Raw genomic sequence first — 63291 nt, forward strand, 5'->3', positions numbered from 1 at the left:
TAGACATGCAAGTAGATATATCATATAGATCCTTATTACCAAAGTTTTAAATAAAGCTGTACAAGTGTGATTTGGATCATGACATAACAATTTTTGCTATTGCCAAAACTACAATGTGAGTGCAATTGACGCTACATTGACAACATTTGATCATGATTCTCGGCAATATCGAAAATCGTGATACAACCACGTTGGTAACCACTATTTAAAACCCTGCTTGTGACTTTGTCAGACTCAAAACCAAATTCACTAAGAAAAGAGGATACTAATTTATTTTATTTTATTTCAAAAAATAAAAAAACTGACCGTTCTGGTCGTAAAATACTCTTTTCTACATTAAAATTGGTGATCACAAACAATCAAAAACTTGACAAAATTGCAAGTTAGTTAACATTATTAGTTATCGTTGTTTAAGAATTTAGCTTCTCAACGAATTTGGATCCTCCACTGCTATTGCACAAGATAATCAGATATAATGATGTATTATACATTTGTTGTCCAAGCAATGAAGAGAAAAGGGAACATAACAAAACATATCAAAAGTTCAGCCTTAAGCTAAAGACAAGCAAGAATTTATTATTCAGACATAAGAGAACATATTGGAAATATGTCTAAAGAGCCATGCAGGGACACCACGGTGGACACAAAAGAATGTTTCATCATGGTAGTGACTAGTGAGTCTATGAGAAGAGCCAATAAAATTGTCAGACTATGATGGTGTTCTTACCTAAAAAATGAAGGAAAAAAAAAAAAAAAAAAAAAAGAGTTCTTATATTCTCATTAATTCTTTTCTTCAAATTCAGTCACTTTTTTTTATTACATTTTCTTTTTCTATAAAAACTCAATAATAATGTGTGATATAGCATTACTTTCCGTATGAAAAATGTGGCTTTACTCTCACTCTTCCTTCCAATGTACTATGGTTCTCCATTATGATTTTGGTCAGAGTTATTCCCCATGATCACTACACTACATGACTGCATTTTAACCTATTTAAATTTCTGTTATGCGATGGAGTATTTCCTTTTAGATCATGAAACCAGCGCATAAAGACACCACCACCTTAAAATTGAGAATATAATCCAAATAATTTGTACTCTTTTCAGCTTTTTGTCTGATTCATAATAAAAATTAAATAATTTTTTGCATTTTTGTTTATAAATTAAAGTTCTTTAATTATCTAGAGTAATATCAATTATGTTTGTTGATTTTTCAGATTAAAAAATAGTCTTTGATTACTGTAAAAAAAGTCGTTTATTATATATAATATATGTTTATATGTAGGGTCAACCCATTAATTTTCAATATTGAACGAGGCCTAATACAAGTTTTAATATGCAGTTTTTTTTGTCTACATAGGAGGATTTTTTGTCTAAAAAAACTAATGACAAGTAACTTTTTTTTTTTGATAGGCCTAAATCAATAGCTTTGACAACCTTACGTACCTTTGGACTGATCTACTTATATGTTTTATAAATCTTTAATATAGATTTATAAGTAGTTGTATTTCAATTTAACCATAAAAAATTATGCTTCTTAAGAAAAACATAAATATTATGAAAATTTAGAATCTACACAATATATAACAAGCAGCATACATGCCCATTTCCTCTAAAAAGAACATACATGTCCATTTAAGAGCTCCAAGATAGTTCATGTAAGAGCATTTCAAGTTTAGATTTTTAAATGGATAAATTTTCTTTAATTACCATTTAGTTTCTTAACAAGCGTTCGAGAGATATCATTTAGCAAGACCAAAAACTTATGAGAATCTTCAGATTAAAACACTCATTTTCTTCAAAACCTACGAACCAAATGGACTATAGGTGGAATTTTCTCACCCTCAAAACAACTTGGAATGCACGTTGAAAAAAAAAACAGGTTTTTGTGTTTTTTTGACAAATATTGTTTTGTGTTGTCCACATATTACATATATAATTCTAACAATTTTTATTCCATCGAGATTACATTGTCTTTTTGTTTTTGGTCGAATGAGATGAGATTTCAACATGGGTCGAACAAAAATACATAGTCTGAAAGTAATTTTAGCAACATGGGGCGGGCAATGTTTGTTCAAGCCCAATTTTAATTGAAATTGTTTTTCAAGCCTAAAATAAATAGGTACATTTCTTTTCAAAAATACCCTTTTACTACACATTCAAATTTAAATTCCGGGCGTTTTTTTTTTTTATTTATTTAGAATTCGGACGATTATTATGGGAAGTAAGAAAAAAAATGTTGGCCATCGCCACATTTGGTTGTCTAAAGGTGAAAAGGATGAAAATAAGAACGAAGACATTTTAACTTTGCAGGATTCTTGACCAATTTTATCTTTGAAGAATTTTTTAAGAGAATTGGGAAAGGTTCTAGTGGCAAGCTCATATAAAAACGACCTTATACGTAATTTTGATGGTAGATTATTGACCTACTGATGTTCTACCAAACTTTGCAAGGAGGTGTGTCTTCTCGAGTAAATAGGTTATTTAGTCTTTGAAGTTATGATTATCAGTCAACTTTATTCCTAAATTTCACGAAATAGCAAAATTGTCTCTCAATATGCTTCATGTCTATTAAACGAGTTCATTTGCCAAATCATAATGTGAACCACAATGGCATACATTGTTAATGTTGATGTGTCCGTCCACATCACTTCACATGCATGCATGGACCAATTTGATAGTGAGTTTTGACATCGTCAAAAATCTATAAGTTGATAGACATGGACGGTGACATGCCGAACACATCGGTGATTAGCAATGCACATCATATCTTATGTTTCGACTTGACGGAAGGACTTGTTTGATAGATGTGAAACATATTAAATGTCAATTTGGATATTTTAAAAAATTCAGAAATTAAGTTGATCAACAGTTACAAATTCAAGAACGAAGTATGCTGCTATTATCTCGTACATGCCTTCTCTAGTCTAAATTTTTCCATAATTTTAAGATATGTACTTTTGAAAATGATTTTCACATCATTTTCAACATGTGTCGTGGTGCGGTCCAGCTCGGTTTGAAAGACTTTATTTTTTTTCTCGATCAAATCCAATTTGATTTAGATCGGTTTTGGAGATCCAAATTACAGTTTTATAAAAAAAATCTATTTATATTAATATTTTAAAGAGATTGTAAAATTACAAGCTTGATGCAAAATATAACACATGATATAGTAAAAAGTAACAATTAGAAATGAAAATAATTGATGAAACATATAAAATAGTAAAAAAAAAAAAGGATTAAATCTAACGAATAAATATTATTAAAAATATTAAAGAACGACAAATAATAGAATAATGCAATATATTAAACCGAACCGCATATATAAACATTAAATTCATTAAATGTCTTATCATACGTGTTTATAGATAGATTCATATTATTGTGTGTTTACATTTCGAACATAAAAAAGAAGAAACATTAGTTAGATTTTATTTTTATTTTTGTTGAAAAAACAAAAAAATTACTAGCTAGTTCGATAGGCGGTTATACCGATTTCTTTTTGTCCACTGCTAGCCTATAATTTCAATTCCAACTTTCAAATATAGTCAATAATTTTCTCGCTGCTTATCCTACACCACGTTGCTACTGAATTTCTGGTACCTACTCTTCAATTCCATTACACACTCATTGTTCATCTCTCAATTTCACAGTTTGTTCTTGATTAGATCATTTTATTTTCAACTAATATTTTCGTTTTCTTTATAATCTTGATATTGATTTATTAGTATCATACATTTTGCTATGAAGAACTAATTGGTTTTAGTTTGTAATCTTGATAATGATAAAATTTAGCAAGATTTTCATGCATGGATCATATCAAGATTCAACCCACTGATACAATGTAGCAAGGTTTAAAATCATGTTATGGTGAATCGATACCACTTTGATATAGTAGCTTAATTATGGTGCAATACCTCTAGTTTATAGATGATGATGATGATGATGTTTTCCTCCTTTCAATTTTAAATTTAACAGGGAAAGTACGATGAATTCTGGCAGTGATGAGAAAGACCATGATGCTGTGGAAATTTCTGAAAGTGCAGTGCCACTTGTGGTTAATGACAGAGGTAATTTGGTTCATACTAGCTAAAAATCAGAAGAGTATTATATAATTATATAGTAGAGCAACTTACAACTCAAAATTACTAATATATCTTGATGCAAATGTATACTCATAAAATTTAGATGCTATCTTCTGGTGTGTTTTAATGCAAATATGTAATCACACAACTTTTTTTTTTTATTGGATCTAGAGCTGTCAAAATGGGCCGGGCCTTACGGGCCGGCCCGAAAGCCCAAATAAAATGTAGGGCCTGAGCCGATAAATAGCAGCCCGAATTTTTTCAGGGTTTTTTAGCCCGGTCCGAAAAAGCCCGAAGCACGTTCGGGCTAAGGGCAGCCACTACAAGAAACATTACCTTTTGCCAGGGGCAAAATCCCTGGCAAAAGGGACGTTTGTGAGGGAAAAAGCCAGGGGCGGAAGCAGTGGCAAAAGCGCTCATCGCAAACCTTTTGCCAGGGGCTACACCCCTGGGAGAAAAACGAGGGGCAGAACCCCTGGCATAACACGTGACTTAAACCTTGGCATAAACCCTGGCAAATTCCCTCACTTTTGTCTGCAAATTTTCTGCAACACTGACTGCGCCTGCGCTGAAGTGACTGTTGTGAAGAAAGTCTGACCGGAAAAAAACCAGGGATATGCGAGGGGTTTAACCCCTGGCAAACGTCCATGTAATTTTTTTTTTAAATATTTTATTTATTAAAATGAATTTTTTATTAATTAATAAAATGTATTTAAATTAATTTAAAAATTGTTTTTTTTAAAAGTTGTTTTTGATCAATAAACAACTTTAATTTTTTTGTACTATACTATTTTTGAGTCCCTCTTTTTTAAACAATATGCATTATTATATTATATTGTTTTATTTTATAAATTGATAAAATATAATAATAGATTTTAATTTATTAAAAAAACAGATTTTAACAAAGTTTTAATTTAAAAATAAAACTGATTTATTATAAGCAATTAGTGTTTGACCATATTTTTTTAAAAAATTCTGCTACAATGCAAATACAACTACAACATGCATATATTTCTTTTTATCACAAAAAAAAAAAAAAAACAGCATGAATAACATACAAAATAAATAACATTAATAAGTAATCAAAATTAATATCATGAAAAATAAAACAGATTTATTATAAGCAATTAGTGTTTGACCATATTTTTTTAAAAAAATTCTGCTACAATGCAACTGCAACTACAACATGCATATATTTCTTTTTATCACAAAAAAAAAAAAAAACAGCATGAATAACATACAAAATAAATAACATTAATAAGTAATCAAAATTAATATCATGAAAAAAATATGTAACAAATGAAGAAATTTTTACCAAATATATGAACTTTGATGAATGTGTTGTGTGAAGGGGCTGTGTTTTATGAGAAGAAAGAAGAAATTTTTCTAAGTGTTTTTTAGGCTGCTAAGAGACCGGTGCATGGCTTATATAGGGATGGAAAAAAGCCAGGGCCTATGTGAGGGACAAGCCCCTCGCTTTGTTGGTCAAATCCTAGCATAGCTAGGTAGCAGAACAGCCATAAAAAAGCCAGGGATTTCCTGCAAAAACCGAGGGGTTTAGCCCCTGGCAGGCCTGCACTGCACAACTTTTGCAGGCTTCAGTCAACTCAGCAGGAACAAAGCAGGGATTCTCTCACTTTTTGCACATCCGAGGGGCTTTCCTTGGTAATTTCCCTCGGTTTTTCCTGACATGCAATTGATTCCTTCCCTTTTTCAAATTCAGTTCTGGCGCCAATAAAAATCCAGGGATTTTTTAAAATAAACGAGGGGCAAACCCCAGTGTTTTTTGCCAGCGATTGTCCTTGGCATTTTCCCTGGAAAATTTGCCAGGGGCTTCAAACCCTTGTCAAAATCCCTGGCAAAAGGTAACTATTCTTGTAGTGAGCCCGCAAAAAAAAAAAAAAAAAAAAACGTTATTTTTTACACTGGATTGGACGGACAATCCAAATAATTATGTTCATTTGATATTTAAGTCATTCTCTCTTCTAAAAATTGTATATAATTATGTTCATTTGTTTTGTTACTTCTAATTTTTTTTTTGACCGAAATTTTGTTACTTCTAATTAAAATGAAGGAAAAACAAAAATCAAAGTGGTCGTGTTTCATCATTGTTTCTTAACTCTTGTTCTCCTATGATGTTAAAAATGTTATGCTTTTATTCCCCACTTTTGAAACCCTTTTGCTTATGGTTGCATTGTGATTTCCTTTCCTCACTATCAACTCAGTTTAGTACCCTTTATCTTTCTTACTTTTTTTAATTTATTTTTACATGTGTTGGCTAATTAATTAATTATATCATATATGTGGATCTTGCAAGACAATATAGTGACTATGTTGTTCCCTAAAAAAATTATATATAGTAACTATACTGATTAGCAAATGAATTTAATAAATATACTTTTTTAGTGTACAATTATGTTAATGTTACTATCTTAGTATGGATAATTGTTATTCTCTTGGACCAAACTTAATTTATCTTTTGTTCACTATAAATTTTGTGTACATTTATGTTATTATGTTTTCGGTCCTTAAATAATGAAAAAAAATGAAGAAAAAATAAACGGGCCTGGGCTGGCCCGTTAGCCCGGGAGCTCGTAAAGGGCCGGGCTCGGGCTCTATTTTTCCAGCCCATATTCAAACCGGGCTTTTTAGTCCGGTCCTTGGCCCGGTCGGGCCGGACCTAAACGGATCGGGTCATCCTTTTTGACAACTATAATTGGATCAAAGTAGTAAAAGGTCTATGGTATGTTTGGATATGAGTTGAACCCATGTAAGTAAGATAATGTTTCAATTTCTAAATATATTCATGGTTTGGTGTTTGTCCAAACATGGTTATAAATTTGAGGGTAAATTCTATTTTGTATAATTGCAGTAGTATTATGACATAAATGCTTATTTCGATCATGATTTTCATGCAAGATTTTTGTTTGTTTATGGTGTAAACTAGGTATATAACCCGTGCGTTGCACGGATTTGATTATAATACTTTTTTATAGTTGGGTTTGATTATAATACTTACTTGTAACTTTTTTATAAATAAGAAAATAAAAATTGTGATAACTATATATTCATATAGTTAGAAGATTGATAATATTTTAAAATGCACTAAAATGATTATTATGTTAATATTAATTTATATTAAAAAATGAGTGTTGTTTAAAAATAAAAGAATTTATATGGATTTATATCGTAGATTTAAAGACATATATGGTAGAATTTGTATAGATCATGTATTATTAGTTTGAAGAAGACACTATACTATTTTACCCTAAATATTATAAGCCTTTGTTTGGTTGAAGAGGTCTATTTCTCTTGTTTGGATAGGGGAGAAGTTGTGGAGAGAGAAACAAAATTCGTGGGACCCATTGATTTTTTCAATCTCCCCACCACAGGGAAGAAAGTGAGAAGAAAGGGCTTTTTTCATTCAATTTACATTAGTACCCCCACCCCTTTTTTTTTCCTTCCATTTTTCACATTTGTACCATTTCTATGATTTTTATATAAAACATTGTTCTTTTCTCATTGAATCTCCCCACCTCCCAATCCCAGTTCAACCATCTTTCCGAATTTTTTTCCTTCTTTTATATAAATATATAATAATAATTTGTTGATCGGTAAGAATAAATCTTTTTTTTTTTAAGTATTTTCTTGTCAAGTTGGTGAAACTTTGAAACTTATTATTTTGTGGACTCTGTTTTAGCATTTCGATTGCATGGTGACGGTAATGTTTTTTCAGATTTATAAGATTGTTGGGTTGAATCAAAGCAATGTTGAAGAAATAAATAAGTTTCATAAGAAATCAAATTGAAAATAAAAAATATATTGAACTTTTTTATTTAAGGGTATTTTGTCATTATAAAAAACAAACACACTTCTCTCTCTTCTCTTTCTCTCATCTTTCTCTTAAACCAAACCATATATTAAATCTGCTCTATTTCTCTCTTTTCAAACTCTCTCTTACCTATTTCTCTCTTCACAACTTCTCTTCCAAACCACACACACCCTAATAGTGCATATATTTGTTTGTTGAGTTCACCATAATGCAATAATTTTTTATTTTATTTTTTTATATTTGAATGTAATGCCTTGTGGCCTAAACTTTCTACCACTTTCTCATATATGGTTCTACGTTTTTTTTTTCCTTCCAAAAAACCCATATAAAAAAGCTACTATACATGATTAGGTTTTTCCCTTAAAAAAAATTATTAGGTTCTTCTGTCCAATATAATCACAATTCACAACTATACATGATGGAACAAAACTACATGAAATGAAGTTAAATTAAGAAGAAAAAAAATTATTTTTTATTTTTTTTATAGTAGGAATAACAATGGTACAACATTGAGTAAAGAAATGAATGAAAAAACACCGGATCAATATTATAAAAAAAATAAAAATTAGAGATGCAATGTTCGATCAATGCATATTGATTCTCACGTCAATCATAAAAATTAGAGATAAAATATTTGACCAATGTATATAATAGAGTAACTTTGAGTCTCTATCCTATCACATAAACTTATGAATAGCCAAGACATATCAGAAAAATAAGCAAAAATCACCATACAAACTTGAAAACCATTCACAAGTTTCTTAGAGAATGTGATGATGACCCAAAACTAAAATGTATACTACAAACATGTAACACCTATGCACAAATTATGTATGTACACACACAATTCTAATGATTAAAATTTGACATGAATTAATGTGAATGAGTATTGGAGTAGTTAAGAAATAGGAAAAGAAAGGTGGTTATAATAATACCAATTTGTATTAGTATTATTATATTTGTTTTAAAAATTTGTATACACATAGTTGTACATGAATGCATCGGTTTTTTGTGTTATTAGTTGTATAATATAATTAGACATTAAATTGATAGTAAATAGTTGCAAGGTTTTAAGAGAATGAGAGAACTCTTCATAGAGTATCATATATGCACAATCCAAACATAAGATTAATTCAAGCTCACTTTAAAATATAGAAGAGATAAATAGATTGAACGTTTAGATTTTTTTCACCGATTCATGTATTATTAGTATATGTGCAAATTTAATGAAAAGTTAAGATAAATGATATAAAACATGCATTCTTATGTAGAAAAAAAATTAATCGGTTTTGACATTAATTGCCTCAATTTTTATTTTTTTTGACAACATTAATTTCCTCAATTGTTTTGTTGAAATCCAATATTTTGTGATTAAATTATTAAAGAAATGACGCTTCAAAGAAATTTGAGGTTGATTGTTTCAATTATTTTGATTAAATGCGTGTTTAAAAATTCACTATTCAGCAAAAGGCGTAGATTCAGTCTGTATTTTAGAAGCTCAACTCTTTGGATGCTGCTTATTAAGAGTGACTTCTTATTTGACATTTACAAACTACAATCTAAAAGCATTCGTGGTTATTAGAAATCGTGCCTTGCTTTGAGTCTGAGATACTAATCTGATATTTTAATCTCTATTATAAGAAGAAAAAAAGGGGACATTCATAGTCTACATGTAGAAATCTAATAAGAGTTTATTATTTTGTAGTTACTTTAAAAAGATTAATTAATAATCTCTATAAATATCTAAAATTTTGTTATAATCTCTACAAAAAAATTACAAATTAAAGGAAGAGGTCAAAGCATTTTTTTTTTGACAGATGGTCAAAGCATTTTTATCTTGTAACTTTTTCTATTACTTCCGTTGGAACATTCAACTAATATCTTTTTTCTTCTAAACGATTCACCATCACCAACAAGGCATCAATATTCATATATTTAAGCTCATACATCTTTAGAGTCCAATAACTATGGTCATGTCCACAGTCCACTAGTGATTATTTTATGAGTTGAAATTTTGAGTCATATGCATGCTTTAATTAAATACCGTATTTAATTAAAATCCATGTCCCCCTACTTGGATTTATTTACAAAAAAACTCGCTTTCAGATCAAATTTGATAGCCAGTATTGCTTTCATATTGCTTTTAAAAAATATTTAGTGGAGATGATTATTGTCTTATACTGATAATTAACCATAAAATTCCATCACAGCATGCTACGTCCTTGCAGGCTAACTGATGTCTACGAATCTAGAACAATTATTTTTTCAAAGTCATTCCATGATTGCCGTGCCATGCCCCAATTATGAGGCACCATATATTATCATTCTAGAAGTAAGTTTCACATGTTTACCTCATTAAGAAAAACATGTTTATATGTCACCCTTCAATTTATAATAGATGTCACAATCAAATTGGTAAAACATTGGTGAGTGTTTTAGGCTTGGTCAATTTGGTTTAAGAATCTCACCCAAAAAGTAATTGGTTTAAGAAATATGCTAAGAAAAAGAATAGAAAATTAGATGACTGTTTAGTACATAATTTGTTAGAAGAAAAAATAAAAAGGAAAGAAATAAAATAAAATAAAATAAATAAAGATCATATGTAAGATAAGAATAAGATTGCACGAATATGAAGAAGAAGAAAAAATGATGCAAAGCGCGCAATATCTACTTGTTGATTGCACTTTTTTGGGAAGGTGTGGGAAGGATTATGTGTTGGTTAGACATTTCTTGTGTGTTATCTAATCAGGATCATTTACACGCAATAGTTCAATAGCCTTCTTAGAGTTTCAAGGAGTCTCAATTATCTTTATGACGTTTTAGATGACATATGTTATTAGGTTATTTGAAAAGAGAGAAATAATACGGTCTTGATCATGAAGAATCATATATCTTTGACGCAATTAATTGACCGTGTGGGTGGTTAAAAGCATTGATTGCCTATTTTGTGTATGATTTGAATATCATGTTGCTTAGCCCTATGAGTTGTTGCATTAGCTCTTATTTCAGAGGTTTTTTTTTGTTTGCATTGTGCTTATAGTTCTCGGCATATCATGATTTTCTGTCGTTTTCTATTCGAGACACACTTTGCGCATAGAATAGTTCATTTATATCCTTCGGCTTTTTTAAAATAAAAAAATATGTGTTAGATTATATCAACTATCAAGCATATTTAATATAAGACATTCATTAAAATAGAAATAGATAAACAGCTGCAAGCCTATTTATAATTTTTGAAAGATAAAGGTACTCAAATTAAGTAACTAGGTTTCTTCCTTTTTCCTCTTTTCTTCCTTCATTTTTTTTTTTTTTTATGACATTTATATGGTTGGTTTAAATGTAATTGCAAAAGAGGAAACATCTAAAATGTATATGAAACAAAGAAAGTGGTTCTATTCATTCAATACATAAAAACCAATATCACAAAGGCGCAAACTATATCTAATTTTAACTCTTGTTCATTTTAGTCACATAGTCAGCATCATCCATCACAACTTCTTGACTTTTTCCTGTCTTTTACTCATCAAACAAAAAGTTGTTGCAACTACTAGTAGATGCAGAAGTGCTTATTAGCTGTTTAATTTCATCTATACCATAATCCAATGGATTTTCTCCCCACAATCCATTAACACTACCAGCATTAGAGAACATTAACTTCTCACTATCTTCCACCTCACTGTATATGTAATCAACAGAATCAATATTATTCTGCTCTACAAAAGTTGCATCACCACACTCTTCAACAAGTCCTTGATCTATGACATGGTTGATTTGGTTTTTGCTATTGTTCTTAGAGGGACTAATGTAACTTTCTTGTGCTGCAGAAGTAGAAGAATTTCCACTCAGAAGACTTGATGATGTAGATGAGTAGGAAAAGGAGCTGTTTGTGAATGATAACGATGGAGATGATTTTGTTGAGTTTTGAAGGATGGATAAAAGGGTAACTTGTTGAGGTTTCATCTCCACTGAATGATTCATGGACATAATCTTTTTCTTAAGCTTGGTATTCCAGTAGTTCTTTACATCATTGTCAGTTCTGCCTTCTAACTTAGATGCTATTATTGACCATCTGCACTTAGTGAAAATTTTGAAAAATTACCAATAATATGGAAGTTTTTAACATTGAGACTCAAGATCAAGATCTTAATTAATTTGGAATGCATGAGGTGATGAGAACATCTAAAAGAAAAAAATACTTGGTATATTGAACGGGAAATGGATTGTTTGCATTTACGCAGTTGTGAATATGGACTATTTGATCTTGATCAAAGATCATACCACATTCTTTTGAATATGAGAGGAGATTCCACATTTCGGGTGTCTTAAATATAAGTAAAAAGATATATGTATTTGGTCTAATTGTAAATTAGTTTGATAAATTTAGAATACTAGCGGTTTGAGATTGCGTGATTGCAGAGAATCTCTTTTATCTCGGATTCGACTCCAGAGAATCTGAATCCAAACTGGCACTTCACTTAAGCTATTTTATAATATAAGTGGAAAAATAAAACTTTCCAATACTTCTTTGTGCATCTCTTATTTTTCTCTTCAATTGGAAATTAACTATATTGTTTTCATCCTTCATGGAAGCATAAAAAATGGTAGAAATGAAAGTTGAGATGATAATTAAATGAAAAAGAGGCTACCTGCTTCCAATGCTAGCAAAGAGGGTGCATATTATTTTATCTTCAGAGTCAGAGAACTCTCCATGCTTAATGTTTGGTCTGAGATAGTTAAGCCATCTTAGTCTACAACTCTTGCCACACCTTGTCAAACCTGAGTGGAAAAATAATCACAATCAGAAAAACATGACAAAGGAACAAAAAGTAAATATATATCCATTCATATATATTATCATAAGCATCTTGGAGAGAATAATACTATATATTATATGATTGGTGATTTGTATGTACTAACCAACTTTTTTTGGCAGAGTAATCCAGTTTCCTCCAGTTCCATGTTTCTCTATGTATTCCTTTAGTTTTGCATCTTCTTCAGGAGACCATGGACCTTTCTTTACATTAGCTTTGTCACAGCAAGGAGATCTTCCCATTTTTTTCTCCCTTCTTCTTTTAATCTGCAGAGAGAGAGAGAGAGAGAGAGAGAGAGAGTTTAAGGAAGGTATAGAAACTATAAAGGTCAAGATGGATGGTTGAATAGATTTTTATTCACATTCACAGAAGAAACAGCATAAGTCAAAGGGAACAGCCTGTGTAACTTCAATTGTCTTATTATCAATTTTCAAAACCAAATAATTGATTACCTTGCAGAAGCTTCCATTACTATATATAAGCTCTGTCCATTATATTACTATTACTATCTCTGTCTTTCCGCTTTATTTGCAAAAGTGATAAAATGGTAAAAAAAATAATTAAAAGAAAGGTAAAAATTGAGTCAAAAGATGTTACACTAGAACATAATTTTTTTTTTTATATATAATGTCAGAATAAGGTTTTCTTAGTGTCTGATATTTTTCCTATTATTATGAATTGGTCCCTATCGTTATGAATTGTTTATATTTTTAATGAGTTTAACTAATTTTTAATTGATAATTTAAATAATAATTATAATAATATTATAAAAATGATAAAATAGACATGAGAAACTTTGAAATATTATAAAAATGGCCCTCCTAACTTTAGCAAGAGCATCGGCCACTTGATTAACCTCCCAATAGGCATGAGAAACTTTGAAAGAATCAATGATCCTCAACAACATGTTAATATCTTCAATGATATATCTGAATGGCTTAGTTGAAGGACACGCCAAATATTGATATAAGACACAGCTTCTTTTGAACATGATTCAATAATCACATGATTCAATCCTCTATCCAATATCAATTTCATTTCATGAAAAATTGCCAATAATTTGGCCATGATAATGGAAACACTGCCAACATTAAGCGAATGAGTAGTCTTGAATTTCCTAACCTCGCATATCTCAAGCACCATATCAGATACCAAAGTGTGAATGTTCTCAAAGGTATACTTATTCCTAGTTGTCCTAATACAATTCATAGCCACCATAAAAGTTGTCACATAATTGAGCATGTTTGTTTTAAATGTTTTTAAACTCATTTTTTATATAAATAATGTGGAGATTATTCTTTAGAAACTTAAAAAAAAAAAAAAAAAACATAAGTCATTGTTGATACAAATTACTTGTGATGCATTCCGCTCCGGTAGAGACAATGTCTCTGAGTTTGGACATGTCATTGCATCTTGTAAAGCTCTCTCTTTTCATCAACTCCAGGGTAGAGTTCACTAGGCGACAAGCAAATGCAGCAGCTCATGCGCTTTCAAGAGATGCTATATTTCTAGTTAGTCCCGTCATTTATTATCAAATCCCTTCTTGTATTGAAACAATTATTATAAATGAAATGCAATGAGTTTTGTTCCCTTCAAAAAAAAAAAAAAAAAATTCATTAATCAGTTTGAAAAAGCATATACCCTATAAATTATTATTTTCTCTCTCTCTCTTTTATTATGAAAATGATTTTTTTTTTTCCAAAATCTTATTAAAATAGTTATTTCATTTTCAAAATGATTTTTGAAAAAAAGCTTACACACAAGCATAACTAAACCATCAAAAGTGTAACAAAACAAAAAAACCATCAAGCGTATAAAATTTTGGTCTCCTACACAACCCAATTCGTTCCGTCAAGAATATATGCAAGATATGAATTCATAGCAAGAGGAATGCTAGTTTCTCACAGCAATATGCAGGCGGATTCTAATTAACATACGCCTTTTTCTGTTTGTAAAAAAAATAAAAAATGTCTTTTTATCAATCACTTTATCAACCCTTAAATTTCTAATGCTTTAAACTCTAGCATGAAACATTATTAAAAAAAATTGTATATCTAACCTAAAATGTTTTCTATTTCATAAGTATCCTTGACAAGAGATAATTCAATCCAAATTTCAAGACATGTTGTTGATAGGAGTCTACCACTTTCATTGGTTAGAAAACGTAATATTATAAGCTAACTATAATTGACTATAATCCTCTTATCGGATCTATCCTAAGTCAGAACAGTCTCGATCCTAGAGAGTAGTACTTGTTTGGATTCTCTATTGGACATGTTTCTCTCTATCACATTAAGATATTATCACTAGGCTCAAATTTCTCTCAAGGCAGTAGTAATTAAGAGATATAATGTTAATTATTGGAAAATATTTATAATATTAATTAATAATTTTTAGAGAGACATAGGGTACGTTTGATTTGCTAAAAAATGAAGGACAGGACAGAACAACTCTAGTTGCCCAGTGTTTGATTTGTAAAACTGTTTCAGGTACATGACAAACTAGAGGCAAGGGACAGGACAAAAACTCATATTTTTGTCCCTCACCAAACCACAGCACAACTTTTTGTCCCACGTACAAGTTGTCTAAAATACCAAAATAGCATTTTTATCCCTAAAAAATCGTATAAAACAAAAAATTACTCAATGCCATAAAAAATTTGTCCTATGTTGTTCTGCCTTGTGTTGTATTGTTCTATCTTGTACTGTTTTGTCCAGTACTTGCTGTTTTGCAAACCAAACACGCAACACTTATTACAAATCACGTTAGAGTAATTAACTCAAATTAAATTTTGCAAAATTTCTTAAAATATCCTATATATGTAGGCGGGAATAGGAGAAGGGGTCAGATTTATCCCGACGGAAGCAAGAGTAATAATAATGTTTATAATGCTACAGCAACAGGTATAGTAAATAAAATTATACGAAAAGAAAAAGGTGGATACCAAATAACGTTTAATCCAAATGGAATGAGAAATAATCGATGCACATTTATGAAAACAAATAATTGTTTGAGGAGCGAGTCATTCGTCAAAACTGTTTCTCTGAAATCCCCATATATGTTTATCTATCTATCTATATATAGAACCCGCTACCTTTCTATTTCCCTTCCTCTTTCTCACATTTTCTGTTATATCAATAACAGCTTGTTGCTCTTCTTCTTCTCTTCTTCTTCTACCTTCTCACTCCAACCACCACATTTGGTACGTAACTCTCTCTCTCTCTTTTACCATTTCTATTTATCATCAGATCTTGGTTCCAAATTTATAATGCCTTGCTTTTCTTGCATCCCTGTTTCAGATCTAGCTTCTCATTTCAATGTACGTGAAATCAAATTATTACAGTTCTCAATTTGGATCCATTATGTTGTACGATTTATAATAATGTATATTGCATTACTGCTCTTCTTTGCTATGGAACTAGTAGATAGATCTATATTGTAGAATTATTTGTTTTGTTGTGAATAAGAAGAAAATGTTGATGATGAATGATAATAGAAACATTAGCATTGTGGTTTTAGATTTACTTGCCAAAGTAACCAAAAATAGTTTTTTCATATTTGATAATTGAACGTTAAGGTATGGATCTGCCAATATGAATGATAATTGAAACATTAGCAATGTGGTTTTAGATTTATTTGCCAAAGCAACTAGAAGTAGCTTTTGCTTATAGAACTTCAGACAATCTTAACACTTCCTTTTCATCTCATTCACCATCGTAATCATTCAGCTGTGGATCTGTCAATTGTCAAACTCTTTTTGGTTTCCAGATCTACATTCAAGGAAACAACCGTATAACAATGTCGCTCCTTATCATCAACTCCACATACACCTTTTTTCCTTATCATTATAACTTTTGCGTGACATTATTGTAGCTGATTGTGATTAATAACAATAACAATGACAGCATTTTATGTACTTTTGAGAGGATCCTAACTCCTTTCTAAAGTATTGATATGAGTCAATTAAAGTCTATAGCAGCTGTAACGAAAATTGAATAAATGTTGTTTTGTTAATTTATTATAGTACTTGTTATAAAATCAAGATTGTTTGCTTCATATTACAAGAAAACTTACCATGCCTTTTTTTCTTCTCCTTTTAAAACAGATATGGAAACTTTCCTCTTCACCTCAGAATCTGTCAACGAAGGTCACCCCGACAAGCTGTGTGATCAGGTTTCAGATGCCATCCTTGATGCATGTTTGCAGCAAGACCCGGAAAGTAAGGTTGCATGTGAGACATGTACAAAGACTAACATGGTTATGGTCTTTGGTGAGATAACAACCAAGGCTACCGTGAACTATGAGAAAATAGTTCGAGACACTTGCAGAGGAATTGGATTCGTATCAGCTGATGTTGGTCTTGATGCTGATAATTGCAAAGTTCTTGTCAACATTGAACAACAGAGTCCTGATATCGCTCAAGGAGTTCATGGTCACTTGACCAAAAAACCAGAGGAAATTGGTGCTGGTGACCAAGGTCACATGTTTGGCTATGCCACAGATGAAACACCTGAGCTAATGCCACTTACTCATGTGCTTGCTACTAAACTTGGTGCAAAGCTCACTGAAGTTAGAAAGAACAAAACATGCGCATGGCTTAGGCCTGATGGTAAAACCCAAGTTACTGTTGAGTACCAGAATGATAACGGAGCCATGGTCCCAATCCGTGTGCACACCGTCCTCATCTCAACTCAGCACGATGAAACTGTCACAAATGAAAAAATTGCTGCAGATTTAAAAGAGCATGTGATTAAACCTGTTATCCCAGCAAAATACCTTGATGACAAGACTATCTTCCATCTCAATCCATCTGGTCGGTTTGTTATTGGTGGACCTCATGGAGATGCAGGACTCACTGGTAGGAAGATCATTATTGACACCTATGGTGGCTGGGGTGCTCATGGAGGAGGTGCCTTCTCTGGCAAGGACCCAACCAAGGTCGATAGAAGTGGGGCATATATTGTTAGGCAAGCAGCCAAAAGTGTGGTAGCTTCAGGGCTTGCAAGACGTTGCATTGTGCAGGTTTCTTATGCAATTGGAGTCCCAGAGCCACTTTCTGTATTTGTTGACACATACAAAACAGGAAAAATTCCAGACAAGGACATCTTGGTTCTTATTAAAGAGCATTTTGACTTCAGGCCAGGAATGATTTCGAATAATCTTGACCTCAAAAGAGGTGGCAACTTCAGGTACCAAAAGACTGCTGCTTACGGCCATTTTGGACGTGATGATCCTGATTTCACCTGGGAGACTGTCAAGATACTCAAGCCAAAGGCTTGAGTTAGCAAGCTACCATGGCATTTTTAGTGGTGGTGGTTATCATCGTAGCCATCTTTCAGATTTTGAGTGTAAAGAAAATAAAGGAGCTTCAATGCCTATATTCATCTCTTATTTAAGATACGCTTCAGGGATTGGATGCGGAAAGGAAACAGAGATGATGATGTCTTAGTTGGGCACGTTAGCACAACAGGGGCATGTAGTATTAGCTACTTCGTTTGTTTTTTTATTTTACCACTTCATTTAAATTTCATTATTATGGGTTGTATTTTCCTGTCACTCTATTGATAGTTTTGCAACCAAACTTGTGTTATTGGTGTAAACTTAGATGTTATTGATTTGATATTATTATTTCCCCATTGGAGTTAATTTATGAAATTGTTTACAATCCCTCAAAAAAAAAATTAAATTGTTTACAAGTTTTCCTATGTTTCCAATGGTGTCATTCAATAATTAGGATTCAACATGAAATACATTGAATTGTTAATGATAGGAAATTGCAAACATAATGTCTAAATCAAACATGTCTTCAGGAGTGCAACCACAAGCGATCATGCAGCCTCTCTTCTCCGGTACCATACATCTCATCAACCTTTTCACCATTTCGAAAAAACTGGAAGGTTGGAGTGTATCGAATCTGTTGAGTTGTTTCCGGACATTCATCAATATCTGCGTATATAAATGAAAGCTTTGGGAATTTGTTGCTCAGTCTACAGAATGCAGGCAGAATTTGACTGCAAACGCCACACCTGAAAAAATAGGGAAAATAATATTAGTGAAACTGTCAACAATTTGTCTTAAAATTGATATAATTAACACATTACAACACTATAATTGATAAGTTTCTACTCTATTGGATGGAGGAAATGGGATATGGATTCTCAGCAACTCTAATATATGTTGCTCTCTCTACCACAGCATACAACGGTTAAGTTAGAAATTAATAGAAAAAAATAAAATTTAAAATCTTAGAAGAAAATAAAATTGCAGCTTGGGTGACCTTTTTTATGGTGTTCATAACCCTTCGTCATTTCTTGGTTATACTCTTTAAAACTCAGGTAGGCAAATGGTCTTCGCATTAGCAAAACATGAGTTTATCTACATTTGCACAGATGAACGTTCATTTCTCTGTAGAGAGAAGGGAATTTGCACAGATGAAAGCTACTCCTATGTTAGAACATTTCTTTCCTTTACTTTTCATTTAAGATTAAAGCCAGTGGTTTAGTTCAATGGTTGTAGTTAATGCGGCAGATCGTGTGGTAGACAGCTTCAGCTGCCAAGGATCCATACTCAACAAAATGGAAGACAATAAAGTGATGCTAGTTAACCGGAGTAAACCACAAAATTTGTCCCTAACTTTGTAGAGCCCTCGCAAATAGGTCACTGAGAATATTAACATTTCAAAAACATCTTCAACTCTATCAAACATTACTCATATGATCAGTCCCTCAGGCAAACGTTAAATTATCAATGATCCATCTATTTGATAACTTACTATCAATTTGGTCATTAACATCGATAGAAAGACTTGTAAAGTTTTTACAAAGTCAGCGGTTCAGACATTTTAGTGGAGTGACATATTCTAAGAGTTCTAACATCAAACACCTGGCGTGCGTTCAGTTGAAACAAATTCAATAATTTGAGATAGAAGTGATAACATACCATGAAGCGCCATAATTGATAACAGCCTGCAAAAAATTTTGAAACACGAGAGTTAAATACATATCTACGAGAAATCGTAAAAAAAATAAAAATTGTGGTGAGAATGGTTGCTTACGGGAGTTTTGGAGGATTTGATGTTTGTGATGATTTGAGTGAAATTATCATCGGAGGAAGCAGATTTCAAGTTAGAGTGACGGTTGATGGATAAAACTAAGCCGGTTCCTTCCAACCCTTTCTTTGTGTTCCCTTCTTCCATATCAAATTGGAAAACACGTTCAGATAAAGGTGTTGCAAGGTTAGATGAAAACTAGAATATTAGGCTTCTAGAACGCTTATACCGTTGATGTTTCGGTTTTCAGTTTTTTTTTTTTTTTTTTTTTTTCCACCATGGTTTAACAAAATTATCTCTTAATTTATTTTTTATTTTTTTTTAAGGTGCTAAAATGAAATATATTAGTTAATCAAAAAGTTCTTCCTAGCATAAGGCGTACCAGGATAAGAACTAAAGTCACAAACATATTTACGAAAAGGGAAACAAATAAACAGTGACTCTCAAACAGAGAAAGAAATAGTATTAGCATATCCCCAACATAGTGAACGGACTAAGCCACCATCCATGGTAGTTGAAAGAGAGATTAGGAAGTTTCGCGTTCAACCACAAATAAGAAAGAGACGTAATCTTTTCAGCAATTTGATATGTTCAACATTCTTTACCATTGAATAAAATGTTATTTCTTTCTTTCCATATTTCACACGCAGTAGCATACCAAATCAGATACAAAATAGAATGCCGCACCTTAGAACAGAAGCCACCAATAAAAAAACCAAAGTGATTGAGGTAATATGCAGGCACATTTGGGAGCACCAAGCAAACACCCAACCAGCGATGAATAAAGTTCCAGACTTCCCCAAAAACTTTACAATGTAAAAATAAGTGAGAAGAAGATTCTACCGAGCCACGGCCGCCAACACACAATCTGTCATCAGCAACTATAACTCCAGGACGAAGCAAATTATCCTTATTTGGCAACCTATTACGGAACAACCGCCAAGCAAAAAGAACAACCTTCTAGGGAATATCCTTGTGCGAAAGAGTCTTAGAAGTAATCGTAGTATCAATATTATGATGATGATTCATGATTTTATAAGCACTTCGAACTCTTAATTTAATTTTTAAATAATAATATTATCATTTATCTTTTTTCACGTTACCTTTATATCATTTTGATCTATTGTATATGAAATTATTTTTTTTAGGAAATTGTATATGAATTTTTAAATATCAAATCTAAAATTCATATGAAAACGTAAGTGAAACAATATAGATTTGAATACTAAGAGGTCAAATCTTCTTTAAAAAAAGAGAGGTCAAATCTAAATAAAATCATCCCTTCAAATAAAATCATATATTTGATTCTTGAAGATTTATATACAAATTGATTAAAAGAACAAAAATGACATTCAAAAAAGTATTACATAAAATTAAGTTAAAGGTCGACACAACTTGGATGTAATTTCCCATTTTTATTAAGTAAGATAATGGTATTATTCATTGAATGAGAGAGAACAATTCATTCATTTCAAAAGCTCTGAAAATTATGATCATTATTGATACATGACATAAGTTAGTGATGTATGTATTTTTTTTTTATCTTTTGTGAGATCCAATTTGCAAGATATGATACAATATTACATGCAAATGAGTAATATTGCTTAATTATTTAGATGTTTGCATGTTTATGTTGTAGTTATCATTTTTAGGGTTTATGTATAATTTGCACTCCAAGTGTTTGATAAAATGTTGGAATGAGTTTTTCATTGATTGTGTTTAATTTATTATTGTGTAGATTAGATGTGAAGCAATGGTCGGGTGGATCCACGTTCATGCAGAATTCAATGGCGGAGAACCTCAGAGGTTGAAGGTTCGGTGCCTTGATTTAACGTTAAGAGGTCTCAAGGATCAACTGAATGAGGTTAACCAAGGAGTCAACCTCAAAGACACAAGGAGGGTGGAATTAGTTCGGTATAAAAATTCAACGCTCGACGAGGGGAGAGTATCATTCACTTGGGTGGAGTTAAAGAACGACGAAAATGTGACGAACATGTTTTGGGAGCACAACATGTTCCAGTGGATCGATATGCGGGTAACGTTGCTGAGATCAACTGAAGATATCATCAACAACTTGATTCCACCAGAAGATCGTCATTAGTTAGGGTAAGGTGCATTCCAACTACAGCAATTGTCTTACCTCTGATATGGGGTAATTCAAACTTACCAAAGGGCCTGGACTCAAGCATTTCGCTCAGCATTCATGTTTTCCTTTGAAAAGAATAAATTTTTGTTAGGCTGGTTTAGATGAAGGTATTAAGTGTCAAGGAATGGACCTCATTTCGTTGGCACTTGAATACCATCATCTAAAGCAAGCCTAACAAAAATTTATTCTTTTCAAAGGAAAACATGAATGACGGGGGAAATGCTTGAGTCATGTTGCTTGGCAAGTTTAAATTTGGCCCATTCAAAGGTAAGACAATTGTTGTAGTTGGAATGCACATTCCAACTACAACAATTGTCTTGCTCTGGATGGGGCAATTTAAACTTGTTAATCGGCATGACTCCAACATTCGATAAGCATCTTGAATGCTGGTATTCAAGTGTCAAGAAATGCACCTCATTCTTTTGACACTTGAATACCATCATTCAAGATGATGATCGTATGTTGGAGTCCTGCTGCTTAGCAAGTTTGAATTTTCCCCATTCAGTGGTAAGATAATTGTTGCAGTTGGAAGGTACATTCCAAAATGTAATGTAATAATAAAAACATGTATTACTGAGAATCAGCTATATAAGTTATTTATTGACTTTTTATTCAAATTTTTATTTGAATTCACGCTGTCGCAATTTTTATTCAAATTCACGCTATCGCAATATTTATTCGAATTCATGCTATCGCAATTTTTAATTCAAATTATTTTATTAACTTTATTCTAATTTATTTTATTTACTTTATTCTAAATTATTTTATTTACTTTATTCTAATTATTCATACATTAATATTTATTAAATTAATATTGATTCGATATTATTCATTACATAAATACAAATATAAATAAAAGTAAATGAACTAAATTAATATTTATTCATTAAATACAAAATTAGAAAATAAAAGCAAATATAAAAAGGAATGAACAAAATTGAGGCATATAACAATATCTCATTTTATTAATAGAATTCATACAATAATTGATACAATAATTTATTCAAATTCACTAATTTATTCTACTTATTTTCTCCCTTTTGGGGTAAAAAGTAATCAATCTTCTTGGGGAAAATACATCACCAACCATTGGGCTAAATTTAAATTTGGTTTTTTTTATACCCCAACAAGAATCTTTTTACCCACGGTAAAAGTTTATGGAGTAAAAAAAAGCAGATTTAAACTTATCTCAAGGGTTGATCAGTTCCCCAAGTCGACTACTCACTGTTTTACCTCGAAGAAGTTTGATCACTTTTGCCCCCAAAGAGAATATTGAAAAAAGAAAGAAAGAAGAGAAATAGAGGGAGAGAGTGAGCAGGGGGAGAAAGTGAGATGGTGTGAGAAAATAGGGAAGTAAGGAGGGGTATTTATAGGTGGGAATGGTAGTGTAGGTTATAACCACCATAAATGTGGTCAAAAAAATGTGAGAAGTTTGTAGAAAACGTGTGGATTGAAGGTTGAAAACCTGACCACCATACAAAAAACGTTTGTTCTTCAGTTCTGACCACCAGCCAACGTGCGTGAGTTAACTCGCGCATAGGCCAGTGATGCGTGACTTAAGTCACGCAGAGGTTATAAGATGCGCAAGTTAAATCACGCAGTGTAACTTAACTTGCGCAATGACATTTTTGACATGGCTGCACGACGCGAGCAAAATATGTTGGGTGAAGAGCAACATTCTAAATAGAATCATTGGTGATGCTATCGGATTTCTCTATCTTTATTTATAATACTTTATGACACACTTTACATTAAAAAAATGTGACATTATGTCTATAGATTCAACATTGGGGTAAAAAACAACTTTTCTTTGCGCCAAAAATCACAATTTTTAGGGGGAAACATGGATTGTGACTAAAAGTTTTACTAGAGGTCGGTGGGAATATGACAGGCTAGTTTACAGAGGCCTATGTCAAACCAGATCAGTTTTTTTGTTAAACAAGGTAGGCTAATGCTTTTTTACAAGTTTATTTAGTTAAAAATATCAGGTCATAAGCCATTTAAAAAGATTTTTAGACCTATTAAATTAGCCTTCCTAAATAAACATGAATAATTTTGTATTTTCTATTATTATAATTATTATTATAAATTTTATACTTTATATTAAATTACAAATTTTTTAACTTTTTAGTAATATAAACTTATTTGTCTTCCCCTCAAAAAAATAAACTTATTTGTCTTCCCCTCAAAAAAATAAACTTGTTTTGAGAAGTTAAATATTACACTTAAATTCTCCCTAACCAGAGCTCTTTGTGGTGTGTTTTGTCCTTTCATATTAATTGAACATGTTTATCGTTTGCCGATTGACGTAAGTGCTATTATGGATGTTATCAATGAATCAATATCCTCTTTATTTTAGATCTTTCCCATTTTTTTAATTTAGAGAGATAAAGACACAATAAAATTTAAAAATAATCAATGATGGTGGGACCCACTAGTCGGTAGGACCCACGATTTATATTTTTTGTGGATCTTTTTTTAAATGGCAATCTCGTTTTATTTTTATAAATGGAGAGAATCCTAGAAGGGGAGGGAAATGGTAAGCTCAAAAAGAAAAACATTAAAATGCACATTACAACCGTCAACAATGGTCTGCCTTGCGAAGAGCACTTGGGCACCAAGCAAATTTCAAACCTTATAAAAGCTAAAAGGCTGCAAAAAGAAAGGGTTCAAACATTTTCACATAGAGGAAGAAGGGAACAAATTCAGCTTTTGGAAACAAGATTGAAGGATTAAAATTTATATTTCAATGTGTAATTCTTACCATGAGTAGAAGAATCTCTCTAGATTAGGATGAAGATGAATATCTTTTGATCTATTTGAGCTATGTAATTCGTGTGATTCTATGCAATTGAGTTCATATGCTTATTCAATCATCCTTTTGTTTAATGATTCTCAAACTCTGGCCTTTTATGAATTGAAATTTGGCACAGTTTACTTTTGGAAAATAGTTTAATGATTCTATGTATACGATTGCTATAGGAATATAAAATCGCTCACATGTAATTGTAAAAAAAAAAATCACTTTTCTGTAAATTAATTACAAACCATATGTATACAAACTTTTTATTATTTACGCGATTTTTGATACACTTATCAAATATCTATTATAAAAAATGACCTCTCATAATCTTCAAAATTTACATGTGAGATTTTTCTAAGGTTGAGTGATCAGTTGAATCACTTAAAAAGATACACACAATACACAATACGCTCGTGTAACTAAGAGACACTTAGTTAACAATAATTCATAATTTATGAATGACATTTTGCAACTTCGTAAGTACTAAAAACCACTAAATTGAAGTTAACCATACTTGATTTTGTTACTTATAAAATGATCAGCTAATTTCTTGTTTATTATATACAAAGGAGAAAAAATATGGTGAAAATTCTCAAATTCGCCGATGCTTTGATTATCTTTCTTTCTCTAATTGTTCTTGTGACCAGCAACGGTAAGTTCTTTTTACACCTGTTTTAAATTTTGTTCTTTACGATTTACATAATCACTCATCTCTTTATAGTTATTCTCATCACAGATCGCGTGTTCTGCTTAACTAGCAAGGATTGTCGATGCCATAAATGTTTCGCTCGCGAGGTTCCAAAGTGTTTTTTGTTCATGTGTGTCTGCTACAGAATATGACTGCAAAATAATTAAGTTGAAAAATAGTTTTTATGTATTTTCGAAGTGTATAATTTTTGTATAAGTCATATGATGTTTGTACTTAAGAATAAATTTAATGAATGCCTCGACATTGTTTGATTTAGACATATGTAAAATTATTGCTCCTGTTATGAACAAAATATATCAAAAATATTATATATATTTTATTACTACATGTTTATACTAATATTTTTTAGCAAAGTTAAAATTACAAATGCATCACCATGATGTATCTGTATCTCAAATAGATAAAAATAAAGAAAACAGAAATTTGGGTAGCCAAAAACTAAATCCAGACCATAGATAATAAATCATATGAAATGAAAATAAGGTAGCTCTAAATTGATGGTAAAAATTTGGACCGTTAAAAAAGGAACTAAATTCTACAAAGAGTCATATTTTAATTGACTTCAAAAATTGCAAATTTATCTGCACAAATATTCTCTTTCGTGTAAGTATGAGAGACTCTGAAATTTATAGAGATGATTTTTTATTGCCACGTGACTAAATCTATGATAAACAGCTGAAGTAACGAAAAAAACAAAGATAGGCTCCAACTTGTTATACATGGCAGTTATCAAAAGTTAAGGAGTTTGTATCACCAAGTTCTAAAGAGTTTTTTTTTTTTTTTTTTTTTTTTTCAAGTAGTTTAGTGGTTAGGATTCATCTTTCGAATCTCGACCCCTGCATATAACAATATATGTCCTTATCAACTAAGTTATATTCATGGACGTGTTTTTCTTTATTATTCAAGCTTGCACGCATGAATGTCATTTTTCCTCCAATATTTATTCTTCACATAACTATTTTTACAATTTTGTCCTTTGTTATCAATTAAATAACTTATTTTTTAAAATAATTTGATAAAACTTTACAACTTCTATTATATCTTAATTGCAAAAGCAAAAGGATGGAAATGTTAGTGTCCATTTAGACGCTAGTATGTATAATATAATTTTAATAAAAATATATAATAAAATTTTCGTAAAAAAATGACCTTTTACTATCATCGATATTTTTTTGTGATAATTTCAAAAAGGTTAGATGATCAATTGAGTGAGCTAAAAGATTTATACAATACATTTATATACTAAGAAACACTTAACACTAATTTATATTTTATGTATGCCTTTTTAAAATTCTAAGAATTAAGGACTACTAAATTGAAGTTAACCATGCATGGTTTTTACTTATAAACTGATTAATCAATTTTCTATCTATTATATCAAATGCAAAAAAAAAAAAAAAATATGGCTGAAATTTCCAAATTCTTTTATGCTTTCATCATTTTCATTTCTCTAATTCTTGATGTCACCAATGCCGGTAAGTCCTTGTTCGCATACATTTCAAACTTTCATATTATACACAATCATTCATCCCTTTTTAGTAATATTCATTTGTTCTTAATTTAAACCAGGTCCTATTTTCTGCTATAACGACGATGATTGTCCACATATATGTAGCCATCCTCGTGTTCAAAAGTGCCGTATGTTTTTGTGTCACTGCGAGGAAGTTGAGGAGAAAGATGAAAAATAATTGTTTTTTCTAAGCGTATGCTTTTTTTTGAATGCCAAAATGCTGGTACTTCAAGAATAAATATGAGTATGTTCTTATTGAAATTTTAGAAAGAGAAAAATCTGAACTAATCATTTTATTGGCAAATGTTAGAAATTAATTTTTATGCTAAAGTTGTGTTGTCGTTTAGTAAGAAATAAGAATTTCAATTTTTGTCATATTTCTAGTCTCTAGTTTATTATGCATTTGAAACAGTTTTACAAATCAAACACGGAACAATCGGAATTGTTTTATCATATCCTTCATTTTTTAGCATATCAAACGCACCAAATGTTTATACTAATATTTTTAAGCAAAATTAAAATCCCAAATGCATCATCACAATGCATTCGCATTCAAAATATGTTGACACCCAAATAAAAATAAAGAAAACAAAAAATTTGGGAGCCAAAAACGAAATCCATACAGCATATAATAAATTATATGAAATGAAATTAGGTAGCTCTAATCATTGATGGTAAAAATCTGAGCTGATAAAAAAAAGAATTGAATTTCACACAGTCATATTTTTAATTGACGATACAAGTTTATTGGCACAAATATTCTCTTCCGTGTAAGTATGAGATACTTTGAAATTTATAGAGATGATTTTGTATTGCCACAAGATTAACTCTTTAGTGTTTAGGTATTCACACAAAGGTGATTTTCTCCCAAATTGTTAATCAGTTTTTTTAAAAGTTATTAAAAGGAGTAGGAGTAATCTACCAAAAAAAAAAAAAAAAAGGAGTAGGAGTAAGATAAATGGAGAATTTAAATGAGTCTTACTGCTTTTAATTATTTATATTTTTTTTTTCAAACTTCTCATCGTGTTTTTATCTTTCTAAATAAAATAAATGAAGAAGGATTCTATGTATCCCTAAGCACTATAGATTTAATCTTGTGACTTAAAAAAATAACTAATTATAATTACACCATAAATTTTTTACTATTAAGGAACCAAATTGCATGAAGAAAAAGATTGAACGGTTTGAGAGAATGTGCCATTAAATTTGGGAAAGACTAGTTTTTTTCCATCATGGGAAAGTAAGTTTTAACCATTAGATCTAATGAAGAATACACTCTTATCATATCATACTCCTTCAACACTCAATTTTTCTCCCTCCCTCCCTCTTCAACCACACAAACATCAACCAAATTTCTCACTTTCTCTCTCTACGTCCTTCTCCTCTCCTCTCTCGGAACAGTACCATCATAACCACCACCACCACCATGTTTAACACCTAGATCTCCCTCACTTTCTCTATATTTTGTGATGATTTTGGATTTTTTTTTTAAATTTCTTATTTTTCATTCCTAATTTTCTGGATTTATAATTAATTTTGAGATGAAAATAATAATGGAAAGATGAACAATCATATGCTCTGAATTTTTTGGTATAAGGGAGTTGATTTTCTGTTATGTACAGATTAGTTGCTGATAGAAAAACTGGAAAACCAAAAGGTCATGGATTTTGTGAGTATAAGGATGAAGAATTGAAGAAAAGATTATTCTTTTGATATTGATAGAGAAAACACATTGTATAAGTGTTGAATTAAAGAAGAGATCGAGGTGTGAGATGTGTTACGGTTCAAAACTTCAAATACCGTTACAGTAAAAAAGGCACAAAGGTAGGGGAGAAGGATGGTGGTGGAAGATGATGAAGAAAAAAATAGTGTGTTGAAAGACCATGATAAAATTGTGTTCCCTATTTAATCAAATGGTTAAAAACTAACTTTCCCATGGTGGGAAAAAATAAGCCTTTCCCAAATTAAATGGCACCTTAAGAGAAATCACAATCTAACCAAAGATTATATGTCAACCATTCTGACAGACCAAAGTAATAGCTAGCATCAGGGTTTTTATTTTTTTTTATTTTTTGGTTACAGCATTAGGGCTTCTAACTCAGCTTGAAAAAACTCAGCTTGTATTTTTATTGTCAAAAAAAAAAAACTCAGCTTGAAAAAAAGTTAGTGTGGGGTGCCAAATTATAAAACCATCTACCTCTGGAGCTCTCCCTCTCATATTTACAATTATTTTATATTTTGGCTGAGGGCATCAGTTAACGGATTTTATTTTTTAAAATAGCCTATTTTCGAAGAAAAAAAAATACAACACTACTATACACTGAAGATAAAAACACCAAAATACCCTACTTTCAAATACCCATAAATGGTGGCATTTTTATTATGATGATATTTAAAAAGCATTAATAATCCTACTTCACATGGGTCTTTGTTTTTTTCATAGAAAATTTTATTAAATTAATTAACATAGTACCACCAAGTAGAAGTGGTAAAGTACAAATTGAAAAATCATATAAGATATATGTCTTCATTATATCTTTTTTTGACAAAATGTCTTCATTATATCTTAAATAACTTATTTTTTAAATAATTAGATAAAAATTTACAACTTCTATTATTTTAATTGATAGAAGCAAAAATATGGAAATGTTAGTGTACATCTGGACGCTGGTATATATATAATAAAATTTTAGTAAAAATATGACCTTTTATGATCATCAATCATTTTTTGGGATAACTTCATTAGGTTAGATGATTAATTGAGTGAGCTAAAAAGATTAATACAATGCATTGATATACCTAAGAGACAATTAACGCTAATTTATATTTTATGAATGGCTTTTTGAAATTCTAAGTACTAAAAACTACTAAATTAAAGTTAAAATGCATGGTTTTCACTTATAAAGTGATTAATCAATTTTGTATCTATTATATCAAATGCGAAAAAAAATATGGCTGAAATTTTCAAATTCTTTTATGCTTTGATCATCTTCATTTCTCTAATTCTTTCGGTAGCCAACGCAGGTAAGTCCTTGTTCTCAGACATTTCAAACTTTCATATTTATCATATTATTATTATACACAATCACTCGTTCCTTTTAGTAACATTCTTTTATTTTTATTTTAATTCAGATCCTATGTACTGCTTTAATGACGATGATTGTCGAGAGCTGAAATGTAGCCATCCTCGTGTTCGGAAGTGTCGTATGTTTTTGTGTCGCTGCGAGGAAGTCGACAAGGAAGATGAAAAATGATTATTTTTTTTCCAAGTGTATACTTTTTTGTATGACAAGATCTTGGTACTTAAAAGAATAAATATTAGTATGTGCTTATTGAATTTTCGGAAAGAGAAAAATCTAAACTATTCATTTTATAGGTAAATGGTAGAAATTAATTTTTTATACTAATATTTTTCTCTTTTATTTACTAGAGTTTGAACATTAATCCTTTAACTGTAATCTTCCCCCCCACTACAGCTCGACCGTATTATTTTCTGATTTAGTGTAACTGAAAAAGTTTTTATCAAAAAGGTTTCAAATCATATTCTCCACATCATCTCTCCTCTTTAATCCTAAAGGTAGGAAAATCAAAGATGGGGGATACATTTTCAAGCAAAGTGTAGCTCCTTACCTTGTGCCTAAACCATAGCATTTATCTCAATTACAACACATTGGTAATTCACAGCAAAATATAAGTTTACTTATCATGCTTGTCAAAAAGAAAATAAAGATTCTGATCATGATTAAAACTTTCAATACAAAACAAATACTAAACACTAATCTACACATGCCCATTGAGCTGGTCTCAATCTAGTTACGTAATTAAAATAGGTACCATTTAGAACTACATTGCCATTGCCATAATCAACATACGATGTAATCTTTTTATATTTCTTTTACAAATCAGAATGAAGAGATTGGTAGTTAAAGAAGTATATTTCTCATTCTTGAGTTGGATTGAAATAATTTCCCAGTATATATCAAGTTTTTTTTAATACGCAGATATTAATAAATTACTCCATAGTTTGTTAAGGGAGGGGGAAATGTAAGTGGCGGGATTTGAACCCTAAACCTCCAACATATAACGGTTTAGGTGTCTCAACCCAAACCACTATACTACTATTTTAGTAACCCCTGTATATATTAAGTTAAGAGAAATGATATTTATACAATTATTTTGTGACAACTTTTGGATAACCCTCTCTTGTCCTGACATTATGTTCTTACTGTCTTTCTCTCTCTCTCTTCCTTTTTCTCTCACTATTGTTTTTGACCAATAAGAGTAGAGAAAAATAAGGTTGTCACAAAAATTTTCATCAAATGGTTGTAAAAATATCATCACTCTTAAGTTAATGTGAGGGGTATTGCACAAACACAGTTACTCCTTGGGGCAAACCATACCTCAGTAATGAATAGTTAAAAAAAAAATGGTAAGCGGTTCATACATTAAATGGCATACTAGAGAGCTAGTATATTTTCAATCAACATCAAAATCAGGTAAATAGTAGCCATAAACCTGATAGTGCAAATAATGCATGCTAACTTGAAAGGTTTAACTGGAAGGTTTTCAGTAAAAATTATGTATATATTTGTAAACTGCTGTAAATTGAGATAGTAATCATCAACCAATAATAATCAAGCTCCCTGAGGAGAAAAAAGTGTTGTGAATATTGAAGCTTCAGCCACTGGTTTGTTCCATTGCTCTTCCTTTTATAATGATAGCAGCACCTTTGATTGTCTTCCTTGTCCATTGTTAGCTCAATGCATCTTATATTTGTTGATAATATGATAATGATATTGATCTCTGTCCATAAAAGATTTAGAAATGGACCATGGCATGCAGATATCAATCATACTACTTCATCTCCACAAAAGCACCAGAAGTAAACTTCTTTTGTAATGCTTCTATGGCCGATTCAAGGCGTGCAGGGTCCTGTAACAACACCATAACGGCTTAGTAGAGAAATTTACGTTACTTTATTTTCAAAACAGACTAGATTGTGGAAGTTTTGCTATACCTTTCCTTTGAAACTTATTATGACAGATCCATATCTTGCTTTGCGGTAACATCCTAAATGTTGCAAAGAAAAAACATTAAAACAAATGATGGATAATGAGTTATATATTAGTAAAACCATCGCAACAATTCATAAACTTCATACCAATACAAAGGTCTGGAAATTCAAGACAAAGCTTTGACAGAGGTTGAGCTATTTCAACCTGCAAATTTAATACCCCAAAGGAGATCAGATGAGTCCATAAGCTATCTTCAAGCAGTGTTTCTGATGTATATTAAAAGAAACATAATATCAAGCTATCTTCAAGCAGTGTTTTCAAATTTCTGCCATGGCAGATTTTGTGCCAGCCAGCATAGGCGGCAACAACTATGATATGTGTCATGTGTCCACGATTGGCCGCAACGCGATGTTTATATGGAGAATTTTGGCTGGCAGCCATAATGCGCCATCAGCCATTGATAACAAACACTAATGGATCGAGTATATCTATCATAATATATGTATATGAAAGGTAACACGCACATCTGATAAATTAGTTGTCACATGCTTTGATATGAATGGTTCCAGCAATGTTAGTAGGTCACTAGACTTCGTTAATTCAATCAAACAGTCCCATTGCTTTTCCATCTCCGAAATATCCGTCGCACTGAGAATTATTACATTTTGGCACTTCATCTGCAAGAAAAAGACATTGTCTCAAACAGCTAGCATCACTTCAGTGATTCCATTATACAAAACAGGAGTTGGTCGCAACAAATTATAAAAAATAATAGAAAAATTCTTAGCTTTCAATTAAATTCAAAACTGAACTTCTTATGAATGACAAAAAAGGAAACAGTTTCCATTAATGAACTTCCAAAGACATACCAAGGGTACAGTCAAACTGTCATGATGCAGTAATTCAGTTATGCCCTCGGGCAATTGAGCCATCTGAAAGGTGAAAGACACAATGGATCAATGTTAATAAATTTCTTACAAATATCATCGCATGGTATATTGTGTAGTGCAAGCTAAATCTGAGATATTGATGCCTTACTTCAGAAACAAGAGAAAGAAACATTGCAATCAAAATATGATTGTACTTTTAGACCTCGTTGGTGTAAAATATTGTCGTTCTAATAAACAACAGCTCACCTTTTTACTGCTTCCCCAACAAAACAACAACAGCAAAATTGCAGTGTTTCAGAAAATTATGGCTGGTTTAAACAATCCCGGGGAACTTGCTCTAGCCTGTGGTGCTAAAGATTGGGATTAAAAACTTGAGCTCTTGCCATTTGCGGGTGCATGATTGTGATAATCATAGCCTATGAAGCACGGACACTTCTCATATTAGGCGTGTCGCAGTGACGGACACGCGTTGGTGTCCGACACCGACGCCTATGATTATACAGAATTATGTCATTTTCTCAAATTATTGTCGGTGTCCCATAGATCATAGGTCATAGTCTCATGTGTGCCTACCGATGAAACGTTCAGTACAGTGCGAAGTTATATACAGAATGAACATCGACAGCCACCAAAACCTTTTCATGAACCATGTATAAGTATAAACCATTTAAATCTATAATGTTATAGTACAGCCATATTTTAAAAACAAAATGTTGTATTCTTCGCCCTTATTCCTCCTTTTTAGGAGTAATTACAGTCAAACAAGTGTTCTTCTATTACAACACCTCGAATTATAATTCCTACACAAAGTCTTACTTCTACTCAAATAGAAGCCATGTGCTTCAATAAAAGAATTACATGGCAATGATTTTAATAGAAGCAAGACAATGTATACCAAATGTAAGTGTAGTAAAAGGAGATACACTTCTAGATTAGAGGTGAGAGTAGGAGGCCATAACATACCACAAGCCACACAGTTTATATATCTTTCACATTTCCCCCTCTTTAAAACGTATGAAAGAGTTCTCCATTTCCCCCTATATTTCCCACCTCCCCCCCTTCCCCTCCCCTCCAAACTCCCAACAAAGCCTAATAAAACAAATAAAAAAAAACATTGTTTTTCTAAAGAAAATTACCTCATTCCTATCACCAATACATTGATCACCAATAATCTTCCGTAGATATTCTTCAAATTCTTCATCTGGGGCCTACATCAAAAACAAATCATCCGCACATACGGAGTTGCAATGGTAAATCAAAAGCAGTTGATGATAAAAGGTAAGCCGCCAACCCCATATAAAGCCCTAGTCAATCAAGTCAGCGGAAAGCTTGACTAAAGTCAAACTTTATATTTGGAGAATGACATATTTTAACTTAGGAACCAAGAGCATATTTAGGGAATGATTAAAGTAGCCTCAAATTGTAAAATATAACAATCAAAGGAAGTAACGCACCAAACGAACATCAAAGGCTTTTGCAATGCCTGCTAAGGTAACATCTGAATGCAGTGGACCAACACCTCCATATATAAATACCTACAAGAAGCAGGCCAGATGAATAATGTGAACCATCATTTCATTTTCAAGAAAAGTCACAACTTTCTAAGCATTTGAATATTACCATATCGGTTCTAGATTTCTGTCGCTCAACTTCTTCTGCCACGGAATCTATCTGTACAAAACACGTGCCATAAACAATAAAATTGAAATATTAGATGAATAATGCCTATATTAGAGTTTGCATATGGTCCGTTACCCATAGACTCATAATGAAACCAACTAATAAATTTCTGCAAAGCAGAATCGTTCGTGAACACACAGGTAGGACTTTTACAAAAATGAACTTACATTATTGTGTACTACAGAATGTTGCAACACAGACCAACCAACTGAATGCAGCTTCCTACATAGATATGGTCCCAACTGATCCTCAACAATGCCAAACCTGAGCTATGGAACAGGGTAAAGAAAAAGAGAACATCAAAAGAACAGCTGAAGGATAGAAAAATATTATTCAGTTTACTACCCAGTATGACATGATGGAGAATAAAAATTTACGGTATCATTTAGTTTTTTCTTTCCTTTACTGGAACTAGTTCCCAAGAAGTTTACTTCACGTTTCTAAATGTTGTTTGTTCGTGAGTAAGGGATTATGACAAGATATAGTAGGTAGCTCAGGAATAAATCATCCAGCATAAAATATAAAAAAATCCAACAACGGGTTAAACCATGGGAAAAGTGGGTAAATGGTCAACGAAAATTGAAAAAATCTCCCAATAGAAAATTATAAAGCGGTGCATACATGTTCATAACAGAAAAAATAGTTTCCAGTAGATGCAGCATTATCCAGTTATCCATGTGATATTGTGGTACTTACAGAATCTCATCCCCGACAGCAATGATTGATGCTGTGAGTGTGCTGTTTTTATGCAAATCCAAGCCATTGCTATCAGCAGTAAGTTGTCCACCAGAAGAAGATTTTCTTTTAACCCTCCCAGCCCTCTCTAATCTTCCATCAGCAAGTAAATATGCTGGTTTGAATTTATTGGTTTTATTACTAATGGATAGTAAGGAGTTGGGAACTGTGTCATATATGCTCCCAATTGAAGTATAACTGCAAAGATCATAAAGTAATAATTGCAAACTCAAATTCGTTGAATAAACACAAGCAACTGGAACGTAAGATCAACAATGATGGTACAATTAGTAAATGGTACAAACACAAAATCGGTTAGGTTATTAAGTAGAGTCTCTTTACTTCATTCAAATAAGATGACAAAGCAGATTTATTGGATCAATTATTCTCAGATAATCCCCTGTTTGAGGGGAAAGAAAGTAAAAAGGACAAATATGGCATGTGAGTTATTAAAATCCAACGGAAAGATCAAGCATTTATCGAGTATTACCCTTGATCATAGAGGCTGCAATATTTCATCTCGCAAGTTAAAAGGAAGGCCCAGATGTCTCTGCAAAGAAACATAAGCAAGTAAATATGATAACTAAATGAAGCAACTAACATTATCAAATGAAAGGGTCTTCAGACAAGTGAGTGCCAATAACTAATGTGGCGAACATATTTGTTTCCAAATCTTTATTTGTTTACTCATCCAAAGGAGAGTTTGAAAAAAGCGGTAACAAGAAACAACATATAACACAGTTGCAGACCTGTATGACCAATCTAAAATGGGATTGACTCTCATGAAAGGTGGCCAACCAGGTGAACTGGGGGAGAACTGTTCTTGGCCAACCTGCAAGAAGGTAGCACACATGTAAAAATAGATATGGCAGTATTCCGATTGTCATAGAACCACGGTAACAAAAAAATCTTGGTTTAAAACATGAAAATACAATTTAGCATAGGCCATACGCTTGACTTTTTCTACAAACTTTTTTTGGATGCACATGTTTAAAAACCCGCCTTTAGGCAGTAAAGTGGTTAAATCAAGCTTTCGATTAGCAACTTCAAGCTTATATTTCCAGTTTCAATTTTTCTGAAAACATATTCAGGTATATGCATAATAAGCTTCTGTAGATACCTCCAGGGTCGCTCCAACATGTCAAATATTATGCATGCTTTTTAAAAAGAACTAGTGTGATACCCGTGCGTACGCACGGGTTAATGTATCTATTATTGAACAATGTAATTAAAATAAAACAAAATAAATAATGACACCAAAATTCAAGTTGATATAATGGTTAAAACAATAAAGTAGATAAACATACAACATACAATAGACATTAAACAAATGACAAACAACTCATGACTACAAATTACATTACACCAAAGAAATGATATGGACGTAAAGATTCAAAGGCTACTAACCAGCATTAAAAATTAGTATAACACCCCTACTCAATTTCTTCTTTGTGGCAATACAATCAACCATATTAATGATCCATGAATTTTTTTCAAAAGGATTTTATGAAAAAAATTCATGTGAACACATTTTCATCAACAAAGCCTAGTGTTCATTCAAAATAACAATAAACATAATACGAATCATACACCATAAAATGGATTAAATAGTTTCTAATCATACAAATCATAAGTTTTTAAGTTTAGTCGATATTAAATTTTAATGGTAATTTTAGTCCTTTACAAAATTAGAGCTTTTATTGTTGTAAAATAATTGATGCCCATATGCAGCTGTAAAATGTTGAAAAATCTGAAAAAACATCTCAAATTTAGCCTTTTTTTTTTTTTAAAAAAAAAGTACAATGAAAAAAAATTCAACTCAATAAAATATTCTTGAAATTTTTTTATGTGGGACACCCCCTATAAATTCTATAGGCTCTTCAAATAGGTTTTAATGTGGGACACCCCCTATAAAAAAATTGAGTTGAATTTTATATTCAACTTTAATTCTAGACCATTCATTTGATAAAAAAATTAATAAACAATGACATGGAATTTTCTTAGAAGCTTATTTTTTACTGATATATATAAGGTTTTTGATATAGGAGAGCTCCAAATAATGTATACTATAAAATTACTTATTCACAAGCATTCAATGCTCTTCAAAAGAGATGATTTTGCTCGTCTAGACGTCTACCCTATTTCCTCTCTCCTCAACAGCTTAGGGTGATCATCTAGCCTCGATTCTAATTCCTTCTAATAGCCAGGTTTTGCACAAATTGAGGAAATCAAGTTCAGTTTTCCTTTTCTATGGGAAAATTAAAACGATTTTGAGTTAACTATAGAAGGAAATTTGAAATCTGAGATATTTAACGTGTACTGAAATTGTTCCATATATTATTGACACATGATAAATTACTATGGAGTATCCTTCATGGTGGATTTATAGCATTAGATAAATAAAATAAAATAAAAGACAGCAAATAAATATTTAGAAATTATAACAGCATCTACAGCTTTATACTATAATAAGTGATAGTTATTTTATATTTACTAGATATTATTAGATTGCAACTTATTGAGTAATGACTAATGAGTATGGAGCTAAATTTTCACCTCACAAGATATATGTATGCACAGTTATATGTGTGTGTAGTTTTTAGAATGATATTAATATGTATCATGCAAAACCTTCATCTTTGCACCTCACTTTAAATTTTGCTTCTACAGATCATCAACACTTTCAAATAAAATTTTGCTTTCGACAACCATGCGTAAAACTTTTTTGAAAAAAGCCAACCATGCACAAAACATGGGGATGAAGAGCGGATCAGAAAATATCCACTTCAAAACAAAAAAGTATGACAAGGTTAAAAACTAAGGTTACCGCAGTAGGGTCTCCGATTCGAACTCCAAGAAAAATAGCTCGAATTGGCTTATCTTTCAGCAAAGTCTCCAAACCAGACTTGAAATCTAAGCGGATGGTGTCAATTTGCAAACCATAGCTGCAAAAACAAAAAAACATTAGTCGTTTCATCATTCAGAGGAGAACAAGCCTTAACTTTTAAAAGACGACAAGGACACTAAAAATAAGAGCGGAAAATATCATTTTTATATGTTAGCACAAAGGAAGAAGAAACTTCACTCACGTGGCAGCGATATCATAGGTAAATGAGTTGATTTCCGGGAAAGCACAGGGACTTTCAAAATATATTGTTCGAATTGGGAAATCTTTTACATCTCCATTGGCACTATTTTGCCCCGTTTTATGCAAGAAATAGCCAGCCCTGAGTAGGTGTAACAAAACCTACACGGCAAAGCTCGATGTAATCATTATTGGGATCAAAGATTATGTCGAATGATAAAAGAGTACACACGTTGAAACTCACCGTTGAATCCTTTCCACCATTGAAACTGAAGGCAACCTCCTCAATACTGTAAGAAGAAATACATTAACTAATAAATGCATACATTGATAAACTTGCATTAACAAGGACAGTCAGGTGGTCATAAAAATATCACAGATTAAAATGTAAAATCATCTCATCCATTTATATGTTAATCCAAGGATGATTTATGGTATACGAAGTAGCGTAAAGACACAAATAAGTATATGGCATCATTCTATGATCTATGGACTTATCCCTGAAACAATCAAGTTTATATCCTTATTCATTTCCACAGATGTGAAAACTGTTACTATGAAGCTCTAAGAATTGTTCTGTTGTTCAGAAAACGACCCTATTAAAGATATCAATTGACAAAGCTGGTATCCTCCTTTTTACATAAACAAACACAAATACATCAAAGCTATTTCCAGTTTTCAGATTACACATTTACAAGAGTAACTCAGACCAAATGGAACTTCATGTTCAGACAATTGTTCATTACACATTATTGTCAAAAAAAAAATCCGTTGACTATATCTTCAAGTCAACAGACCAAAAAAAAAAAAATTAACAAAGTCTTGTCCCAAACACAATAATCATCAGAATCTCATTAAATGAATCATATATAAATCAAACATCAATCCACATTGAACTCTAATTCATCATACAATTTAAAAAACAACCACAAAATCAAATCAAACAGCACTTAACATTCTTTTCCATATCCAATTCAAACTAATCATTAACCAACAAAAAAAAGGGGGTCAAATGAATCTAACTACACAAAATTCAAACCAATCACAGAGGGTTTAAGAAAAACAACCTTAAAAAACTGCATGTCAGAAGAAAACTTACGAATACAAAGACAAAGCTCTCTGAATAACATAAGTAGCATTGTTATACTTGGTCTGAAGTCTTCGATCTTCACACCCTCTAATCGCTTCATCGATCTCCATGTTGACCAAAAATCTGACCCAACAAACAAAAACAATTGAACACAAAATTAAAACAACTTGGGTCGGTTTAGAATTCCAAAAAGATTGAAAATTTAACAATAATTTTCAAAAAGCAAACCTGGGTTTTGGTCAAAAAGATAACTTTTTTTTAGAATTGAAAATTCTGTGGAGTGTGATTGTTAGTGATATAAGTAAGGAATAGGTGTCAGTGGTGAAGGATTGTGATTGTTTTGTTGCTTTGTGAAAGTGAATAAAAGAATGGGATTGGATTGGAAGAAGAAAATTGAATTTGGTTTATGTGAGATAGAAGAATTGAACAAACACTCAACAACAATGGACCTGTTTGTTTATTTGTAGGTCGATGTTTAATGTTTTTCTAGATTCTGGTTTTTTTAAGGATGTGAAGAAATTGATGCTCTAACTGAAATTTTAAAGAATTAGATCTAATGGGGACACAGTCCTTCACAAATTTAAATGGAGTTATCAAATAATAATATATTTTTTTTAAGGTTACAAATAATGCTAATATTTTTTTTAAGGAAAATAATACTAATATTTGATATTCATACCCAAAACAAATATTATTTTTTTTTTAATATAAAAAAACATTGAATCGGATGGTTCAAAAACGACTATTCTTTTTTTAAGTTGAAGAAATGACAATAATAATTTAAAAACTTAAAAACATAAACGTGTGATTTCGAATTCAAATCCAAATCATGATGTTCAACCTAACAATTTCAGTATTTGTCAGTTGAACCAATATTTATGAATCAAGAACGGTTATTTTGTGTTTGATTTGATTATAATGTAGTTCGGTTGAATTGAATTGAAACGTGGTTCAACTTGATTTTGTTTCTACATTTTATTTATTTATTTATTTTACTTTTTGGGTATTTGCTGTTTTGGGGAATAATGTATATAGGGCTTCTTTTTAATTTTATATTTATATTTATAAGTATTTAATAAATATTAAAAGGGGAAAACTTGACCAAAAAAATATTAAAAGGGGAAATGGAAATAATAGATAACCCTTTCTTGAAAGATTTGTCAAAACTAAATACCTTTCTTGATTGCCTCGTATGACAAGTGATATCTTGAAATTAAAAAAATTATCTTTTTGGATTTGAAAAAGAAAGGAAATCTTTTTATTTGTATCCTCTATTACCTGCTTCCCTTTTAATGGGTGTGAATTTCTTGAAAGTGTTTGATTTACAATGGATAGATGTATGTATAGTCCGTACCAAATTGTTGACTCTTAGAAAATTGGTGGCATTTCACATGGGAAGGTGTAAAACCTTCCCACCATGGGAAATGTTGTTTTATAAGGACAGCTAGCAGTCAAACAGGTTGAGCAAAGCTTTTTTTGTTGTGTTGCTTTGAACAAACATAATTTAGTGCAATATAATACAAAATTTAGATTACACCCTCCCCTATTAAAAATGCTACTTTTTAAACCCCACTTATCTATGTCACTCCAAAATATTTATACCCAAGCAATATTGTTTTATACTAGGATAATTAAAATACACAAATACATGGTTAACACTTTTTTTTTTGTTGAAGGATGGTTAACACTTTTTATCAACCACTATTCTGACAATGTAAATAAATAAAATGTGATACCTCAATTCCCTAAAAAAAGTCAATAAAATAATGAACGTCAATTATACCAAAAAAAAATTAACGAACATCAATAGTTAAGAAAAAAAATCATCAAAAATAAATTGACAGAATAATCCAATTAAGTACATTTTTTTCCAGTATTTAAACTATAGCATCAGACATAAACGCAATCTCATATATCAATAAAAAAAAATTTCACATTATTAATTTTTTTAAGAATATCTTCTTAAGCAATCTCATTATTAATTTTTAAAAAAAAAATATCAGAATAAACTTTACCATATATTAAGAATATCTTTTTACCACTATAATATAATAAACTGTATATTTTCTTTCAAAAAAAAAAAAACTATATATTTTTTTAGCGGGAGGAGAAAAAACATTTTACAAAAAATAAATAGAATAAACTTTTTATTCATAGGTCCATTGTCTAATATTGTACCTATAGCCCATTAAATAAAATAACATTAAACAAATATAATGTGGGGTCATAATTTTTGTACAAATTTTAAAACCAAAAAGTTAGCAATAGGTAGCAAGTGATCCATCTCAACCATTGAATATTTTTATTAATATATCAAAGATCAAAAATCACATTTCCCATGATGGGAAAGGAATCAACCTTCCCATGTGAACACACACCTAGAAAATTTCACACACTTATTTTTACTCAACAACATTTCCCTCAAACTCTTGTCAAAAAAAAAAAAACATTTCCCTCAAACAATCGTCTCCAAAGCATTTCCTTTGAATAAAGATTTTTTTTGGTGGTGGTCGAGGTTTGAACCTCGAACCTTGCATATATTACGTATTGTCCATACCAACTGAGTTATGCTTACAAGGACTCCCTCGAATAAAGATTGACAGAAAAAAAAACATTTCACACGATATTAAAATAAAATAAAAAATAATTTTAAGGTCCCAAACTCGAACTCTTGCCATTGAACTTAAGCTCTCTCTCTAATGAAAGACATGTATATGTCTCTTATCGTGGGAGACCTTTTTTCTTTGCAAAATGAATATGGATAATTGGATATATATATATATATATATATATATATATATATATATATATATATATATATGATTTATTTTTTTTAAGAAGTCAAAATGAAATATATAACTGCTAAACCGTGCTCTCCCAACACAAGGTGTACCGAGGGAGAGGCTCAAAAAGTTACAAAAATGTGTTACAAAATTGCAAGAACAAAACCAAGGAAAGAAACAAAATCAGTCTATGCCCGTACACATCAAAGGGCTTGGCCACCACCTATGATAATCAAAAACAATAATTTTGTATTTTGCCTTTAACTACCAAAAAGAAAGAAGTTTAACATTATCTAGAAGCTTAGAAACGGAGGAGGCTTTGTTTTGAAATATTATGTTGTTCATTTCCTTCCAAATAGTCCACGTACAAGCACACCAAATCAACATTAAGAGTGATCGCTTTGGTTTCGAAATACTTTTATGCATAAAAGTTATAGGTAGTTTTTATTTTTGAATACTTATTAGGTGTCTTAAGAGCATAATTATCGGCAATGTCTTAGCCAACATGTACACCTTGTGTTAGTTTGGATATTGCTTGGCAAATGATTACTACGTTGGCAACGGTGTCATTCTCTTCCCTTCTCACCTTTTCAATATTTTATAATTTAAAATATAAATTTGTAGTATATTGTAAAATTAATGGGGCCATTTTAAAATTTTGGATATGTAGTGTTGATATTTAAAAAATTTAGTTGAATATTCTAAATAATTGAAAAACATAAAAGTAAAGTAATATATTGAATGAGATCCATTTATAGTATCAATATGGATGTGTTTGCCCTTGTTTTTGGTAAACAACCGTTGGTTTAAAAATAGTTACTTGTAAGATCTTTGGAACATATTAGGTTTGTTATTTTTTAGAAAATGATGAATGTTCTTGATATTGTTATGCAGAATATGAATATAACCGTCGAATCCAACAAAGGTTGAACCCGTCGAAGTTATCTTCAAAGAAATAAAGTAAATTGTTTGAACAGAACAAGTAAATTGCAATGAAATTTAAAGAAATAAACGTAAATTGCATTGATTAAATGTAAATTGGTACACAGATTCATACATTGTGACTTGTTACTCGTTTCTCTCTGAATCCGGATAGTTTGAGCGTAAGTTTTATGTATGATTGAATTGTGACCCTTTTTTCTATGAAAAACTAGTATTTATACTAAGTAACTACCTACAAAGAGCATTCGAACATAACTGCTAATGACGATTACAGACACATTTGAATTTCAAATAACCTCCTTCGGACGGTAAGTGCTGCTTGGCTCCTTTATCTGGCACCAACTTCCCTTCGACTCTTATTTGCTTGTCGAACCACCACCATAAAAACAAAAAATCTCTTTAAATCCATAAATTCGATCAAACTTGTGAGTCGAACTCATTAACTCTTTTCAAAACCTAAGTCAAACTTCATTGACTGCATCTATTATAGCCTTTCGAAAACACATACTAACAGGATGGCATATATATATATAGATGCTCTAAGACACTTGTTATAAAGACCCTTATTTCAAAAGTCCAAGTTTTCCATATTTTCCTCTTTCGGCAATGATCAGGCTATTCACGTTAATCTCCAAAATCAACATTTCCATACACTTGATTAGAACAATTGGAAGCAAGCATTCCAATGTGTTAGCAGCTATTGTTATTTTTCATCCAATTCAATTAATTTGGAAAATATACAACACTTTTTTTTTTTCTTCTTGTTGCCTCCCATTTTTTGGTATCACTTGCGCTAGATGCTTCTTAACCGAGACCCTTATACGAGACTAATGATGTATATGTTATAAAATTACAAAGAGATCACTATATTAAAGTTAGTAATTTACTAAAACAAGTAAAAAAAATGTGAGGGGAAAACAAGTAAAATTCTTGTTGTGGGAAAAAAAAAATCTGAAATAATTAATAAGAGAATTCAAATTCTATTCCTATAAAATAATTAAATACTGTAAAGCTTTCGGTCAAACTAATTAATTGTTTTTGAAAGTCGGTCAAAAATAATTAATGAAATTTAATAAAATCTGAAATAGTTAATAAAAGAATATAAATTTTATTTCAAAAAAGAATTAAATAAAGTTTCTGGTCAAAAAAATTAATGAAACTTACAATGTAAGATTCAACATGTTACAAAAAATAATCTATAAATGTGTGAACGACTTCGACTCATCCCTCACAAATCAAAAGTAAACTCATTTTTCCATATACCACTCAGAAGATCATAGATTTGGATTGAATATAGTTGATTGCACTACAACCAACACATCTAGGCAATCCAGTTAATTAATATCAGGTGGTCCAGATTTTAAGTTCAAATTCGAGCTTAAAATCTGGTTTGTCCAATCTTAATTGGATGGTCCAGATGTGTCTGACTGCAGTGCGGTCATGAAATCCTGACGGCACACAAATCTTGCTCATGAACACTCCATAAAATTCAATGCAATTTTATCAAAAAGATATCATTTTGACAAAAACCCATGTTTACTTTTTGGATAACATGCATCATTCAATTTTCAATGCTTAGAATCCTTCACTCACCCTATTTGCTCTAATTATGTGTTCAATTGTTTGTTTTTGTTAGGATTTTGTTTTTGGAGATCAACATGGATTGTAGATCCATCATCCATGAAGCTATATTAGTTAGTGGATGATCAAATACTTCATCAAAGTACGATGATTTTAGGTGTGTTATTAAGTTAAACATACATGACTCTGCGTTCATATGGCTTCGTGAGACATGTAGTTTTAGAGTTGATATCTTTGAAGTCGATTTTAATTTTATGTGTGTGGAATTAGATTCTTGTTGTTATTGTTTAATGACTAATTTAATTTAGATATGGAAAAAATGGCTATCTCTGTTGATTTGATTTTGTGCTTGTTTTTCAACTATAAATATAAAAGTGGTCAATGTGGATTTGTGTCTTATTTATGTATAAATAATTTGATAAGACTATGATTAATTGTGTTCAATTGATTATTAATGAGTTATGACGCTTTGTTAAATTCACTAACCAGCAACCTAATACAATTAACCACATTTGGATTGAGTTAACTCGTGTCTCTCTAACCCAAATGACCTCCGATCATCCGAAATCCCCCCTTCCAAAACACAAGTGCATTATGTAGCCTCAAGGGTGGTGGTGCGACGAGATCCATCCTCCACAGACCACTGTTTAACCCTCTCCTTCCACTGGTTGGTTCCAGTTTCAATAGGTCGGTGGGTCGCATTTCTTGATTGGGTTTGGACTGTTGTGTTTTCACGATAACAAGATATATGTTCAGTTATGCCTCCTTGACGTCTGAAGGTTTGAGTTTATGCAGATAGGCAGCAGGGCTGCCACATTACCTTGGCCTCTAAACATGCATGTTTGTTTTTGGGTCCTTCCCATTATGTTTAGGTTTGCTTATTTTTGTTGTTGACTGTGTATTCGTCAAGGTTGTACTCCGGGGGACTGAATAGGTACGTACCTGATTCATGCTCATGATACTTGGATCTATGTTGTTCCCAGTTCAAGTTTCAAGGGTTCATATTCTACATAGGTGTCGCCTTAATATCTATATTGGTCATTGTGATTGATCAGGCTTGTTTGATATCCTCCTCATCATCTTCTCAATTCTTATGACCCTTCCCATGTAATAATTACTATCAAGTGTGAGATCCTCGAAAGAGAGTTCTGTCGGTGTTTAAATTCAAACCGTTCCAAAATAAAAGCGCAAATTGATAAAAAAAAACAAAAAATAAAAAACAAAAACCACGTAAAACCGAATATTGTTGAATTGTAATTTCGATGGTTCTTTTACAAAAACCGATTGGCTCGCATCAAATTTTAGATTGATTTTTCAAAACTGAACTAACCCGCATGCATATATTTTAAAACTTTATTTCTTCTTTTTTTTTTGTAAGAATTTTAAAAATTTATTTCTTCTTTTATCAGTACTATATATTGCACTAGTTTTTTTTTTTTTTTTTAACAAATCAAAATGGAATATATTACTCAAACGAAAAGTGATTCACCCCGCACAAGGTGTGCTAAAATTGATGAATCACTAGATATCTGTTACAGACACAAGGCACCTAGCAAAAAGATGCCGCCACCAAAAGAAATGAAACAAAGAATTTACTTGACATCCAAACAGAGTAATGGATGTCTCCACCAATCATGAAAACCAAAAGCTAACGAAATACGATTCGAATATAGCCAAAAGAAAGAATCCCGCTTCACTTTTTCAAGAATGATTTGAGGATCTATTACCGCATTTTTGAATATACAGTTATTTCGATCCTTCCAAATTGCCCATATAGAAGCGAGCCAAATCACCTTGAAAAAAGTATGAGAAAATCTCGGCATACTCGCCATGTTGCTAAACTGCAGAAAGTGATCAGAAAGCTGACATGAAGGAACATAACAAATGCCAAGCCAATTACAAATTAAGTACCAAACACTTCCAAAAAGGTTACAACCAAGAAAAAGATGATCCGCTGTCTCAATGTTTCCACACCCACCAGCACATAGAATACCGTTAGGTTGGATAACATTTCTTCGCACCAAATTTGCTCTAGTTGGAACTTTGTCTTGAAGTAGCCGCCACACAAAGAGAGCAACTTTAGAAGGAACTAACTTGTGCCACACATTTTTCTGAACACCCTCCACCACCGGTTCTGCATCAGATGTTAGGAAACGATACGTCCCACGAACCGTGTAACCATGTATAGGATCAAGAAGCCACCTCCAAAAGTCCTGTATATGATCCTGCAAAACAACATTACTCAACATAGCACTACACTCCCTGACACTTTCTTCCTCCCACGCCAACAATCGTCTCTGCCACCCCCACGCCTCACCACCTTCCCCCCACCCCAAATTTGCCATTTCCGCCATCGAATACTCCTTATACACTGATAAATCATATAAGCGGCTGAACTGAAGCCTTAAGGGAGCTCCACCCAACCAATTATCAGTCCAAAAGAACGTATTCCTACCATCACCTACCACCCAACCAATCAATCATATAAGCTAGGTTTGGATCTCATCCCAAAAGTTAGCTCAACGGATGAGGTTACTCAAGTATATTTATAGACTCCACAACCTGAAAACCTAAGCAATATGGGACAAATAACAAACTACAAACAACGTCAAAAACCAACTTCATTCAACAATGGGTATCCTTGGTACTTACGTGATTTTTATTTTAGGTTGCATGAATTCATTTTCTTTGAAGGTTAATTTCTTCTTACATTTAAATACTACAAACAATTTATATGTTCTATTTGTTTTACTTAACATATGGGATTGTCATCTTTATGTACATTTTGTACCATTTATATATCATTTCATTTCCAAACATCTTTTTTTTTTTTAACAAATATTAAGTATTCCCTTTTAAAATTTATATTTAATAATCTAGAATATATTATTTTTCATCACTTGTTTGTTTATGATATTAAAATAGGCTTAATAGCAGTTTTAGCCCCCTAACTTTTCCAAAGTTGCAATTTTAGCCCCCTAAGAAAAAAACTACAAAACCGCCCCTAAGTTTTGCATTTGTGGCAGTTTTTGTCCCCAAGGCCAATTTTGACTCGGTCTACGTTGACGTGGCACCCTAAGTGAGGTGTCATGTGTTATTTTTTTTTTACCAAAAATTGGCATTGAGGGCCAAAACTACTACAGTTGCAAAACTTAGTGGGCGATTTTGTAGTTTTTTTTTCTTAGGGTGCCAAAATCGTAACTTTGTGAAAGTTAGGGACCGAAAACTGCTATTAAGCCATTAAAATAACATAAATCGCTTGACAAAAAAAAAAAATATAAATCTGGAAATTGAAACTCCCTATGGTCATCAATTGATCGACCCACATTTTGCCACAATGGTAAACACCTAATTGATTGTATTGATCGACCCACGTAATGCCCTGGTTCATTATACATGTTTATATACAACAAAATTATCATGTGTGTGTCCTGGTCTCAAATGTGCCTCTCAATTGAGCAAAGTTCACGAATACAATGTTTTCATTTCTTGGAAAGCTAAAAAATTATAATTCTAACTACAAACAATTTAGTAATGTACAAACATAAGGCATTAGTTTTTAATAGTGCCTGTATACTTTTTTCAATTGTTTGTAATGTATAAAATACAATTTTAGCGAAAGGCAAAATACGTCTAACTTAAAGTTTATTTTTTTAGAAAACCTCTAACTTAAAGATGAAATAGGGTTTGTAGGTGGAATACTAAAATTTTGTCAAAAAAAAAAGAAGGTGGAATACTAAAATCCAATGGCATATCCATTGATTATTATCCAGATTATAAAAGCTGCAATAGTTCACCTTGCAAGTTAGAAGGATAGTCCCGACGTACGTGCATATAAATATAAGCAAGTAAATACGATAATTAAATGAAGCAACAAACATTATCACAACCTACAAACGTCAATATAAATAATCGCGGAAAAGTGGAAAATATTTTCCATTGGTAGTGGATCTAAATTGATGGAAGAAAACGTGATAAATTTTATGATTTATTTAGTTACTTTATAAGATGAAGAACGAGTAAAAGTTAGATATGTTTTGAAACAATAAGTAAAAACAAAAACAAAAAATGAAACTAGACATAGAAAATCTACCCTTTGATAAATTCTTATTACAATAAAATAAAACTATAAAAATACAAAATCCCCAAGTCATGTTCAATTAGGAGAGTCTTTCAAAAAAAAAATGTTCAATTAGGAGAAACATATTTATATCTCCGTAAATTTAGCTCAGTTGATAAAGATAATGTATAATATAATATATGTAAAATATGGGTTTGAACCCTGAACAAAAAAAATAAACATATTTACAATAATTTATTTAGGATAAGGTCTATATTTAACAATCTACCCTAAGTACTTATGTAGTTTTCTTTAGCTATTGTCCTACAAAGGTAACCAATATGTAAGTCTATACAATGCTCAAATATTGTAAATACTATATCTAATTTAACTTTTATACCAAGGACAAGAATTGTTTGTTTGGCATCAACTAAGTAATGATGTTAAGAGGGAACTGTTTCTCCTTAACCATTCACTTGACATTTTTCGAAAAATTAGTTACTGATACACAAATCTAAAGACTTTCCTTGGTTCATTTGCCTAGTTTTAGGTTTGTTCATCATTAAGGAGAATTTTCCTTTGCATTTCTCTTGTTTGTTTTTCCCTTTCCTTTTGGTTTAATATATATATATATAGTGCACTGCTATATTATCTTTTTGGTATAAAATAAATAAATAAACTTGCCTTAGTAATTAAAGTTGTGAAATCAAGCTTTCGATAAGCAATTTCAAGCTTGTATTTTCAGATTATATAATTCAGTGTTAAGTTTTTGAAAATATAATCAGGTACACATCAAAAAGCAGTGTTGTTTTGACATATATATTAGACATTAAAATTCAACAATATTCTTGATAATTAAAATAGGTTTTTAGTAAGCAAACAAAAATTAGATTAAAAAAAGTACAAATATTAGGGGATATAAAACTTAACCCAGTAAATCAACGTAAAAGTGTAGCTCAACCCTTACGGGTAATGAATACATTAAAATCAACATTAGTAGATTCAACCCCTAGTTCATCCTAACAAACAACGATCGCGACCATGATGCATATAGTTTGAGACATTAGCTAGAGCTCTAAGGAGTTGGTGTATGGATCAACCGTCAACACGGAACTAGTCCAAGATCCACCAACTCCCTCCAATAAAAGAGAGCAAGCAACATAACTCTTTCGAGTCCAACTATCCAACATCAAACTAAGAGGACGTGAGGGTAACAAACCGGTCTGAGCAATCACAATGACCAATAGAGGTATTAAGGCGACGCCGATGTGAAACCTGAACCCTTGAAACTTGGAGATTTCAATAAATCTTGAAACATCATAGATCCAAATATCATGAGCATGAACCAGCTATTTATTCAGTTCCCTAGTGATCAACCCTGAAAAATACAATCAATAACATAAAGAAAAAAACCCATACGGAGTATGAAGCAACCAAACATGAATAGGTTTAGAGGCCAGGGTAATGCGGCGACGCTGCTCCCTACCTGCACAAACCTAAACCTTTAGACGGCGAGGAGGCATAACCAAATAGAGATCGTGAAACACAAAATGATCCAACCTCGATCCAGAATCGCGACCCACCAACCCAACATAAAATGGAGACAATTAGTGGAATGACAGGGTTAAACGGCGTTGTGGAGGATGGATCTCGTCGCACCACCACCCTTGAGACTACATCACGACGCCTATCTTTTGGAAGTGAGAATTTCGGATGGTCGAAGGTCCTTTTAGTTAGAGAGATAGGTTAACACAATTTAAATATGTGGTTAGTTGTATTAAGTTGGTGGTTAATGAATATAACAAAGTGTCATAACTTATATATATATAACAAGTGTCATAACCCATTAACAATCAATTGAACACAATTAATCATAATTTTATCAAATGATTTATACATGAATAAAACACAAATCCACATTGAACACTTTTATATTTATAGTTGAAAAATAAGCACAAAATCAAATCAACAAGGATAACCATTTTTTATATATCCAATTAAAACTAGCCATTAAACAACAACAACAAAGGACAAATGAATCTACCTCCACACACATAAAATTCAAATTGACTTCCAAGATAACAACCCTAAAACTGTATGTCTCAAGAAGACATATACAAATACAAAATCATGTATGTCTGACTTAATAACATACCTAAAGTTATTGTAATTTGATATGAAGTATTTGATCATCCATCAGCTAATATAGCTTCATGGATCTACAATCCATGTGATTTTGAGAAACAAAATCTTAGTAAAAAGCAAACAATTGAACATATAATTAGAGAAAATAGGGTGAAAGAAGGATTCTAAACAGAAAATTGAATGATACATGTTATCTAAAAAGTAAACATGGATTTTTGTCAAAATTATATCTTTTTTATAGAACTGCATTGAATTTTATGAAGTGTTCATGGGACGAGGTTTGTGTGCACTCTGGATGTCGTGGCCGCACTACAATCAGTCACATCTGAACCATCTAATTAAGATCGGAGAATTCAGATTTTAAGTTCGAAATTGAACTTAAAATCCAAACCATCTGATCTTAATCGAATTGTTCAGATGTATTGGTTGCAGTGCAATCAACTATGCTCAATCCAAATTTGCAATCTTGTGAGTGATATATTGAAGAACGAGTTTGCTTTTGATTTGTGAGGGATGGGTCGAAGTCATTCACAAATTTATAGATGATTTTTGTAACATATTGAATCTTACATTGTAAGTTTCATTAAAGTTTTTGACCGAATAATTATTTTTTTTTTAATAAAATTTGTATTCTTTTATTATTTATTTCAAATTTTTCAAAGTGTCATTAATTACTTTTGACCGACTTTCACAAACAATTAATTAGTTTGACTGAAATCTTAATTTAATTATTTTTTTGGAATAAAATTTGAATTCTCTTAGTAATTATTTCAGATTTTTTTCCCACAACAAGAATTTTACTTGTTTTCCCTTAAAAAAATTTTTTTTTACTTGTTTTAGTAAAGTACTAACTTTATTATAGCGATCTCTTTGTAATTTTAACATATAGTACTTCATTTGTCTCGTATAAGGTTCTCATTTAAAAAATTTATGACTCAAATAATTTACTTTCTTCGGTTTCAATTATAAGAAAAATAATCACTTTTTAGATTTATTGAATAATTAATGTATATGGTTTGTATTATACACAAGATATATCAATTATTTAATGAACTTAATAAGTGAAATGTTACTTATAATCGAGGCCGGATGAAGTATCACTTTGTGGAAGAGGGTTATGTTTTGAGGTTCGACAACTACTCTTGTTCAATGCCCCAACCCGAGGGAGCATCACATTCGAATAACAAGACAATACTTATTGAGGTCCTCTAACATTGTCCTTGTTTAATTAAATAGTCTGCCTAATTATTTCATTCATTGGGGTGGTGACTCAACTGATTTGAACCAAGATATTAATGGAGTTGAGGAAAAGTCCAATTTCAAGTCTTGACAAACAAAAAACTAACATAATTAATTAATTTACTATCATTTGTCATTAAAAAAAACATTTCACTCTTTTCAACCACTTAATGGATGGTGATGAATACATATTTAACTATTGAATTCAACTAACTAATATTTTTTTAGGAAGTATGTTTGATTCAAAATGACATTTATAATTAGACAAATGTAGCCTCACACACATACAAAAGTTCTTATTGAGAGTACCAACTCCACAAATTTTTATAAAATTTTAAAACTACTCAATACATCATCCAATGATTTCAATAGATTAGGTTAAATTGCTACGAAATTTGGATTTATATAAATATTTGTGTGATTGGTCATATATCTATTACGACAATAATCAACTGTTGGATTAGTGAAATTTCTTCCTAAATTATGAGTTGTTGAGTGGAGTAACTCATGTGGGAGTAACTCATGAAGCTGATAGCCGAAAAAGTAACCTATAATTGAAGGTTTATAGTTGATGATTTATAACTGAAAATGTAACTTATTAAAATTAAAGTGTTTGATAAAGATAGTTGTTGAAATAGCCGATAAATATAAAATAAAATAATAAAAATGTTTGTTTATTTATTTTTTATGTACTCTTTTGTACGTAGATGTCTAAAATGTTGAATATATGAGATAGGTACTATATACCTAATATTTTAAAGTTTTGGATGGGGATGTGACATTTCTCTTTTATGGTATCGGAGCATCGACTCGATGTTGCTCTTGATATTCTCCTATACCAACCAAAACATATTACATCATTCTCTTTATTTCTTTTTCTCTCAGGGTGTTATTTGGATGCAGGATTATCCATGAAATATTTTCTTGTGTTATTATACACGTGAAAAAATAAATTTCTTATCATTAGATGATGATGATGATGAACGTTTGTAATTTAATAAGGACCAATGACATGACAATTATTTGTTATGTAGGATATATCTTTACTCGAGTAATTGCCATGTCATTGTTCGTGCAATTCTTGTGCAACCAATGCAGGTGGAAGACAATTTGGCTCAGACTGAGAAACAAGCGGAGGATCATCAAGGTAACAAATTTCATGACATGCGTATGAGTGGCTCATGGAGTGATGCAATGGCATATTTAGATTATATTCGAGAAGATCACATGAATCCCAATGTCGCTCAAGACTTGGAGATTTTGCAGTCGTTTTGGAAGGGCAAAGATGTCAGCACTAGTGTACCTCAGGTTTATGCCGACGAGGAAAGGAGAGGGACATCTATAAATTATTTAAAGAATCGTTTTGTTGCTATGGAATAGCCTTTGACTGAGGTAGTGTAAAAAAAAAGAAGCAAAAGGGTTTTTGAGTTCATTTTACCTGCTCTAGGGGTAGGTTTCACGATTGATTTGGCTTCTCTCTTTGATTATGTTTCTTTTGTTGTTCACTAGTGTATCACCCGTGCGTTCATACGGGTTAACGTATCTTTTATCGAACAATATAATTTGAATTGGACAGAATAAAAATAATGAAAACAAAATTCAAAATGATTTAACAACAGAAACAGTAAAATAAGGTTAAAAAACATGACATGCAACTTACATAATAAGGTTTACAAATTACACTACACCATCACTATGAAATTAAGATATTCAAAGTGTTTCGACATAAAGTTTCGAAGCCTAGTAATAATTAATATTGAGAATTAAATCTTAGTTGATCGGTTGTATTCAACTCATTTAATATAATACATGCACTATTACAGACCAATATGCACCAAACGAAAAGAAAAAAAAGACACATGAATTTTTTTCGGTGGTGTTCGGGGCTTGAACCTCGGACCTTGCATATATTATACATTGTTCTTATCAACTGAGCTAAACTCATGGGGACAAAAGACACTTGAATTGAAACACTTCATAATGATTTAAAATACTACAAATATTAAAAACATGACACACAATTTATAAATAAGAATTACCACTTAAACTACACATTCTATACGGAATTAAGAAATATTGTCATCCCTTTGCCAATAGAATAAGGTAGGTAAATGATTTAAAGCCAAATTCAAGTTAAGAAAAACAAATACTATTTAAATTGTTTTTATTATTTTCAATGGGAAAATGTTTTAGATAAATTTTTGGAGATAAATTTCTGAGTGTAAGTATTTTGAAAATTAAGTGATATGAGTTATGAGTTTCAAATTATTTTATTAAACTCAATAAAAATTTAATTTTTAAAGTCAAGTTGCATTTATTTCAAGCTCTAAAGAGCTTTTATTGTTGTAAAATAATTGATGTTCATGTGCAGCTCTAAAATGTTGAAGGCAAACATCTTATATTTTTAGACTTTTTTTGAAGCAGAAAAAAAAGATACAATGAAATAAAATATGAATTCAATAAAATACTCTTGAAAAATATTATGTGGGGCATCTATGAAATCCATAGGCTCTTCTCATAGGTTTAATGTGGGACACCCCCTATAAAAATTTTGAGTTGAATTTTATATTCAACTTTAATTCTAGACCATTCATTTGATAAAAACTTTAATAAACAATGACATGGAATTTTCTCATAATCTTATTTTTTAGTGGTATATATAAGGTTTTTTATTTTTATTTTAACTTGGTCTTTTTCTTTTTCTTTCTTGTTATCTTTTGTCGCTTGAGAAGGTTTTGATTTATGTTCTCCTTTTCCTTTTGTTCTTATCTCTTTTTTATATGCATGTTGGAGTAGGTTCTCCTCCTACACCCATTTGTCTAAAAAAAGAAAGAGTCAAGAGGAGTACATGGAGGGGTTTGTTGTGAATTTTTTAAAAAAGGTTTTTAAGAAAACAAGATACATGATTCTATAAATTGACTTTTATGTTTGTTGGCAAATTATGATACGAGAAATGTCAGACACACTCTCCTTTTAATATTCTCTTAAATATTTACTCTTTTATTGGATGAAACACACGTGAGTCTCACAACTTTATGTGGAGTCTATTTTCAAAGTGTGATATCTACATAAATTTTATCCAATAAAATAGTGAGTAATAAGGAGAGTGTTAGAAAGAGAGGGTCCATAACACTTCTCTTATGATACATACCTTGCACAATAAAGGATACCAATTTATATAAGTAACTCGTTTAAAAATAGGGAAATGCTAACTTGTGTTCTTTGACATAAGTCAAGAAACCAAATGTATAAGATTTTTTATTTTTTTTTAATTTTGCATTTAATATCTTAAAAGTTATATTTTTCAATGTAAAACTTATTTTTTATTTCCATTTTAAACTTCTTAAGACACAAGTTAGCATGACCCCTAAAAAAAAATATAAGTGAGATTCATATAGAAGTTTGGCATCTTCAACATTATGTTTTTTCATTCGCATCATTCATAGAACTTTAGATAATTAGATTAAATGATTAAGAGACTCAGATATCTAACACATTTGTGAGACCATGTTGGTCAAGTAAGTTTATTTGTGAAGTAAAGCAACATTTATCTAGTAATTTAATTTGAAATCCACACTAAACTTTAAGAAAGAACTAGAATTTTAACCCGTGCGATGCACGGGTCTTGTCGACTATAATATATACTAATGAATAATCTTTAACTCGTAAGATCATGGGTCCATCAATAAACACAAATTAGATTATTAGAGATACAATATTACAATCAAATTTGTTTTACTATGTCCTTCAATGACACTTGAATCTTATTAAATTTTACATTTTAGTTTTGAAAAACTAATCAATTAAAGATTGTTGTTTTATTTTATCACAATATATTATTGGGGCATTATCTTCTCATTTTTTTATAAAAAAATTATAAAGAAAAAAGATAAAAAGAATACAATATTATATTGTTGTACGGGTCAATTTTATTTATTACTCCCTCCGTCCCTATATATAAGACCCTTTTGCCAAAATCACGGGAATTAAGATAGTAGATATTTGTATTAAAGTTGTTTGTAATCACTATTGTTTTTACAATTTTATCCTTTAAGAATAAGGTTAGTTTATGTTTTCAAGATGTTATTTATTGTTGATTGAAGAAAAAGATGTATAATAAATAGGAGCATGTATGTAAAGAAATAATTAATGTAATTGGAAATAACAAAGGGGTCTTATAAAAAGGGACAAAAAAAATTCTCAAAAGGGTCTTATAATTAGGGACGGAGGGAGTACCTTTTTAGTTAAACATCAAAAATTGACTTGTAATAATTGATTTAAATTTTCACTTCCATGAAATACAAAGTCACTTCAATTAATAGAATTTCTAAATTACACGTACAACTCTAAAAAGAATAATTACACTTTGATATTTATTAAAAGTAATAATATATTTTTCCAATTAAATACATATCATATATGCATATATCATAGAATTTAATAACATAAGAGATCTTATACAATGTATTAATTATTTTGAAGATGTGTGCTTAGTTGAAGAGTTGTGTATTTTTCAAGGGGTATAACAATAGATGTAATTTAATGCAATTCATGGTTTCTAACAAAATTTTTTGAATTTCAAATTAAAGAAGTGTTGGAAGGAAATATATAATTAGGGTTAGCACTTAGCAATTAATGTGGATCATTTGGAGGGAATTTTCTAGGTTTAGTTGTTGCAAACCTAATAAGATTAAAGAGTAATAAGAGATCTTATACAATGTATTAATTATTTTGAAGATGTGTGCTTGGTTGAAGAGTTGTGTATTTTCCAAGGGGTATAGCAATAGATGTAATTTAATGCAATTCATGGTTTCTAACAAAATTTTTTGAATTTCAAATTGAAGAAGTGTTGGAAGGAAATATATAATTAGGGTTAGCACTTAGCAATTAATGCGGATCATTTGGAGGGAATTTTTTAGGTTTAGTTGTTGCAAACCTAATAAGATTAAAGAGTAAGGGATACGCACCCATTCACTAATTTTTTTTTCTTTAGATTTTCATACTCGAGCAAAGTAATCTTTTACGTGGATCTAATACATTAATATTTTTCTTTTATCAAAATTTTTCCTTACAATCAATTAAACAAAACTATTCCTTTGACCAAAACAAAAAAAAAAAAAAAAATATTCCCGACTCAACTAGCCTCTATTTACTTTCTTGAAAGATTAAAAGTCAACAATTTTAAAGAGGGTGTTGTAACCAAAAAAAAAAGAGGGTGTTACGTGAAAGATCTCATCTCACTACTAAAGTTGATTAGATTCAACAATTATAGAATACACAATTAAATTTCAATTAGATTCAGAGAAACGTAAAAAAAATGCTTGACTTTCTTTTATGAAGTGAAAAAGAAAAAAAAAAGAGGCTTATGGAAGAAACTTTTATGGTTGAATATGACTTTTGATATGTATAGGAAAGAAAAAACATATTTTATGTTGTATGTTTTTTCTCCTCAATCTGATACCAAGTCTCGAGCCAAGGACCACAAAGTTTGAAAAATATTTGGTTGTTTATGTGGAATCATTTGAAAGTACACATTTGAAATCATATTTGGCTGTTTGGAAAATGTTCTCTCAAGTATTAGAGTGTTACTTTTTCCACCCTATATTTTTCCTCGCGCGCCTTATTTTTTTTTTTCAAAAATATCCTCGGAGCATTCCGAATTGTATATTCCAGAATCAACCGGTACATAGAACTGAAACAAATTTGCATGTCATTGTGAGTTTTATCATTGTTTTTCAATAAATCATTATATATGTATGTATAAAAGGCAATTAACTTAAATACTATATCAAAAAAATGATTTTATATATATATATATATATATATATATATATATATATATATATATATATACCAAAAAAGGGTTGAATTTATATCATTATACATTTCATCTAATGATATACATTTCAACTAAACCAATGATATATATCTAATCTATGGCGCCGAAAGATCAATGGACCTATCATCATTTTCAGCCTTCACACCAGGACCAGGACCAACAGGACCAACCCTCTCATCGGGATCAAGATTTTCAATAATGTATAATTCTTCATCATCTTCTACCATCGCTTGACCCGCCGCTCGACTTAGCTCATTATAATCTACCATCCGGCTGGCGTATCTATCAGGCCAGTTGTCTCCATCCTCTCGGTGGTGTCGTCTCCATAGATTGCAAGTGGGAGGAATCGGACAACCATCCTTCAAATCCAAAGCCATAAAATGGTTGTCATTCACATATGCCAGACAGATCAACGGAGAGATACTTGGCGGCGTCGGTGGACCACATAGGTTGTCGATGGCCCTAACCCAGTGGACAACACAACAATCGGTTGGTTGAATTTTTGTGCGATGAGGAAACTCATATCCGGCATGGTCATCAATTTATCCCGTGGTGCATTCCCAATATCGGCGTAGGATAGAGCGCCTAAGACCTCTTTATTCCGCCTATCATTATTAATCATCGTCCCATAGCGGGCATTTTCTACACCGATAAGCTCTTTGTAAAGGTTGTACCGGACTAATGTGTGATCATCAACAGTCAAGTTACGTAGGACCGCAACTGCTCGGAACCCACAATGGCCATCACCGGGTACATCTGTAACCTTTTCAATAAATTTAGAGAAAATTATATTTGTACGATCACTTTTTGACAACTTTCTCTCTCATACTCACATTATACTCTTATTCTCTCTCTTCCTTTTTCCCTCTCTATTGTTTTTAACCAATGAAAAGAGAGAAAAAAGTTGTCACAAAAGTTGTTCAAATATCACTACTCTAAATTTATGCATCCAAATTGGGATTTGGTCTTTGTGTGGTATATTGACTTTAACCGGTGTTGGCTTGTTCATGTTTTTTGGAGTTGGCTTAGGAGGAGTAGTTGACATGTTGCTTTTCCGTGCACTCTTCCTACTCGTCCCTGTTGATCTTGTTTGTGAACCCTATGTCTCTTGCTCATGGGAGTCAACAATCTCCCAAAGCGAAGGGGACTGCCTTGTCGATCGAATGCTTTACTTATCTTTCTTAGGAGCTCCTTTGATGGTGACCTTATTTGGCGGTGGACGCATAAAGGTGGTCTCTGGTAAAACAAATTGTCGGAATTGTTCCTTCAAATGCAACTTCATGTTGTAATCGGCGTCCTTGAACCGAGCTTGCAATATTGTAAGGAAACTGTCATTCTGGTCTGTTCACTGATACATTTCGGATTTTAAAATCCGGAATTCACTTATCTAATTCGGAATATCAAATCCAGAACTTCCCGATACACCCTTTGCATGAGCCTTAAATGCGCTTGCATGGGGTGTAAATGCTACATTTCGGATTTTATAATCCAGAAGTCAATAACATTGTCCGGAGTATAAAATCCGGATTGCACCAATACAGGAAATTAAAACAGAAAATCTTGGGCAGAACCTAAAGTAACACAGTTTTTTTAAAAAAAAAAAAAAAATTACCTGAAGAATATCCCATTATGGCAATAGAGAGATGTCTTCTTTTTTTGGAAGCTTCGGGTCAACCTCGTACTGAACCTCAACCTCTTCCAGTGGGTGTGAATTTCATCCAAACGGAGGGCAGTTCCGTTTTTGATCTTCAAACCAATCATACACGCACACGGTAATCCGTAAGTGATCAAACTCAAACAACCATATTTTGATTTATCCGTACCAATTTCAAGTGCTTTATTGTACTCCACTACGAGATGATGTAAAACTTCCATTGAAATGTTCCGGATCGAATTAGACCACAACAACTTTCCTTTGAACCTATGTTCAAGCATTATTATGCTCGTCTGAAATGAAGCATGTATTGCGGTATGTTGCAACTCTAGCATGTTATTAACGGATTGCCAGTTTGTACTCAAATCACCCATACTACTACTCAGGTACTTTTTAAACGAAGCGTGTGCAGATTCAGCTCTATTTTTTGTAGTATTCCCCATATGAAGGTTTTTGTGAACCCAAAACCTCACAAACTTCTCCTTAACCGGATTCAAAATTGTCTTTTCAACATATTCCAAAAACTTGGAAAATTTTGCGCATAGAACTTTAAACCGGGTCCAATTATCAATATATGTTTCCTCCGTGTCGGAGTCCACAATATACATCCATGCAGCCATCACAATTTTCACCACCGACGCAGGCTTAATCGCTTGCCCATTCTTGCCTTTGAGATCCGTCACTTTGCAATCCAATTTACACTTTGCTCTCACATTTTGTCCAATGTGATATGAGCACAACATAGTTGTAGCTTTAGGGAAAACATTTTTCACAGCATTGATCAAAGCATTGTCCCGATCAGTGAAAACTACATTGGGATAGAGATCTTTGGAGTGCAACATCTCACGACACCTCTCAAACGCCCAATAAACATTGTCTTGCCTCTCAGACATCATATAGGCAAAAGCAATAGAGAATGTTTTCATGGTAGAGGTGTTACCAACAAACTCAAGCAATGGAAGACGATACTTGTTTGTCTTGTATGTTGAATCCAAGACAAGCACCGTGGAGAATGTGTTAAACAACTTGATATAATCTGGATGTACCCAAAAAACATCACTGACAACCTCAGAATCAGGATACTTCCTACAATGATAAACGTAACCATTATCAACCAAAGACTTCAAGAGATGTTGCATGTCATTCCACGTACCCCTAATGGACCGCCTATACCTATAAGAAGCATTATAAACATGTTTGATAGTAGTTGACGTGGTACGGTTCCTCTTCTTTAAGTTGGTAAGCATTTGCCTTGGAGGAACGTTTGAATCCACCATCTCTTCAAGGTGAACACGTTCATTTGGGTTTAGACGACCGACAGTTTTATGATCTTTCAACACATCCTCCGTGCCGACTCTTTCTCTTGTACACGGTGTATGAACCTCCTCTTTCACATATCAAAGTAACAAATGTGCTTCTTCCATTGCCACCGTTATCAGATTTACCAATAACAGTGGAAAAACCAAGCTTTTTAGCTTTCTCTCTAACCCACTCCAACAAATCGTTCCGTGTTGCAAACCTGTGTTTAGTGGTAAAATGTTCTCGTTGGTCGATACAAACAGCAACAACTGAAGGTGGTACAACAGGAGGAATAAGAGGAGGAGCATCCTCTGCTTTTGAACCACCTAGAGAAATTTCAAGTTTTGGTGGTGGTGGTGGGGGATTCTCGGATTTGGCATTACCGGAATCATGCGCATCTTCAAGTAAAAGAAGCGGCAACGCATTAGGAGGTTCAATCTCAGGTGGATCAACATTTGGGGCATCAATCGGAACAACCATATCTGAAAACAGTGCAGGCATAGTCAGAAAATAAACACAGTTTCTGTACTGGTGCAGTCCGGATTTCGAAATCCAGAACGCATGAATCCAATCCAGATTGCATAGTCCGAAAAGGTACAGTACATATCATATGACGTGATCAAAAGGAAATCGCCTAAAAAACGAATGGGGAAAGGTTTATATACACATTACCTTTGCATTCAGTCGAAAATGATGATGTTAACCCCCCCTTGATGGCCATATTGCTGCTCCAAACCATATTTTCGCCCTAAACAGTGTGTTTTTGGAGGTGTTGGGAGTGTTTGTGATAAAGGTGGTGTGCTTCAGCTAGGTTCTGGAGAACTACATATAACCTAGCTATCCGGATTTTGTTTTCCGGAAAAAAAAAACGACTACTTTTCCCGCTCAGTTTAAATACAGGGTGTGCGGAATTTCTATTCCGGAAAGTAACCATTGTGTCCTGATTATGTTTTCCGGATAGCCTTTCACCCTCACCAAGCCCAAGTATCACAGGCCACATGAATCAATGTGATTTGCTAACCATTTCGGATTATAGGATCCGATTTTTGTCCGAATTATATAATCCAGACAAAGGGTATTTTGGTCAAAATCACAGGGCGCGCGAGAAGGCTGTAGGGTGGGAAAAGTAATAGTCCAAGTTTTATTGCACAACACCAAAGGAAAGACTTGGATATCCCATAGTGAAAGCCAAATTTCCCAATGAGTAACATCAACAACTCTCTTTTCAACACTCTCTCTAACAGTCACCCTCTCGTTGGATGAAATCAATGTAGATTTCATAACTTTATTTGGGATCCATTCACAAAGTTTGGGATCCACATTAATTTCATCAAATGAAAGAGTGAGTGTTCGACAAACTAATTGCGTATTTGATTCTGTTGTTATGATGAAATATTTAGTTGTCTGAAATAAATCTTTAAGCAAAAAGTGATCTATGTTCCTAAAGTTAATTGTTATTACCAAACATAATTCTACCACCCCTAGTTCTATAGAATATTTTTGGTTGATCAAAACCAACAACAGTTCAGACAAGTGCAGAGGATCCATGCAAATATTCAATGTATACTCAACTTTTTGTTTTGAAATTCATCAAAACATTGAGATTTCACACATTGTAATCATAGAATGCACTCTAGTTCAAAAATGTAAAAAAAAAAAAAAAAACTATAAAATGTTCAGCCTGTCAACAGTGTGGCAGGTGGAAACTGCTAAGTGCTATCAAGTTTATTTGTGCTGCTAACATAATTAAAAATATCATTCAACGACTTCAACCATCTCATATTGAAGAGTCTCTCACTCTCAGCAATGTCCTTGTGATGCCTTCTCTGCAAATAAAATCATGCAAAATTCTTACTGAAGTTTCCAGAAGAATTACCTATTAGCTATTTCATATAGACCTTCATGTTTCCAAATTTTAACAAAATAGCCTACCATCTCCTGCATAATGCAAACTTACCAACATAACTTTTCATATAATGCATTCCCAAATTTGAAAAGGAAAGAGTGTATCTTAAAGAACTTACAGCTAAAGGTATAGGCGGGCGGAAAGATTCGTTAGAGAAAAGCATGTCGTTAGGATTTCCTGTCAGGCTGAAAGAGATGTTGGTTAATTTTGGTAAACATGAAATAGATATTCAAGATTACATAAAACATAAAGGATGGATTACTGAAAATAAAAAGGTGCCATCTAGGACCTCATCTTCATAAAAGCAAAGGTTGTTGCTATTGTCACAAAATGCCAATGATGAGCTATTGGCAACATGTACAAGTTTACTGAAGTAAAAGTTTCCGCTTAAATATTGGCAAACCA

General features: G+C 31.7%; 6 protein-coding genes and 2 long non-coding RNA genes across 13 annotated transcripts in view; 3 read left to right on the forward strand and 5 right to left on the reverse strand.

Annotated features, from left to right (window-relative positions):
- Nucleotides 1-11285: 11285 nt before the first annotated feature.
- On the reverse strand, nt 11286-13151 carry LOC11421491 (transcription factor RAX2). The gene is made up of 3 exons (XM_003625633.4): nt 12834-13151; nt 12563-12692; nt 11286-11985 (listed from the first exon to the last, which is right to left on the reverse strand). Exons 1-3 carry the CDS (start codon nt 12967-12969, stop codon nt 11433-11435), a joined length of 819 nt encoding a protein of 272 aa, XP_003625681.1. The 5' UTR covers nt 12970-13151; the 3' UTR covers nt 11286-11432.
- Nucleotides 13152-15719: 2568 nt separating this feature from the next.
- On the forward strand, nt 15720-18361 carry LOC11432371 (S-adenosylmethionine synthase 3). 2 transcript variants are annotated; one of them, XM_024770556.2, is made up of 3 exons: nt 15720-15929; nt 16027-16046; nt 16833-18361. In XM_024770556.2, exon 3 carries the CDS (start codon nt 16835-16837, stop codon nt 18005-18007), a length of 1173 nt encoding a protein of 390 aa, XP_024626324.1. In that variant the 5' UTR covers nt 15720-15929; nt 16027-16046; nt 16833-16834; the 3' UTR covers nt 18008-18361. The 2 variants fall into 2 exon arrangements, with proteins under 2 accessions (XP_024626324.1, NP_001409323.1); NM_001422394.1 differs by lacking the exon at nt 16027-16046 and having other exon boundaries at nt 15822-15929; nt 16833-18360.
- On the reverse strand, nt 18360-19953 carry LOC11432952 (thioredoxin-like 3-3). Its single transcript, NM_001422395.1, has 3 exons — nt 19782-19953; nt 19667-19692; nt 18360-18753 (listed from the first exon to the last, which is right to left on the reverse strand). Exons 1-3 carry the CDS (start codon nt 19920-19922, stop codon nt 18534-18536), a joined length of 387 nt encoding a protein of 128 aa, NP_001409324.1. The 5' UTR covers nt 19923-19953; the 3' UTR covers nt 18360-18533.
- Nucleotides 19954-26748: 6795 nt separating this feature from the next.
- Nucleotides 26749-27318, forward strand: LOC11431887 (uncharacterized). Its single transcript, XR_003006947.2, has 2 exons — nt 26749-26908; nt 27003-27318. It is a non-coding gene; the product is annotated as an uncharacterized lncRNA (long non-coding RNA).
- Nucleotides 27319-29809: 2491 nt separating this feature from the next.
- LOC11431888 (uncharacterized) lies at nt 29810-30365 on the forward strand. Its single transcript, XR_003007107.2, has 2 exons — nt 29810-29967; nt 30076-30365. It is a non-coding gene; the product is annotated as an uncharacterized lncRNA (long non-coding RNA).
- A 962-nt stretch (nt 30366-31327) lies between these two features.
- Nucleotides 31328-39954, reverse strand: LOC11431440 (FAD synthase). Its single transcript, XM_003625641.4, has 17 exons — nt 39667-39954; nt 39448-39561; nt 38593-38638; nt 38353-38510; nt 38091-38208; nt 36013-36095; nt 35754-35813; nt 35225-35461; nt 34696-34792; nt 34469-34519; nt 34303-34383; nt 33985-34056; nt 32828-32890; nt 32483-32635; nt 32105-32162; nt 31961-32013; nt 31328-31875 (listed from the first exon to the last, which is right to left on the reverse strand). The coding sequence occupies exons 2-17, from the start codon at nt 39546-39548 to the stop codon at nt 31798-31800; spliced, it is 1509 nt and encodes a 502-aa protein (XP_003625689.1). The 5' UTR covers nt 39549-39561; nt 39667-39954; the 3' UTR covers nt 31328-31797.
- Nucleotides 39955-46336: 6382 nt separating this feature from the next.
- Nucleotides 46337-47098, reverse strand: LOC112416726 (uncharacterized). Its single transcript, XM_024771079.1, has one exon. It carries the CDS (start codon nt 47096-47098, stop codon nt 46337-46339), a length of 762 nt encoding a protein of 253 aa, XP_024626847.1.
- A 15429-nt stretch (nt 47099-62527) lies between these two features.
- LOC11425781 (uncharacterized) overlaps nt 62528-63291 on the reverse strand; it is a 3382-nt gene continuing 2618 nt past the window's right edge. For 2 of the 5 annotated variants that reach the window (XM_024770226.2, XM_024770228.2), the window contains 3 exons: nt 63005-63071; nt 62913-62918; nt 62528-62806 (listed from right to left, as the gene is read on the reverse strand). In XM_024770226.2, coding sequence (XP_024625994.1) covers nt 62690-62806; nt 62913-62918; nt 63005-63071 — 190 coding nt within the window. In that variant the 3' untranslated portion in view covers nt 62528-62689. Of the gene's footprint in view, nt 62919-63004; nt 63072-63291 lie in introns of all 5 variants that reach the window. The other 3 variants (XR_003006895.2, XR_005642942.1, XM_024770227.2) reach the window with 3 other exon arrangements.

The sequence above is a fragment of the Medicago truncatula genome, chromosome 7, assembly GCF_003473485.1.
Source record: "Medicago truncatula cultivar Jemalong A17 chromosome 7, MtrunA17r5.0-ANR, whole genome shotgun sequence".
NCBI lineage: Eukaryota > Viridiplantae > Streptophyta > Magnoliopsida > Fabales > Fabaceae > Medicago > Medicago truncatula.

Excerpts from the sequence above, each read along its gene's own strand:
- LOC11421491 (XM_003625633.4), bottom strand. The coding sequence starts at position 12,969 with ATGGGAAGATCTCCTTGCTGTGACAAAGCTAATGTAAAGAAAGGTCCA. Across the intron at positions 12,693-12,833 it reads TACTCTGCCAAAAAAAGTTG|GTTTGACAAGGTGTGGCAAG; the intron begins GTTAGTACATAC and ends TTTTCCACTCAG. Across the intron at positions 11,986-12,562 it reads TTTGCTAGCATTGGAAGCAG|ATGGTCAATAATAGCATCTA; the intron begins GTAGCCTCTTTT and ends CACTAAGTGCAG.
- LOC11432371 (XM_024770556.2), top strand. The coding sequence starts at position 16,835 with ATGGAAACTTTCCTCTTCACCTCAGAATCTGTCAACGAAGGTCACCCC.
- LOC11432952 (NM_001422395.1), bottom strand. The coding sequence starts at position 19,922 with ATGGAAGAAGGGAACACAAAGAAAGGGTTGGAAGGAACCGGCTTAGTT. Across the intron at positions 19,693-19,781 it reads TCAAATCCTCCAAAACTCCC|GCTGTTATCAATTATGGCGC; the intron begins GTAAGCAACCAT and ends AATTTTTTGCAG. Across the intron at positions 18,754-19,666 it reads ATCAATTATGGCGCTTCATG|GTGTGGCGTTTGCAGTCAAA; the intron begins GTATGTTATCAC and ends CTATTTTTTCAG.
- LOC11431440 (XM_003625641.4), bottom strand. The coding sequence starts at position 39,548 with ATGGAGATCGATGAAGCGATTAGAGGGTGTGAAGATCGAAGACTTCAG. Across the intron at positions 34,384-34,468 it reads AGAAATCTAGAACCGATATG|GTATTTATATATGGAGGTGT; the intron begins GTAATATTCAAA and ends TGCTTCTTGTAG. Across the intron at positions 32,891-33,984 it reads GTATTGGTGATAGGAATGAG|ATGGCTCAATTGCCCGAGGG; the intron begins GTAATTTTCTTT and ends TTCACCTTTCAG.
- LOC112416726 (XM_024771079.1), bottom strand. The coding sequence starts at position 47,098 with ATGGCGGAAATGGCAAATTTGGGGTGGGGGGAAGGTGGTGAGGCGTGG.